Genomic DNA, 57,715 nt, shown 5'->3' with positions numbered 1-57,715 from the left:
CTTATAATCAATGTCCCAATCATACATAAGCGGAGATGTCAACTCAAGCTTTTGAATATAATCATGTCCTAATAACTTAAAACGTACACTTAAGCTTGCAAAGAATATATACTCAGAAACAACATTTTAGTTGTACAAAACCAAATAGCCATTGTTTAACATGGATCAATATGTGAATCAGGAAGCTTTAACCAAACATTCAAGTTCATCAGACATCTTTAATCAGAAAAAGTAGTTAAATGTCACTCTTAGCCTCCTAAGACTAGTTACTGATTTAGTGTTCCAGAAAGGACAAATAGAAATTAAAAACAATTATAATTCAGCTATACTTCACAACTCAAGAGTTGACAAATTTGGGCAGATTCATTACTTTGAGAATAACACAGGTTCTTAGTATAAGCTCGCTCATATATGATCTGACCCCCTCATTTGTCAGCACTATTAGCGTTCTTTGTTATGTTTTTGAACCCCCTTGATGAAAATCCTGCCGATCCGCCACTGTATGTAATAGTAATCAATAGAGTACAAATAGTTCTACAAATTATTAACAGACATAGAAGTTCAGTTTAAATATATAGAATCTTGAAATACAACACTCACGATACACAGGTTCGGGGTCGTGTGCATGCCCCTATAAATTGAACAACATTTTTGTGCTAAAAGAAAGAAACATGAAATAGGAAGCTGGAATACTCCACTTACATATTGTAGCTTTTGTTTCCTGACAACTTCGAATGTGAGACTTTTTTTCGTGCAACCAACACTATTTCCATTAGCCATACCGGAAGCAGATTATCTAGAAAAGAACATTAATGCTTATATAGCTGTCTATGTAACTTTTCGAAATTTTTTCCATTTGGATAAATGTTAGGATGAAGAAAGAAAATATTTACAACTTGATACTGACAAAATAAAGAGGGTAGGAATATGAAAAACCTATTCTCAAGTGTTTGTAAAGTAAACCAAAAACAATAACATTTGTCCCATATATACCTACAAGGAGGTGATCTACTTCTATGTATTGTTGATTTCAAAGTTTTTTATTTTTATTTTTTATTTTCAAGAGGTCCATTCTTATGATATAGGAGTTAGGCATGACTCCAACCCGTTTATTTACCAAAAAAGCATAATTACATGGAGGAGAATATAAACATTAGCCTCATTACATTGTGAAGATTGGATATATCCAACCTATTTCCCATTAGTTGATTTCAAGCTTACAAATTACTTTATCAAATAAGCAACAAAAAAAAAAAAAAATGTCTCTCAAGCTAAACCAACCTTCATCTTCAATTCTTCAACAAACTTGTCAAAATTAACATTGGATGATCCATTTGGAGCCAATGCGTTATGAAATGTCTCTTTCACATGAACAACGAGTCTTCCTTAAGTTACTCGGAGGTCTCATTGCTCATCAAATATTTAATCTTGTCACATACTTTCTCTCTCGTGATCGATTCCCCATCACGAAGATCGCTTCCAACTTTCCGGTCGAGAAACCACTAATTTTACGGTGTGATTGATACGTTACTAGTGGAAAACAAATTAGTGGTACTCCACACAAATACTTTCCACTACGGAATTCCACCCGCAATGACTCAAGAAACCTCAGATTCTTTGAATGTGAAATCACCTCGTTTGGTTGCACCATGGCACGATCAACCCTCGACCCTTCACCTTTTCTTCATATCCAAGGGCAAAATACTTTTTTCATTTTGACCTAAATAATTAAACCTAAGTACCCAAATGAAACTAACCGCTAAGCATAAGGCCATGAGCTAGTTCAAGAATATCTTCTTTGTTAACACGAGCCACACTCCCAAATGAGACGTACAAGACCGAACCATGAGGCTTGGTGTCGAGCCATTGGGTGCAATCGAACTCGGACCATAGGCTACTCGGGATAGTCAGGTCAGTGAAATTCGCGGACACAATTGGACCAATGGCGTAGAAATTATGCTTTTCTTGAATTGATGTGATAGTTTCGAGTTCGAGTTCTTGAATTGTGTTGGCTATTATTATATCGGCTTTTCGAACATCTTGAAATGCCTTGTAGATTAATTGGTGCACTACTGAATTCTGGAACACGAATGGCAAGCCACTTGCTTCGATAGATTTAACTCCAGGAATATAATCAACAGGGTCTTTGCGATTTTCTATAAAAAAAAATGATGAAAAAGTCAGTTTAGTAGTGCTATATAGATACAATATGGTTAAAAAAAATTGATCTTTTACCTCTCTTTCTATGTTAGTATAACCAATTATTTTGAGATTTAATTAGTTTCAAAATTGTCGATCAATTGCTACAACTTTAAAGAGTTACAAGTTTTGGTGGACAGAACTGAAGTGTAATTCATATTTAGAGGGTCTCACCAGTCACCACCAATATTTCTAGTTTATATTATCAATATAATTAACTTGTGATAGCAGGTTAATAATGTTATTAATAGTTATAGTAGATACTTATTTACAATTATTTTATAAGCAACTAATTTGTGTAAATTTAATTTGTCAACATTAAATTTAAACTTAAAAAAACAATATAGAATTGCTACTTTCACATGACTACATGAGGGTCTGAGGGTGCACTTGAAAACTAAATAGACTTGTGAGAGGACGTCAGCTATGACGCAACGAAGTGAGACATGTACATACGACAAGCATGTTCACAAGTTAACATGCAATTATATATTAAGTGATCGCAAATAATTCATAATTAATTTAATAATAAACAGTTAGTGTTTAAATAAAAATATTGAAGCTAATAATAAACAATTGATGTAATAGTTGATGTGTTCAGTGAAAAAGTATTGATAAACTGTTCTTTGTTAAAATAAATACCCTCAAAATGTTTACAGAAATTATAAATTCAAATATAAGAGTTTAAATTCAAATGTAAGAGTTTTATTTTAGGAAAAGTTAAAGATAAAATAGCAGTAAAAGGACTTGGTTAAACCAGATATACTTATAAGCTGAAAAGTTATAAATTCAGAATAACTACCTTATGACTTTTGACCGACTTCGACTTATAAACACTTCATTTATAAGCACTTTGAGAGTTTGAGTATCTAACTAACACATGAACAAATCAAAAAAATACTTATAAACCAATTTAATCAATTTATAAGAACACTTTCTAAATACTAAAATGTAGAGAAAATATTTATCATGTGTGAGACACATCATACTTGCGTGAGGAACTAATAAGTGGACCGTCGGCTCCAAAATGGAGATAAAAAAATTCAGTCTTTTTTCCAATTTTTCTTAGTCACATTGAGAAAAAAAAATATACTATTTCTTTTCTTTTTGTTTGCAAATTTTGTCGTTTTTAACACTATGATAATATATTGTGATATATATAGATTTAAACATCTTTTGTTTTATACTTTCTGCACTAAATAATTGGCTTGGCATCAAATGAAATTCAACTAATTTATGATACTAAATATGTCATGAAATTTCAATGATAATACAAGACAATCATTTAAGATGAAAATTTAAAATTAAAGAACTTTCAAATATAACAAGCTATCACTCTTTTAACAAAACCAAATGTCCTAGATAAAGAGTTAAAATGGTCGAAAACACGTATGAACTATCACTTTTTGCCGATTTTCACATCCCAACTATCAGTTGTTCTCTTTTTTTACCTAAAATATCACTATCTATGTATTAAAACACACCTAGTTCAGTAGATGGTGATAGTTTAGATAGGAAAATGGAACAACATCTAGAATCAGTTGTTTTTTCGCGAGTTTCACATCTCAACTATCAATTGTTCCTTTTTCCTACCTGAACTATCATCATCTATGTATTAAAACACACATCGAATCCAACTATCAATTGTTCTCTTTTCCTACATGAACTATCACCATCTTTGTACTAAAATACACGTAGTTGAGTAGACGGTGATAGTTCATGTAGAAAAAGGAAACAACTGATATTTGATATGTGAAACTCATTAAAAAAAAAATAGTTCAGATGTGTTTCTAACCATTATTTCTAATACAAAACAAGCAGTAATAAAGAGATGGGAGAAACGCACCTTCAGAGCCAAAGTGGCCATTTTCCGCGAGCAGATCCAAGTGATAATACAAAGCAAAAACCAAAGCTGGTTCAGTGAAGAATGAAACATGCACAATCTCATATTTCTTTGCAATAATTGATGGCCAAACAAAAAACGTATCAGCAACCAAACAATTAATTGGATCGACACAATCCTTCACTAATTTCCCAATAAGTTCATCAACATGACTTGAAAAATCATTTATAAGACCTTCCAAAAATGGCAAAAAATTCATATTTCTATCAAATTCTAATGGAAAACCATCAGAAATAGTTAAATAACGTATGTCAAGCCCAGATTCACGTGCTTTAGAGAAAATATCATCATTGTTAGGCCCTGATGATGTTACTTGGGCTTTTGTTATTTGAGAATGAATGAATTGAGTGTTGACAAAAGTAATGATGAAGCCTTTTGAAGCAAGTTTTAAGGCTGGGTTTATATGGCCTTGATATGGAGATGGAATTACTAAGGCATGAGGCAGGTTTTGGTCTGTAGTTTCTGCCATTTTTTGTGGAGCTTTTGGTGAACTTTTGACTCTATTTTATCTTGAAGAGTTGACAGCTCAGTCCTTTTCATAAATAACTACAATTTAGAGCGTCATTATGAAACGTAGCTACAGTTTACGTATTTATAAAATGTAGCTACAGTTGCGCATACATACAATGGCTACAGTTTAGAGTAGCATCGGTGCATACAGTAGCTATAGTTTAGAGCTGTATCAGCGCATACAATTGTGTTGGATTAACTGAAATCGCGGGTATCAGCTGTAACAGCGCAACTGTATAGCGCATACAATTGCACTGGATTAGCTCAAATCGCGGGTATCAGCTAAAATCGCGCAAAAGAGCTGAATTATCGCATTCCATATCAACGCGTACAGTTAAGCGCGTGTATTGTTTATTTGCTACACAAAATGTAGGCACATTTCGTAATTTCTTGAAATTATACCATTTCATAAATACAATCTAATTGATTGCCACGTCGCGTAATTTTTCCTTTTTAATTTATGAATTTTTTACGTTAATTTTTGGCTTACTGGCTTTTAGACAAATCATAACGATTTTTTAAAATATAAACCATGAATTTACGTTAAACCTATCAAATTTTTCTGAACTTGCAACTATGCCAATTCAGTGACACGTATAAAATATTGAGCAAGCTATTGAATTTACCAACCCAATAACAAAATTGAATACCAGCTGGGTGTTTGTAAGTGTCGGCTACAGGTTGTCCACATACCTTCTGTGAACCTATTTTATTCAAATGGATACAATTTATGTCAGTATCTTTTTTATGGATATAAATCGATATGTGTGTGCGCGCGTGTGATAAATGGCTGAAAATAGTACTGTTCCCACGGTATCAATTTATGTGATACATCCTTCTTTTTAATTTGTCCCAAAAAAAACGATACGTTTTTATACTTAGGAATAATTTAATTTAAGATTTTTCCTTTACTCTTAATGAAATGATTTAAAGCCACACAAATATCTATGGATTATTTTAGATCATAAGTTTCAAAAATCTTCCTTCATTTCTTAAACTTCGCGTGTCAAGTCAAACTACATCTCATAAATTGGAATGGAGAGAGTATATATAAGAAAGATGACTCACTCAGTCACTAGCGGAATAATGGCCATACCTCAACTAATAACTTTTTATAAAAAAGATTAACGTCTTTAATCCCTGCCACATTATTTATCTAATTAACCTGTATTAAATATTAAACTACTCACTACTATCATAAGATTGGTAATGTCTATTACTGTGGTAGGTTGTTTTGCATCTCATGCTTCCACTATAAACAAAAGTGTGTCGAGCTAAACAGTAATGTCTAGTGTTTTGGGTCTTAGTTCTCTAATTTTAGTTTTTTTTTTTTTCTCTTCCTTTTGAAATGACATTGTCCTTTTCATGATTAATGAATGGCCTAAGTATAAAACTGTTAAGGCCAGAGTAACAACCTTCAAATAATTATCTTCAAAGTTTAATACCTAATTTAATTACTCCGTAGTTTTTTCATTTTCTTGTGTTGCTAAGGTAATATATTACTTGATAAATTAAAAAAATGCAGACTAACGAAACTTTTTTTTTTTTGGGTATACTAAGAACGCTAAATAGAACAATTCAAATCTTTCAAAAGCTATGTTGCTTAAATCTGTCAGCAGCAAGAACTTGATGTCCTTCAACTCGTCTTTCCAAACTAACAGCTCTTGTTCATGTTTGTAACCTTCATTTGTCAAAAAGTCCGCATATCGAAGAGGTGGTTTCCAACAAGTATATGCACTCTTCAATAATAGCTCTACGAGAGGTGATGTTGTATGTCATTTTCTTTTATAAACTTGATGTCGCAGAAACTTATGCTTAACCTCGTTAGGTAAAACATCTCGGAACTTATGCCTCACTCCATATTATGTAAAACATCTCGCCTAATGCCTCCGCCACACACTGAGTTACTTTCTAATGATTTTGAAACGGTAGATGGAATATGGTATTTGAAGTTGATTTTGTTATGTTTATTTGAAAAATTACATTCTAATGAGTTTGAAAGAAAGAGAAAATAAAAAGTGGATATGTATTAATGGTAGTAACTCTTAAAATTAAGTACTATTGATATTTTAGGAATGTAAAAAGTTGTATTTTTGTAATTAAGAAGTTAAAATTTTGAATAAGTTGTATTTATGTAATTTTTGGAAAGTTGTTGTAATATTTTTAATTACCATTTCAAAAAATTGTATTTGTGTGACTTTCCCTATGAAAAACCTATTCCCAAGTGTTTGTAAAGTAAACCAAAAACAGATAACATTTGTCTCATATATACCTACAAGGAGGTGATCTACTTCTATGTATTGTTGATTTCAAAGTTTTTTATTTTTATTTTTTATTTTTTATTTTCAAGAAGTCCATCCTTATGGTAGAGAAGTTAGGCATCACTCCAACCTGTTTATTTACCAAAAAGCATAATCACATGGAGGAGAATATAAACATTAGCTAGCCTCATTACATTGAGAAGATTGGATATATCCAACCTATTTCCCATTTGTTGATTTCAAGATTACAAATTACTTTATCAAATAAGAAAAAAAATTGTCTCTCAAGCTAAACTAACCTTCATCTTCAATTCTTCAACAAACTTGTCAAAATTAACATTGGATGATCCATTTGGAGCCAATGCGTTATGAAATGTCTCTTTCACATGAACAACAGTCTTCCTTAAGTTACTCGAGGTCTCTTTGCTCATCAAATATTTAATCTTGTCACATACTTTCTCTCTCGTGATCGATTCCCCATCACGAAGATCGCTTCCAACTTTCCAGTCAGAAACCACTAATTTTCTGTTAGCCAGGTGATCTGTTACTAGTGGAAAACAAATTAGTGGTACTCCACACCAAATACTTTCCACTACGGAATTCCACCCGCAATGACTCAAGAAACCTCCGATTGCTGAATGTGAAATCACCCTCGTTTGGTTGCACCATGGCACGATCAACCCTCGACCGTTCACCTTTTCTTCATATCCAAGGGGCAAAATACTTTTTTCATTTTGACCTAAATAATTAAGCCTAAGTACCCAAATGAAACTAACTTCACTAAGCATAAGGCCATGAGCTAGTTCAAGAATATCTTCTTTGTTAACACGAGCCACACTCCCAAATGAGACGTACAAGACCGAACCACGGGGCTTGGTGTCGAGCCATTGGGTGCAATTGAACTCGGACCACAGGCTACTCGGGATAGTCAGGTCAATGAAATTCGCGGACACAATTGGACCAATGGCGTAGAAATTATGCTTTTCTTGAATTGATGTGATAGTTTCGAGTTCGAGTTCTTGAATTGTGTTGGCTATTATTATATCGGCTTTTCGAACATCTTGAAATGCCTTGTAGATTAATTGGTGCACCACTGAATTCTGGAACACGAATGGCAAGTCACTTGCTTCAATAGATTTAACTCCAGGAATATAATCAACAGGGTCTTTGCGATTTTCTGTAAAAAAAAAAAATGATGAAAAAGTCAGTTTAGTAGTGCTATATAGATACAATATGGTTAAAAAAAATTGATCTTTTACCTCTCTTTCTATGTTAGTATAACCAATTATTTTGAGATTTAATTAGTTTCAAAATTGTCGATCAATTGCTACAACTTTAAAGAGTTACAAGTTTTGGTGGACAGAACTGAAGTGTAATTCATATTTAGAGGGTCTCACCAGTCACCACCAATATTTCTAGTTTATATTATCAACATAATTAACTTGTGATAGCAGGTTAATAATGTTACTAATAGTTATAGTAGCTACTTATTTACAATTATTTTATAAGCAACTAATTTGTGTAAATTTAATTTGTCAACATTAAATTTAAACTTAAATAAACAATATAGAATTGCTACTTTCACATGACTACATGAGGGTCTGAGGGTGCACTTGAAAACTAAATAGACTTGTGAGAGGACGTCAGCTATGACGCAACGAAGTGAGACGTATACATACGACAAGCATGTTTACAAGTTAACATATACAACTCGTACAATTATATTAAGTGATCGTAAATCATTCATAATTAATTTTATAAATAAACAGTTCATGTTTAAATAAAAATATTGAAGCTAATAATAAATAGTTGATGTGTTCAGTGAAAAAGTATTGATAAACTGTTCTTTGTTAAAATTAATACCCTTAAAATGTTTATAGAAATTATAAATTCAAATGTTTTATTTTTAGGAAAAGTTAAAGATAAAATAGCAGTAAAAGGACTTGGTCAAACCAGATATACTTATAAGCTGAAAAGTTATAAATTCGGAATAACTACCTTATGACTTTTGACCGGCTTCGACTTATAAACACTTCATTTATAAGCACTTTGAGAGTTTGAGTATCTAACTAACGCATGACAAATCAAAAAAAAAAAAATACTTATAAGCTAATTTAATCTATAGGAACACCTTCTAAATACTAATAAAATGTAGAGAAAATATTTATCATGTGTGAGGCACATAATACTTGTGTGAGGAACTAATAAGTGGACCGTCGGCTCCAAAATGGTGATAAAAAAATTCAGTCTTTTTTGCCTATTCTTGTCTCCTTAGTCCCTTTCCTCTGCAACTAAACTATTCCTCCAAACCGACCTCTATCTCACAATCTTTTTTTTTTTCCAATTTTTCTTAATCACATAGAGAAAAAAAATATACTATTTCTTTGCTTTTTGTTTGCAAATTTTGTCGTTGTTAACACTATGATAATATATTGATTTAAACATCTTTTGTTTATACTTTCTACACTAAATAATTGGCTTGGCATCAAATGAAATTCAACTAATTTATGATATTAAATATGTCATGAAATTTCTATGACTATACAAGACAACCATTTAAGATGAAAAATTTAAAATTAAAGAACTTCAAAATATAACAAGATATCACTCTTTTAACAAAACAAGTTGTCATAGAAAAAGAGTTAAAATGGTCGAAAACACGTCTGAAGTATCACTTTTGGTTTCACATCCCAACAATCAGTTGTTCTCTTTTCTTACTTAAAGTATCACTATCTATGTATTAAAACACACCTAGTTCAAAAGAGATGGTGATAGTTTAGATAGGAAAATAATAGTTGACACTAATCTCAACTACAATGATTTATTTTAATACATCGATGGTGATAGGGGAAAAACTGATAATTTTGGTGTGAAACTCTAAAAAAAAAAAGTGATAATTCAAGTGTATTTTTTACCATTATCTCCAAGACAAAGCAAACAGTATTCATGTTTGAATACAGAGATAGGAGACGCACCATCAGAGCCAAAGTGGCCATTTTCTTCAAGCAGATCCAAGTGATAATACAAAGTAAAAACCAAAGCCGGTTCAGTGAAGAATGAAACATGAACAATCTCATATTTCTTTGCAATAATTGATGGCGAAACAAGAAACGTATCAGCAACCAAACAATTAATTGGATCAACACAATTATCCTTCACTAATTTCCCAACAAGTTCATCAACATGACCTGAAAAATCATTTATAAGACCTTCCAAAAATGGTAAAGAATTCATGTTTCTATCAAATTCTAATGGAAAACCATCAGAAATAGTTAAATAACGAATGTCAAGCCCAGATTCACGTACCTTAGAGAAAATATCATCATTGTTAGGCCCTGATGATGTTAATTGGGCTTTTGTTATTTGAGAATGAATGAATTGAGTGTTGACAAAAGTAATGATGAAGCCTTTTGAAGCAAGTTTTAAGGATAGATGAATTGCTGGGTTTATATGGCCATGGAATTACTAGGGCATGAGGCACGTTTTGGTTTCTAGTTTCTGCCATTTTTTGTGGAGCTTTTGGTGAAGTTTGACTCTAATTGATCTTGAAGAGTTGACAGCTCAGTCCCGTTCATATATAGCTATAGCTATAGTTTAGAGCGTAATTACGAAAAGTAGCTATAATTAGTAGATACAATAACTATAGTTTAGAGTTGTATGAGCGCATACAGTAGCTATAGTTAAGAGTTGTATCAGCGTATACAGTTGCGTTGGATTAACTGAAATCGCAGATATCAGCTCTATCAAGATACTGTATAGCGCATGTTGTTGCGCTAGATTAGGTCAAATTGGAGGTATCAGTTGTATCAAGATACTATATTAGCTGAAATCGCGCAAAAGAGTTGAACTAGCGCATACTGTATCACCGCATACAGTTACGCGTGCCGATTGTGTATTTGGCATACAAAACTCAAACTGTAGCTATGTTTGTCACGTCGCATAATTTTTCCTTTTTAGTTTGTGAATTTTGGACGTTAATTTTCTTGCTTACTAGCTTTAGACAAATTATTTACAAATATAAACGATTTTTTAAATACAAACACAGAATTTAAGTTAAAGCTATTGAATTTTGCAATTCGTAATTATGCCAATTCAGAGATATATGTAAAATATTGAGCAAGCTATTGGATTTTACCGAAAGCTATTAACAAAATTGAATCCCAACAGGTTGTTTGTAATTGTCGGCTACAAGTTGTCCGCATACCTTCTGTGAACTTATTTTATTCTGAATAGTTCATTCAGTGGATTCAATTTAAGTCAGTAATGTTAAGCTGTCAGTATCTTTTTTATTGGATATAAATAGAAATATGTGTGCGCGCGTGTGTGAGTGTGATAAATGGCTGAAAATAAGTACTCACTCTGTTCCAATTTAAGGGCTCGTTTGGTGCGAGGGATAAGGGATAAATAATCCCGAGATTAAATTTGAGATGAGTTTATCCCACGTTTGGTTGAGGTAAAATCGCGGCATAATTAATTTCGGGATTGTAGTGTTATTTTATCCTTATGGGAGAGTGAAGTAACTAATCTTGAGACAACTTGTTTCCCAACCAAACGACCCCTAAGTGTTTTAGTTTGACTAGGCTAGAGTTTAAGAAATAAAAAGAGACTTTTGAATCTTGTAATCCTAGCTCGTTTGGTTGGGAAACAACTAATCCCGGGATTACTAATCCCGGGATTAGTTATTCCACCCTCAAGGTGGGATAAAATAAGGCTACATCCCCGAGATAACTAATCCCGGGATTAGATATCCCGGATTTTTATTCCAACCAAACATGGGATAAGAAAGCACTAAAATTTTATCCCGGTACTATTTTTGCTTATCCTTCACACCAAACGACCCCTTAAAGATGTGTGTAATGTACTAAAAGGTTTTTTGAATCTTGTGGTAATAATCTTGTCGCGTAGGATATTTGAATTATCAACTTACTAAATATAGAAAGAGATACTTTTTTTGGGACAGAAACAAAAAAAAAAATTGACACGGGAGGAGTAAGTACTGTGGGGAAGATGACTGACTCAGTCACTAGCGGAATAATGACCATACCTCAACCAATAAATTATTTATAGTAAAGATTAAAGTCTTTAATTCCTGCTACATTATTTATCTAATTAACCTGTATTAAATATTAAACTCCTGTCATAGGATTGGTAATGTCTATTATTGTGTTAGGTTTGTTTTGTATCTCATCCTTCCACTATAAACAAGTGTGGCGAGCTAAACAGTAATGTCTAGTGTTTTGGGTCTGTCTTCTCTAATTTTTAGAAGTTGTTTTTGTCTTTCATTTGAAAATGACATTGTCCTTTTCATGATTAATGAATGGCCTAGTTTTTTTTTTTTTTGGTAACCAATGTAAATTATTAGTATTAACAAACAAAATTATTACACCTAAAGAGCACCTAATTCCCCGACCACCTTCCAGGAAGGGTGTTAAGAGAGTTAAGCCTCCGATAAACCTTTAATTACACAAGAATCTCTGTATCAAAGTGCTGCTCCTTTGAGCCTTCCTGGACTGTCTTACTACCTCTAGCCTATCCACAATTTTTTTTTTAATTTTTTTTTTTTTTTTTTTAATCTGTATCATCACTATATCTATATTTAAACTTACTCCTTTAAACAATCTCCAATTCCTAGCCTTCCAAACATGGTATATAATTGTTCCCCAAAGTGCTGCAACTGCTTCCTTCTGAAATTGTTTCCAATGCTTCCCTTTAATTCTCTCCATGGCCTAAGTATTTAAATGTTAAGGGTTTAGGAATTAGGAGTAACAACCTTCAAAAAATATCTTCAAAGTTTAATACCTAATTTTTTTTTTTTTTATGACATGGGAACCTGCAGCCGCTATCCTTCGGGTGTACACAGGGTAAACCCACCTCCTGTACAATAGCTCGCCAACCACACGGGAGAGATAACCCGCACTAGACAAGCCTCGTGCGACGAGCTCGACCGAGAAAGCAAATCCCCTACTGTCGTAAGCAGGGGGTTTCGAACCTGAGACCTCCATTATGAAAGCCCCATGCTCAACTAACTGAGCCACCCTTGCGGGTCTTAATACCTAATTTAATTACTGTAGTTTTTCATTTTCTAATGGTTTTAAGGTAATATATTACTTGATTAAAAAAAAAAATGCAGACGTACGAAACTTTTTTTGCACTTAACAGTTAAACTTTTTATATTGGGCTACACTAAAAAACTTCATGTTCTTCAACCCGTCTTTCCAAACTAACAGCTCTTGTTCATGTTTGTAACCTTCATTTGTCAAAAAGTCTGCACATCAAAGAGGTGATTTCCAACAAGTATATGCAACCTTCAATAGTAGCTCTAAGAGGGGTGATGTTGTATGCCATTTTCTTTTATAAACTTGATGTCGCTGAAACTTATGCCTTTCTCCGTATATTATGTAAAACATCTCGCCTAACGCCTCCGTCACACACTGAGGGTGACACATATGCTTAGCAAGATATGCACACTTGTAGTCGATCAACCTACACACTTGGTAAATGGGTAAAAAGTTGTTAATGCTTAGCAAGATATGCACACTTGTTAAAGTCGATCAACCTACACACTTGTTAAATGTGTAAAAAGTTCTTACACTGAAATGTGTGTACACCACAAATTTACATGTCACTCGATAGAAAATGCATTGAAGAAATTATATACTATTTTTCTTCTGAATCTTTAAGAACATCCTCAGTGTTTGCCATAGGCATTTGTTTCTCATTTTATCTTCATGTCAATTAAAGTCTATCCAATATCATTTTGCTCTATATTATTGTCTATTACACATTATACTATGGGAGCGGAGATACTTCACAATGTATAACACGGTGCTTCACAATGTATCTCTAACGTATACAGCCAACCTAGTAACTTTTCATCCGTATACCTTGTATTTGTTTGAGAATAAATTGAATATGTAAAAAAGGATTTATTTAAAACCCAATAGACATTGGAGAGATTTTAGGGGAAGAAATAAGAATCCCGTGGAGAGAATGAGAAAGGAGATATTTACTCCAGAATTTTGTGAACGTTAAAAAATCTTTGACCCAAAACGTGATTATGTTATGCTCAAAACTTAAATATATGACTTACCTAGGTATGATATACTATAGGTCATGCCCGTACAGTTTTCAAAAAAAAAAGCCACATACTATTTAAGAATATAGCTCCACTTACATGTAACTTCTGTTTCTAGTCAACTTCTAATATCGGACTTTTGTTCGTGCACCCAACACCAACACCATTTCCATTCGCTGGGTCAGAAGCAAATAATCTAGAAGAGAACATTATAGCTTATATATGTAACTTTTCGAAAATTTTCCATTTGGATAAATGTCAGGATGATGAAAGAAAAGATTTACAACTTGATACTTACAAAATAAAAAGGGACAACATGTTCACAAGTGTTTGTAAAGCAAACTAAAAACAGCTAAACATTTGCCCCATACTTACAAGGATGTGAACAACTTGTATGTACTGCCGATTTTTAAGCCTCCACCTCGAATCTCGCTATGTAAATTGAAGAGACTCTGATCTAAAAGAGCAAATCGGAATAGGCATCGAGACCGTGGCTGCTAAGATTCTGCTTTAGCTTGTATAGTGCCCGGCTCTCTAGCTGTCGAACTCGTTCCTTTGACAGTCCAAAAACAGCGCCTATTTCGGAGAGTGAATTCCGTTTACCATCTCCAATGCCAAATCTAAGTCGGATTATTTTCCTCTCCTTTGGACTCAGGACATTTAAGAGGCCACGTATGTGTCGCCTCATAAGTTGCTTTGAAACACTCAGTTCTGGTGCTTCCACTGCATTGTCAGCAGTAATTTCCTGGGTTGGAAAAAATGAAATCCTATCTTCAGAAAATGTCAAAACAACATAGGAAATTTTCCAGTTAGACACTCATAGAAGTGCAAGTTCTACCCTCCCTAGACCCCACTTGTGGGGTTACACTGGGTTTGTGTTACTGTTGTTGTTGTACGCTCATAGAAGTCCATTATTTGAGACGGTATACCTAATTCTTGCATACACATCCAAATTATTCTCTGGAGAGATTTAACACATAAGCAGACATCCCAACGGAACATAGTCAAAAGCCCCAAGAAATTTTAGAGAAAAGTGTCCAAAAAATGGGTTGCTAAAAGCAAAGAAAGTCATAAACATGGAAAACACTTGCTAATTCTTATACAGAAAGGGGTTGTTTGGTTGCTAGTTAGGAAGTGAATTATTCATGTATTAAGACAATCATAACTTGTACCATGTTTGGTAGCAGTTTAGTTGCTATGTATAATATTTAGCACACAACTACGGTGTTTGATTACCAGTTTACAGCCCCGTATAACTAAATCATGTACTATAAGTTATGAGTCAATTTATGTATTATTTTATGCATAGAAGATGGAATAACTAATACAAGAATTAGTAATACATGAATAACTAAACCCTGCATAATTAAACTTTGCATAACTAATCTCTGCATTACTAATACCTGCAACTCTAACTAGCAACCAAACGACCCCAATGTATCTTGCTTTTTGTGATTTTCATATGAATTAGAGAAAAATATTGGTATTTTCTTGTATTGTACATAGTGATTTACTTAACAAGTTCGTCAAAAGCATGAAATAGCACAACGAAAGATTACCTGGAAAGTAGTATCTTGATCCGACCACACTGACTGTTGCATTGAAAGCGGTGTTCTAACACTTGAAAGCAAACTCTGCAACCTTTCCACAGTAATTCCAGCACATGAAGCAATGTCTTCTTTGGTCGGATGATGATTACCTTGCTGAATGCATAACTTTTTGGCGTCTTTTACCTTAGAGAGAAGCGCATACACATTTTCCTGCAAATTCCAGTTTGTGCAGGTCAGCTACTTAGGTATCCAGATATGGAAAAAGAACTTAGAAACCGTCAAAGGAAAGTTACAATTTGCTTCAATAAGAGGGCATTACGGGCAAACGGATTGTCCTAGAATGTTGAAATATGGCCTTCCTAACACTTTGCCTTATCCACCAGTACGCATAGGTGGGAAATCGGCAACCAGCTTGAGGCTTGAACTTCTCGACACTTTTCATAAGTCCCATGCTTCCCTCCTGCAACAACTCAGTCCATCAGAAGGTAAAGTAAATACTAAATGATAAACCTAAATATAATAAAATTCCATGTTCTTACTGTTAGAAGTGGTTAAGCAAGCTGCACAGAAACCCCTTCCCCCACCCCCCACCCAACCCCTGCCCCACCACCACCAGACCCCAAAAAAAAGATCTTAGACATTTTATTGTAGAATCAAATATGTAACCAGACACTTGGGGTTTTTAACACTCATGATAACAACAATAACTACACCTCAGTCCAAAGTAAGTTGGGATCAACTTTTTGAATCCTCAGTGACCATATTAACACATTTAAAATATTACATAGAATAAAAATAAAAAGTACTAGAAGTTTTTTATTTTCAACTGACGTATAAAACCAGGAAAGGCTAAACAGGTCCTAGAAAAGCATAGGACATAAAGTAAAAGCGCTAACATGATTACACTCAACTAATAGGTATCTTCTATATAGATTTTTTTTCTTTCATTTTGCCCTATTTTTCACTAAGTAAGCATGGATCCCAAGAAATTGTAGGTCGTTCAAGACAACTTCCTTCCAAGTGATTCTAGGCCTACCTCCCTATTTTAACACCTCCACTCGCTACGGTTTCACATCTAAGGACCAGTGCATCTAACCATCAATGCAGTTAATGACCATATCATCTCAAGAACTATGAATAGTGAACAAACAACGTGTTTCTTATGTGCATGAATCACCATCTACCTGCAATAGATCCTGAAGACTGAGACCACGTCCTTGATATTGCTTAGCAATATGAACCACCATTCGCAAATTGGCATTAATTAATTTCTCACGGCTACTCTTGCCAAAACGAAGTTGTGATTGCAATTCTCGAGAAGTGAGCCCTGCAGCTTCAGCCCACTCAATCAATTTTGGTTCACGAGCAAACTGAATCTGAAGCTGATTCTTCACTTCATGTAATTTCATGGAAATCTGAAACATGAGCGGATATTGAATTGACTCCTCTTTTCTTTGGGAAAAAACAATTTCGATGGGAATAGAAACAAGAAGGTCATAATACCTGTATCTTGACAATCAATTCAGCCTCCTCTTTGACAGTTAAAAGTTGTTTAGTTTCGGGACCCCATAGGAACATTCGAAGAGGATCATTTAGATCAATAGATTCGTTGACTTTTCTCCGTACATCCGGCCTGCCTGGACGATTTATCTCCGGAACTTGATGTGTTGGCTTTGGAGCTCCCCTTTTCCTAGACTGCCTCTCTATAAGACGCGTTGATCTCACTGTTCTTTGCTCTTTCAGTTTATCATCACTCAAATTTGTGGACAGGAAACTGAAAATCAATCAGACAGGAGATAAGTTATGAAGGTAACTGTGAAAATGAAAACTAAGAGATTGTTTGGCTAAGCTTATAAACAGGTCAAATTAGCTTATATGCACTTTTTGTCTTATTTATGCGTTTGGTAACATCAAAAGTGCTTATAAGACAAAATCAGTCATAAGTTGCTCACCCTTAACTTATGGTTTTACAGCTTATAACCACTTTTGGTTTGACCAACCCTTTTACGATTTTACCCCTAATATCTTTTGTAATCTCCGAAATACTCTTCTGAAAACATAATTTAACTTTTAATTATCTCTCTAATCTATTTTCACCATTCGTCCTCTTTTTTATGAAAATATTTTTAAATTTATACTTTTTGTAAATAGCTATAAGGACATTGTTGTCATTTTAACAGAAAAAGTGCTTATCAGCACCACCAAACAACTAATGATCAGTTTCAACACTTCTATCCAAACACATAACTACTTATTTTTAAAATGAGCTTCAACACCTGAATGTGTTTTTCAGCTACTTTTTAATCAGCTAATCCAAACGGGCTCTAACAAGGATATTTTTGAGAAGGCAAAAGGAACTTACTTTGGAAAATTAGAGTCATCAAAGTTAGTCTCAAGTAATTTGGAGTCTTCTGCTAATAAAGCTGCTTCTCGTGATGCCAACAAAGCCTCTCTGGCAAGAGCAACCACGTTGTGTGGTTCAAAGTTCTTTAATTTATCTTCCTTACTTTGAAGAGATTTCGTATCCAGAGATAGCGGTCCTTTCTCCTTCAGATGAAACAAGGGAAATCTACCAGCAAAACCACAAAGCAAACTAATGAAATGACTGCAAAAGAAAGAATGCTATGCACATAATACTAAATCAACAGAGTTATTCATTTCGTACGTGTATGATAGACCAGGCCAACGAAGTAGATGCAATTGCAAATCATTTATATTTTGCTCCGAATCAACAGTGTCATTCTCTTCTATTGCTGAAGATGCAGCTTCCACAAGCCTCCTATCTATTGTTGCCTTCAGCAAGAAAATCAGAGCCACCTTAAATTAATGATCAGGAAGAATAGTGCTTAGACTTGTTAAGTTTGATCTCTGTTTCACCAGGAAGACAGAAAGTTACATGCATACTATATCGCTACCACCTATCTAAGAACCACAATACAATGAAGGAACTCCGAGAATCTCACCAGGGATGTTTTCTCTTCTTTTATTGGGTGCAATTGGAGCCGATTCTCGAACTGATGCTCCGGATTGATAACTGATGCAGGAACATGTCGAGCCAAATACGCATGTGGCACTGAAGTAAGCGCAGGAGCAGCATGCTCATGAAGCATTAGAACTGCAAGTTAGTGACAATGAAGCAATTACTTTTATTCCAACACTTGGACTGATTTATGTATGGGGAAAAAAAAAAAAACATATCCTTAAGAAATAGGATTATTTGCAAGTCATGAAACGATTGAAATCGACAGCCGCAAAAGCAGAATTAGATATGTCAACAGCTCTAGTTTATAAAGATTAAAAAACACCTCTAAGGAAGCGATGTCGTAGTACTACTTTTTTAAATGAATTTTCTTTTTTGAAATGGCAATACCATAATACTCCCTCCGGATCAAAAAAAGAGTCCACTTAGCCATTTGCACACCCCTTAAGAAAATACTAACTCCTAGACAAAAATAGATAATTTGACTAAACTACCCCTAATTAAATAGGCATTGGGATTTGATCATATAACACTTAATAGGGAAAAATCTGGAAAAACAAGGTTAATTCTTTCTTGATTTGATAAGTGGACACTTCTTTTGACCCAAGAAAAAAAGGCTAAGTGGACGCTTTTTTTTATCCGGAGGGAGTACTAAAGTGCACCTAAATTTTTTGGGATTATCCTTCTAAAATCATTCGTCCTAGCCAACTTTGGGATATTTTTGGCATACCTCAGATAGTTAGCCCTCTTAGCAGACAGTTTAATACTACACTTGGAATTCAGGATTCTAGTGCTGACCGTCACCATATTGTGTAAAAGACTAGAAAAGTCCGACCATTATGGCATAGTGCAAAAGAATGTTCGACTTTTGACCAAATAGGAGCTGCAACCAACACGACAGTTCCTTGTCGTTCTGAAAAGAAAAAAACTAGGGAGACCTCAACTCCAATTTTACTTCCAATGATAGGTAAGCAAAGATCGTTAAACGAAATGGACATTGGCCTACTCGTCCTCAACTCTATTTTTACTTCCAATAATAGGTAAAAAAAGAAAGTAAAAAGAAATGGGCATTGGCCTGACTCAACTCTGAAAGCTAGCTCATGAGGCGAGGATTGCCCAAGACCATATAACGAGACAACATTCCACTCCCTCAACCAACGTGGGTCCTTAAGATAAGATTAATGATCTTTTCTGTCAACTGGAACAATCTAGCATCATCATCATGTCAATGAAGTAACTAGGAAGCACATTAAATAGCTAATTCAACAACTTCGGCGCCACATTGCATTAAAGGAATTAACTTTCTAAAACTAGAGTTACAAATATTGATAAATGGGAATGCTAGAAGAATCAAGAAGGCAAAAACAGAATTAAACTCATTTACAACAATTACCCTTCAATCTAAACTAGCTGAATTTGGCTACATGAATCCTCATTATCCGTTTGGCATTTCTGCTCCATTTGGACAAGTTCCATTCCAATAATTGAACACACACTAACCTTTATTGCTGGACAATGTTGTCCCCAGTAACTAGTACTGATCAGTTTTTGGATTTTATTAGCACCCTAGTTTTAGAGGGAGCCAATGTATAGGGGCTTATAATTCTCTTTTGCTTTTGTCTATTTGTAATTAGCCCCTGTAATTATGCATCTGCTTGATGCCTTTTTCTCAATGAAACAACTTACTTCATCAAAAAAAAATTGAACACACACTAAAAGCATTAACTTTATAAAACTAAAGCCACAAATATCGATAAATGGGAACGCTAAAATAATCCAGAAGGCAAAACCAGTTGGAATTCAATGCATTCACAACAACAGTTATGCTTCAACTAAACCAGTCAAATTCATCTATATGAATCCTCACTATTCTATTATGTTCCAATAAATCAACACATTTCAATAAATGCGTGAACTTTATAAAACTAAAACTACAAATATTGATAAACAGGAATGCTAGAATAATCAAGAACACAAAAACAGCAGGAATTCAACTCTTTTTCAACAACAATTATGCTTCAATTTAAACTAGCTCAAATTCAGCTATATGAATCCTCACTATTCTATTATATTCCATTTGGACAAGTTTCATTCCAATAATTCAACACATTTCACTAAAGGCATTAACTTTCCAAAACTAAAGTTACAAACATGGATAAATGGGAATGCTACAAGAATCAAGAACACAAAAAAAGTGGAAACTCAACGCACTTACAACAACAATTATACTTCAATCTAAACTAGTTGAATTCCGCTATATGAATTTTCACTATTCTATTTATGCTCCATTTGGACAAGTTCCGTTCGAAATAATATAACACATTTCACTAAAAGCATTAACATAAATGGGAATGCTAGAAGAAACCAAGAAGGAACAAACAGTGGGAATTCAACACATTTACAACAACAATTATGCTTGAATCTAAACTAGCTCAATTCAACTATATGAATCCTCACTATTCTATTTATGCTCCATTTGGACAAGTTTCATTTCAAGAATTCAACACATTTACAACAACAGTTATGCTTCAATTTAAACTAGCTCAATCACACATATGAATCCTCAATATTCTATTATATTCCATTGGACAAAGTTTCATTTCAAGAATTCAACATATTTACAACAACAATTATGCTTCAATCTAAACTAGCTGAATTCAACTATATGAATCCTCACTATTCCATTATATTGCATTTGGACAAAGTTTCATTTCAAGAATTCAACACATTTACCTGAAGAAGAGCAATTTCTAAGTTGGGTTTTCTGAGAAAAAGTTGGTGGTGAAGAAAGCAAGTTTCTTCCAGCAACCTCCATAGCTAAGCTATATTTAGAATTCTCTTCACTATATATAGTAACTATTTTTTGGGCATGTGGGGTGCAAAAAAGATAGTTTTTTTAAGAATTAAGAGGGGTTTTAGTGCTACCATGAGTGTTTTCTTTAATTAAAAATGATTCATTTTGAAGATTGAAGATGAATGGAAGTGATGGTTTTTTGTAAAAGTTTGAACTGTGTGTTGTTTGCCTCAGAATTTGATAAAACTCAATGGATGAGGTTTTATATCTTGTGTTTACTATAATACCCTTGTATCTTTTACTATTTTCTTGAAAAATGCCATTGTCATAATATCTAAATTATGTCGGGTTGACCCGAAATTTGGAAACCGGTTCAGCCTAGTAATTGCATTTTTAGTACCCAATTTGTAAAGTAGATGAACTTCTAATCTTAAAGATTTGTCTATTGTGTTTATGGTCCTAAACTAGTCAGAGGTAAATACTTACACGTACCTATTATTTATATCACCCAATGAAATTATACGTATTTATCACTTAATTATTGTCAAATGACGTATTTTTACTTTAATTTTTAATTGTCGTTTAAAATTAAATTATGTTGACCTGGTGTAAACATATCTCTGATACCATTAAGTATTAAGTATGTGATATTGGATATTATTTTTATATACTTCTACTACTAATATATAAGAGGCAATAAGCACACCTCATGGTCAATATGCTTGTCTGGGATGGCTGATATCTACATGGCTAAATTAGTCATTTAATGGGTTGGTCTTTCTACTTTATTTCAGGGTAAAATAAATAAGTTGTATCACTTTTGTGTGAGCTGATAATTCAACGCGTGAGAGTTTCTTTTGACATTTAGAAAAATTGCCTTTCTGACTGTTGTTATTTCTTCTATTACGTCTCAATCTTTTGGCGTTCCCTGTTCTTCCTGTGCTCTATAAATAAAAGTAAATGTCAAACTTTTTTGTTTCTCTGTTCTTTCCTTTTACTGTACTTTTATCCAATTTTCTATTGTTCTTTCCTTCTCATCTTGTGCTTCTTTTACCATCTGTGTGATCTTTCATAACATGGTAGCTTTTTGTGTTTGCTACTTTGGCAAAGAAAAAAATTGACTTATGAAGAGTTTTTGCTCTCTGCTGGTTAAGAAGATGCTTAAATGAGGCACGCACTTTGTGGCTTCTCTTATGTCGCTTACTATGTTTCCTGTTATTTGGTTTCTTTCATAGTTATTTTTCAAACATCACACTGATATGACTATAAACAGTTGCATACATCTCATAAATGACTAACTATTTTATTTACGAAAAAAGGTAAAAAAAAATGCTCTTAAACTATGCGAAATGAACAAAAACGTGTTCATTCATAGTTTGATCCAAAAATGTCTTTAAACTATGTGAAATTAATAAAAATGGCTCTATTGTTACTTAATTGTGTCAAAATGCCCTTTTCCTAATAAACATATTGTTTCTTTTCTTTTTAAACACATTTTTTAAATAAAATTTTCATTTTAAAAGAAACTTTTTCTTGTTTCTTTTCTTTTAAAACCCCTTAAACTAGTAAAAAAGTGGGAAGTAATTTTTTTTTCTTAATTTCGTTTTATCAATTGAAATAAAATTACCCCATGTACTTTTTTAACTGATAATATAGGTCATACATATGAGTCACAGTAACCCATTATTAGTTTTCCTTTATATAATGATAAAATTCTTTTTCCTAATAAAATAGGAAATTTTTATTTCTTAATATTTTTACCGAGTTGAAGTAGCATAAGCATTTGTTGATATAATCCTTGGTTCTAAAGTTAAAATGAAAAAGGATCAAAAATAACTCTATCAACGATATTTTGTGATTTAAAGCAATTTAATAATTTTCTTATTTTATGGCATTATGATTGTTGTATCTTAACTTTAAAACAAAGGATTATATCAGCAAATGCTTATCCTACTTCAATTCGGCAAAATATTTCCAATTTTATTAGGAAAAAGAATTTTATCATTATATAAAGGAAACTAGTGGTGGGTTACTATGACTTATATATATGACCTATATTATTAATTAAAAAAAAAATACATGGGGTAATTTAAATTGATAAAACGAAATTAAGAAAAAAAATTACTTCTCACTTTTTTATTAGTTAAAGGGGTTTTGAAAGAAAAGAAACAAGAAAAGGTTTCTTTTAAAATAATATTTTTATTCAAAAAATGTGTTTAAAAAGAAAAGAAACAAATATGTTTATTAAGAAAAGTGCATTTTTGACCCAATCAAGTGACAATAGGAGCATTTTTATTCAATTTCGCATAGTTTAAGGCCATTTTTGGACCAAACTATGAATGGAGGACATTTTTGTTCATTTCGGATATTTTAAGGACATTTTTGACCCTTTTCCGTTTTGTTTATATGGAGTGGAGAACAAAAGCTAAGCGTGATGACACTCACCCAGATGATGTGGCATGTACAACTGCATTTTGCTGAGCCACACTTATCATTATAACCGCAATGCTTGACAAAAGCTTCTAATGTTGTTCGACTCAACAAAATGATCCGAGTTTTTTTGTGTAGATTACTGTAAATAGTGTGTACCTATGTTTGTAAACACAAGTGCTGCGCATTTTGAATATATGGAAAACAGTTATTTTGCTTAAGCAACTTTTGTATAATGTCTACCTACGAGCCTTTACTTTTTTTTTTAAGTTTACACGGACAACATATATTGTCCATCATAATATCATATTAATTGTGGCTTCCCTAGCATAGTAAGGCAGATGTGGAAAATTTCCAAGTGTCATACTGTGCTTCCGATTGCATGTCAGCTCCTACAATGGAGTACTTCAAGATGGTCTTATTTACGAAATTATACGGGGGGAATTGGAGTAATATGATGGAAAAGTAAAACAATGCGTAGATATTTGTTGATAAATCATCCTTGATTTAAATATAGCACAATTTTTCATAATCAATAATTTTAGAATTTACTAATTTTCACTAATTTCATAGAATTTTCCTTGCATTAGCAGCGCACCTTTGACATTCACTGAAAATTAAAATACCAAAAGGATCTCAATTGAAGCACAAAATAAAAATGAGACGTTGGTATCCTGCATGCTAACACGATCGATTTACTAGTAATTTATAAAAGGATATGTACTCCACATACTTATAAAGCTATTTGTTGGATGAGATTAATTTTGTTTGTGATATATCAGTCTTATCACTTCTTATGTTTTGTTTATAAACATACACTAACAATTTAAATAACACATGAAAATTCTGCATCTCTACCATTTTTTTAAAAGTTAGAATGATTTTGTGATGATGTCAAATCTATTATGGGTTTGGATGGAGGATGAAATTTAAATGCCGCCTATTATGAACAATTGAATAAATGAGATAATTTAGTCATTTAATTTATACTAAGCTATGGTTCTTTATATATTTCTTACTTGCAAGCAAGCAAAGAACAATTCTTTTATAAGAAATAATCATGGACATACTTTATTTTTGGTAACTGTTAGTAATATAATTTTTACTTTTTTTTTTTTTTTTTTTTTTTTTTTGTTAAAAGACTAGTTGATATATGTTTAATAAAATATGCATACATCTCAAGGGGCTAGCAGGAATGCAAGTTAGGGCATTAATGTAGTTGTTCGAACTAAAAAATATCCGATAATATCCTAACAAGAGAGAAATTCCTAATTTATGTGCTTCAAGATATGGTAAAGCAAACAAAGGAATTACAAACAGGATCAAAAAGGGTAAAACCTTATCGCGTCGGATGTTCGCTTTGAAAATCAATGTATGCATGACATGTATTTGAATATATTCAGCTATCACTTAATCAAGTTTAATTAATGTATATATTCACTTCATAATCATGTAACTATGGTAAATTGCATTAGTTTGGTGTAAATACCCGACGTAGACAAGTATTATTCATCAAAATGTTCTTGCTTTGTTCCAGCTTTAGCTAATATATCTGCTACAGTATTTGATTTTGTTCTCGAAAATTATGTTAATTCTTCGAACTCACACAGCTTAAGCAATAAATACCTACAATCAGAAATAATAAAATGATAATGACCAACATGTGAAGGGTGTTATTGAACATGAAGTGTGATATTGTACGTCAGTCTAGGTTGATTTTTAACTAGTAAAAAATACTCGATGGCCCTAAAGAATGCAATAGCTATCGAGACTAAACAATGGGTAGATATTTGGAACTATGAATATTGTGGTTATGAATAAGTCATGTATGCCACAAACAACAAAGTAACAGATCATGTCAATACTTATAAAGTTCTCTAGACTCCAGCCAACAATGCATTTTTTTCTTGATCAATTTTATTCATCTTCAAAAGAAATTACACTTGATCTGAGAGAGTTTGCAAAAAACTACCTAACTCCCTAATTATGATTTAAAAGATGGCTAAAGTCATAGATAGACACTCAAACTTGTCCATATTTTAAACATAAGCCAATTTAAATAACACATGAAAATTCGGCATCTCTACCATTTTTTTAAAACTACCTTTGATTTTTGTCACTGATACACGTCTATTATTATGGATTTGGATTGAAATAAAAGTTTGTGCGTGTTATGACGGTTGAATAAAATGAGATATTTGCTACCCAATTAAAATTTGCCATGTATTTTTACAATGCCACATATACAATTAACAAGGCTTCATCCAAAACAACCCAAATATACATTTACGTGACCCCATTTGAACCCAATTAATTCCTTAGATTTCTCAATTAAAAAAAAAAAAAAAATCTCTCAACCATTACCACCAATGTGCTGACCGGATCCACTATTTCACAACCACTGTCTTCGTCACCTCCTTCCCCAAATACTTTGTATAAGACTGCTTCTTCCTCTTAAATGCTTTGTTTTGTTCTAAAAAAGATAGTCGGTTTGGGTCCTTAAAATAATTCGGCCATCTTCATGATGAAATTCGGGCCATCTCCATTTTTTTCCGACAACGAACGTAAAAATCGAGCATTTCACCTCACTTAGACCTCTAAGATACCTCTATTATATATTACCTCAATTTCATAATAAACGTACAAAAATGTCTTATTAATTAAGAGACTCTAATATGCGGTACCATATGATCTAAAAATAATAATTAAAAAAAATGGTCTTGCTTTGTTCCTAATTTTAAATTGTTGATGGAAAGTATTTTTAATTGATTTGTTGAGTTGAACTCGAGCTAGAGATGGAGTTGAGAAGCTTGGAGGTGAATAAAACTTGAGACCGCCATTGTTGGTTCTTTGGATTTGACTGTCATGGCGACTAAGTTAAGGTTGAAGAAGAAGAAAGGGTGGCGTAGGTGGGTGGGGTGAGGTGTAGAAATTAGCTTTTTCCTTTCCTTTTAATACATTCACGCGCTCAATGTCAGTGAATTCCACGCAATGTGCCAAGCTGGCCGCGGTGTCCAAGTGGCACAATAAAGGTTGTCTTAAAGATTCATATGGTACGCAAAAGAAATTACAGGGAATTGAAAAATAGAGAGTTTGAAAACTACCTAACTCCCTATGATTTAAAAGATAGATACAACTATCTTCAATACAAAAGATGAGGTGAATGCCATTGGGACTAGGATACTTGGACCAAGTTTTAAAAAATAGTAGCATTAGCGCTGTTTATAAATATACTAGTTATGGAAGGCCCGTGCTAAGCCCGGACCCAAACTCAAAATATAAAAATAAAAATTTATAAAAATAGAAATTCTTATTAAATACGTATAACGTGACACATTTTCTACCGCATAATTAATTTAATGTATTTGCAAGTTAATGATATCTTATTGATAAGTTTTATAATTATTAAAGTTTCTTTGACACACAATTAGATGATTTTTAATGAAAAATTTATTTATGAGAAAGAAAGTCAAATCTCAAAGGGACACAATGACTCGATATCCTATACTAAGATTGATTATGATAAAGTATGATAATTACAACTTGCAGAGCTCATAAATCAAAAAATATTTTCGTCTTTTTGTGAATTTGTGAGCGTGTGATTTTATTCATAGATAAAAATCGATTTGTTTTGACATTTATTAAATAGTCATTCATTATCTTGCGTCAAGGGTTTATGCTAGTTAAACGTGATATTTCACCTTAGTTGCGGACGAAATTCAAGAAATAACCTATATTTATTAAATTGAATCTCAAGATTCAATAAAATTTAATTCTTCATGTATTCTCTATACTCAAAAAAAATTAAATTTAGTTAACCAAACAAGAGATTTTAAAGATGACCCGATCTCAATGGATGACATTGTCTTCATTTTCAATACTATATGGCATCATTTAAAAAAATTTACTTTTTGTATTTATAATAAATCATAGATATTTCAAAGGCGACGTATAAAATTGTCCATAACTTTTTTATTACGCTAAAATTACATTCTTGAAAAAAATTATCTTATAAAATAAAAAAGGACCTAAAAGTAATTAATTGAAAAGTTTGACATTAATTTGAAAACTTTTGTAAGGCTACAAAAGTCTTTTGATTGTCCCTTATATATATATAGTAGTAATGTTCAAGAGTTTGTTATTTTTTCTTTAAACTTGATTTTCCAAAATCAAGTCAAGATATTTTAAACTGAATAAATTTCCTACTAGATTTTCTCGGAAGACTGCCACAAATATACTTCAGATTCATTTTTCTCACAAACTAATCCAAATGCATATTCTCTCTTAAATTACCTGCCAAAAACTTCTTAAAATCTAATTTTCATAATCGAATCAAAATAAAATCCAAATAGCTATATTGTCGTTGATGCCAACAATGAAATAAGTATTAATTTGAATGACTAATTTGGAAGTAGCTTTTAACAAGTCAAGTTCATAAAATATGGAGTAGTAACAAAAGCATACGTTGTTACCAAAATAAATTGTTCAATCTCTTGTAATCCAACCAGGGATTTAGTTAATCAACTCTCACTAGATAATACTGCTAATCTCTTTTGCTCTATCCTTAGCCCATATAAGAATGAATTACATTATTCTTATTTATTCTTTAATCTCAATTTACTACTACTTCTTACTTTCATCACATTAATCTCTCTCCACATTTATTAGAGTAAGCATATAAACTTGAAAAAATAATCAAATTTCTCTTATTTTTGCCATGTGACCAGGAGGTCACGGGTTCAAGCTGTGGAAACAGCCTCTTGCAGAAATGCAAGGTACAATAGACTTGTGGTCCGGCCTTTCCCCGGATCCGGTGCATAACGGGAGCTTAGTGCACCGGACTGCCCTTTTTTTCTTATTTCCAAAAAACAATAAGTATCTCAAAACAACTATTTTTAGTAAATGTGACGAGTAAAATATAATAAATGGACTACCTTAATTAATCGTCTTTCCTTTCCTTATAAGTTATAACCAATACTTCCATAATACCTTCAAATTTTGTGGTGGAGTCATAAGTACACTTACATCCTTAACTTGAAGTATCGGGTTCAAGCCCTGAAACTAAAATCACTTTGGTAGGGAATGCTTCTCGATTACCCTCACAATGAAACTTTCCACCAAGCACTAGATTAATCGAGTACTTTCAACTGTGCACTAGATTAATCGAATCTCAAAGCGAGTACTTCAACCGTGTACTAGATCAATTGAATCGCAAAGCAAGTACTTACAACCTTACACTATACTAATCAAATCCCAAAGCGAGTACTTTCAACCATACACTAGACTAATCGAATCCCAAAGCGAGTACTTTTAACCGTACACTAGACTAATCGAATCTCAAAGCTAGTACTTTTAACCATACACTAGATTAATGGAATCTCAAAGCGACTACCGAACACCAAATTAGATTAATGGAATCTCAAAGCGACTACCGAACACCAAATGAAAAATAAAACAAAAGTGTGGTAGTTTATGGTAATGTTGATCTTGGTGTTCGAAAAATCAGTTTTTCCCCAAACAAAAAAGAAGAATAATTGTCCGAAATGGGACCCACAACAAGATTTCAGATTTCATTTTTTTTGCGCGGATTGTTTTTCTTTTGGGGCGTTCTATTTCATTTTTTTTTGCGGGGATTGTTCTTCTTTTGGGGTGTTCTTTAATTTTTCTCAAATTCTTTATCTTTAATTTTTTTCTTGACTTAAAAATCTTAAAAATATCCCGAGGTTCGAGAACCCCATTTCGATCAAAAAAAAAAAAATTCGTAAGGCAAAGCTTTTGCAAAAGTTTGTCCTCTCCGGCATAAGTTATGTAACTTCGCCTGATTTTTTTTTTTTTTATGCCTTGTGTAAATATTATTATTTTTTTACTCTGCTGAATTTCGAACCAACAATCTCAAACTCAGAATATATTCGACCACCTTTTTGAAGAAAATGACAAAAATTAAAAACCACCGAATTGACCGACAAAAACTAAAGACCAGTCCGTATGAAAGATTGCCCTTCAGATTTTACACAGTGATGAGCCCAGTAAGATTAATGGGCCCAGCCTTTCGTCCACACACACTACCCAAGAAGATACACGTGTCAGAAACCCACATACCTATCCTAAAAAAATCTCTCACATCACATAAAATACTTTCCCTATATAAACTCTTCCCCTTCTTGTGGGGTCAACAAAAAAAAAAATTCATCCCTACAGCCCAAAGTATTCAAAAAAATAAAAAAAAACCCTACTAAAAATCTCTCTAATTTCCCCCCCTTTTTAAATGGGTTCAGAAATAGTTGATTTTTCCGGTGACAAAGCAGCAAATGACAGAAATGCCCTTAAGCTAGTACCAACAAAGAAACTTACCTCTAACAAAGACAGGCACACAAAGGTAAATGGACGAGGTAGGCGCGTGAGGCTACCTACATTATGTGCGGCGCGTGTGTTTCAACTCACAAAAGAATTAGGTCACAAAACTGACGGCGAAACTATCGAGTGGTTACTACGCAACGCTGAACCGGCGATAATTGCTTCAACCGGAACCGGTACTGTTCCGGCTTGCCACGTCACCACTACGCCGGCGATGACGAGCATTCAATCGCAACCGTCGGTTTTGGCTCCGTTAAGTTGTGCTATGCAATCGCAACCGTCGGTTTCTGGTTATCCGGTTTATGCGCAGCCGAGTTGTAGGCTTGATTTGGAATATTCGGTTCATAGTTATAGGAATATGCCGTTTACGGCGTTGTTGTTGCAGCCGGTGACGGAGGATGATTGTGGTGAGGAGAAAGTTGATGGAGAAGATGGGAAACAGTAATGTTTGGAGGTTTTTTTTGGGACTGAATGTGTTGGTTTCTAGAATTTTGTGGGTCTTTTTGGCTGTATCTAAAAAGATTGGGAAGGTTTAAAGGAAGGTCTAACTTGTTGGGGTTTTGGAGTAGATATGGTAAAGTTTTGGATTAAATGTGTCAGTTTCTAGAATTTTGTGGGTCCTTTTTGGCTGTATCTGAAAAGATTGGGAAGGTTTAAAGGAAGGTTCAACTTTTTGGGGGTTCTGGAGTAGATAAGATAGAGTTTTGGATTAAATGTGTCAGTTTCTAGACTTTGTCGGTCTTTTTTTGCTATTTCGAAAAGATTGGGAGGAATTAGAAGGTCCAACTTTTTGGGTTTAGGGGGATTTTGGTAAATTAGGTTAATGCAGGGGTAAAATAGGTGAATTTAGGGGTAAAATGTTAATTTTTGATATATATATTTCATTAGTAAGTCTTTTTGTAAATTAGTTGTGTCCATGGAAAAGGAAGATGTTGCATTGCTTTTTATCTTTGTTCTATATCCCTCCAGTTTCATTTTATATTATGTTAGTTTGAAGAAAATTTGTGAATTTTGTAGTTTAAACTAAGGTTAAATATATCGTTAATTTTAAATTTGTTAGTAAATTTTATTTAACGAAAATTGGCAGTGACAGCTAGGAGAAAGTTGCTGGAGCAGTTGGGAAACAGCAGTAGATGTGGATAATTTTTGGAGCTTTAACCCTTTTCCCATTGTGCTATAGACCAATGGCAGCTTTTTTGGACTAAATGTGTCAGTTTTCTAGACGTTTGTAGGTAATACATGAATACAACAATAATAATAACATACCCAATGTAATCTTACAAAGTGAAATCTGAATAGGATAGAATGTGACAGCTAAAACCAATATAAGATGTCATGAATATTTTATCATAATACTCATATTAATTGGCGTGTAGTCTCAATCGATCAGGAAAGAAGCAATTTATATTGCGACAACTGAGGAGTTGGAATTGAATGAAGGGCTTCGCAACTTTAATTGTTTGCTAAATTTTTGTTTAAAGCAGCATTTGGACTGACAGACTAATTTCATTTGGTTTTTAAAGGATGTGTATTTGCATTCGGATTTGGAAAATTTTGGAGAACACCTGGAATGATTTGAAGAAAAAAAAAATGAAAATAATAGATCAAGATCAACCAGAGAAATACATTAGCTAAAAGTTTAATTTCTAAATAGCCAAATTTGTAGCATTTCTGAATGGACCAAAAGATTTTTAAAAAAAATGGATTTCGGTCAATATTCATACATGACAACTGAACAAACTATAAATCCAGTAAAACAATAATGACAAGAAAATCATCAAGGCCTTACTGTATGCATGTAATTTGTATAAACCATTGAAATAACTGGAGAAATGTGCATGCTGGACCACAATGTTTGAACAGAAACAAGATATCTGTATAAACAATATGATCTTATTCGTATGCAACTGATAACAAACTATCGACCATTGCTATACTTTAATAATCATGTGAACAATTATGTAAAAATGTAGAAGTAAGTATTATTTATCATAAAGAAAAAGAATGCAAAGTTACCCAATCCTAACTTGCTCAGAATTGAGGCATAGTTGTTATTGTAATGTATAGTAAGTACTGCACTAGAAGCTGTGTACCGCAGCCGGGATGACGCCGATGCAGGTAGTGTTTGCCTTGAATATATAGGTCAAGAACTCTTAATGCATGTTCCAGAAACTCCACTTCTTCTTCTTCTTCTTAAAATCATCACATGGCAGGAAGTCTGTAATGTAGCATTAAAATAAACTACCCTATTAGGATAATATAGCTTGAATAAATGAAGCAGGATTAGAATAACTCTAACAGTCAACTTTCAATGTTCACTGCATTCCCCCTTAAGGCATGTGATAAAGAATATTCCCTCTGTCCCAATTTTATGTGACATAGTTTGAATCGACACAAAATCTAAGAAAGAAATGAAAACTTTTGAAACTTATCGTCTTAATCATGTCATAGCATTTGTGTGGCTATAAACGATTCTCATTAAGGGTAAAATTGAAGTATACAATTAATCATTTCCAAATTTAAGAATGTGTCAATCTTTTTAGAACAGACTAATAAAGGAAATACTGTCACGTAAGCTGGAACCAAGGGAGTATATTTAATCAGGAAATGCGCATGTACCCCTCCCCCTTTTCAAGATCGTCATTTTCTTCCTTCGTATAGGCTATCAATTCTAAGACATATCATACAGAAAGAGGACATGAATGTACAAAAGTAATTACCTCCTTGAGGGTAGATTGAGTTGTAGTGCACCTCCGCCCAGAAACTCAAGTATATGGCTGCACAAAGAGAAACACAAGAGAAACAATTAAATTGCTGCGAAGGAATCGATATCAAGACTTCAAAAACTGCTCTTTCATCTAGTTTGCAGCCACCAAGACCCCCGCAAAGTGCGCGTGTACAAAAATATTGTAACAAACTTTAATTCCTCTTCCGAGCAACATCCAGATTTACAGTATCCATTGCTTTGAAATGTCTACACTCGTTTTCATAGTAGAGGTATGATTATACAATAGCATAGAATAAATGACGTGCATGCATAACCAATATAAAGATTGCCCCTATTGATTAAACTTTCAACCTTTTCATTCTCATTTAATATGTACAAGTACACGAATTTAGGTCTACAAGAAGAGAAGGAAAGCCCATGTGTCAATCTTAAGAGATACAATTTAGATTTTGAAACAGCTAACACGAGCAACCCTTGGGAATCTCCTTTTCATGAAACCTGACGTCAAATTTCCTTAAGATAGTCCTTAAGGAAATTTCCTTAACTGCAAACTGGAAGTACGTGCAGCATCATGAATTTGTAAAGATACATGAAAATTGAGAACTACGAGCCATGTCAATCCCACTTCCAAATTCTTTCTTCTTCTTTTTAAATCAAAACTTACTCAATCACATTCTTCAAAATAGAGGATATGACAGAAAGGTAAAAGCAATTCAAAATCTGAGAACTAGTTACCTCTGTTTGACTTTTGATCCTTCGGAAGAATCTCAGTGTAATATGTGTCTTTGAATGATGTTAGAACAAGAACTTTCACACCATACTGCCCACAAAGCAAAAGACAAAATCAATATGCAACACAAATAGGTTCATTCACAAACCAATGCATTCTCAGCTAATATCATGACCATCACAAGCAAAATCATGGAAAAAAAAAGCTGAGCATATACAATAAAAAAGGGCATCAAGACCAGACAAAATGGAGAGTGGGAGAAAGAGAAATAGCAAAACGGAGGTACATGAACATGCATAAGAGAAATAGCAAGACGGAGGTACACGAACATGCACTTGCTTCTACACTACAAAATATAAATGGTTAATACAAGCCACAAACAACTACAGGACCACAAGAAAACATTATATAGAAGCATGTTATTTCAGTAGCAGGAGCGGATTTAGAGCATGCCGAGGGTGTTCAGTGAACACCCTCGGCAAAAAATTACAGTGTATATATAGGGTAGATTTTCTATGTTTATGTACATATATTAACTTTTGAACACCCTGAATAAATGCAAAAGGTTAGCTCAAGCAGTCCAGGGTGTTCAAAATTGTCATTGCGTCCTAGGTTCAATTCCCATTGACAACATTATTTTTTATATTTAGCTTTTGTTGTTTTTTCGAACCCCCTGAGTGAAAATCCTGGATCCGCCACTGTTCGGCAGTACCTATCAACTTGCAATTAACAAGCTACTAAAATATCCAATACCTCTATACCAAGACATCCAAATTATGGTCAGACTAACAATAGCTTAAAGTTCTTATTTCCAAAGTTAAGAAACAAACCAAAAGACAGTAATCAAATGGAGAGCAAAAACCAAGGAAGCAAAGTAAGGGAAATAATCAATACCGAGTCAGCGGCAGCCTGCAGTGTAACATGATCGCCCCATTCGCCATTCCTGATTCAACCAATATAAAAGCAAATGTAGATTAAAGGCGAAAAGGAGAATAAGGAATTTCAAAATGGAGAAACAAAGGTGTTGTTAATTACTCGGACATCCTCTTCAAGTATTCATCATATGCCATTGGGACATATCCCTCATACATCTCTGGATGAGCTTTAAGCTGATCAGACCAAATGATTTTACAAAACCTACTTAGCTAAGATGCATTTGAAATAATTCAACTATGAAACCAGAGTATCATAAAAAAGATAATCTTATTTATTTGACAAGCACCTGAGCGACTACTTGCTGTCTGACAAATTTGTGATGCTCTGGGGTACGATAGAATTGATCTGATAAAGCACGGAACTGGAAAAAAGAAGGGACAGGTAAGTAGATGTGCAGTAGAAACAGATAGGGTGGAACCTTATCTCAACAAACTTAAAGATTCCCAGGAGAAGCCTTATGCCACAGAAGAAAAACTGTGCCCAAGTTCCCATACCCCATAAAACTAAAGAGATAAGAAAATTTGAATTGTCCTCTTTCGCCTAACAACTGAAATTATAATAATTTGGCAGGGAAGGTAGTCTTCCATCATCCACCCGAAAAAAAAAGGAGAAAAAACTCTCAACTTCTCATATTTGCTTGTTCACTCTACATACGTAATCCAAGTTAATCCCTTCATTTATATTCTTACCAACATTACTATTTACCAGCTTTTCTCCATGAACATCTCCCATTAAATTTTCACATTCAATCTCAAATTTCTTAGTCTATTCTTTCAAGTATTCATATTTCATTCCATACGAGGAGAAAAACATTTATATTGGTCTAGCAGGATTGGGAAACTTTGGGAAAGGGTAAAGGGTGTTCAGAGGAAAAGAAGAATTCAGGGGAGACATGGGATAAAAAGATGCGAGGTATTTCGAACTGTCATTTAGACCAACAGAGTTTGACTATTCAATTTAGATGAAATTGTGTCTTGGCAAATAAGTGCAATTATTACCTGATATTTAAACAAAATGCTTTCCTAAAAATGTTTATCTACTAGACATAAGTAAATAGCCAAACATAAGTAAATAGCCATACGAGATGTGGTACCAGTAAATTGGTATGATATGGTCTCATTATCAGACTTTTCTGAGTATAATCACTAGATAATTCAATTCAAATGAAATTGCAGATCCCCCGAATGTATATCATAATTTACTAATATTGTATATGGTCTTCGCACACTCTCTAATAACTTATGGGAAATATGACTGACAGTGTTGCCACTGTTTAAGGCCAACGGCAAGAACTGACTAGTAAAACGCCAAATCTGAAAATGACAAAATTGAAGTTTTCAAGCTTAGCTAAAAAGTAAAAAAGAAAAATAAGACAAGACTTGATAACAAATTTCTACAACAAGGCCTCTGTACTGCTTAGCACCTTTTATCAACTGATATTTTTCAACGAGACAAACTTAAACAATTGTGGTGCCATCTTTTGTGTATGATTAATAACTATGTTAGAAGTATTTTGAGAAAAGGAAATACAATTATTTATCTTCCACTAGACAGAAAATCGTGAAAGCCCATCTAGACAGTTCGATATCATTATTACAAACACAAGTCAACCAAGAAGTAGGGTAACCTGACAGTTGCCATCTCCTTGCACTTTGTGCTCCACCAAGTCAAATAGTTGCAATCTGAAGCAAGAAAACCCATGCATGGGATGCTTAGCCGAAAAAATAACTCACAGCAATAATATTACCATTCAATTGAATTAGCAAAATATCAACTTGATACACTTATGTGGAGTAAAATCTAAGCCAAAAAATAAATAAATACAAAAAAAACGAAAAAGTGAAACCATAGCATTCTGTGACTTTAAGCAAACTAAATGTTCACAATATCTACTGGAATTTGCTTCAAAAGTGTGTATTCACAAAGCAACAGAATAATAGTTCGCTCATTACACACCAATTATTTTCTGTGCTCGTCTCAAGTCCCATATCTCCTATTTGATTCTCTTTTTCCAAAATACTTGAGGGGTTAGGTGTTACCTTTTCAAATACCAGGCCGTAAGAACCACTAGGGGAAAAAGCACGAATACAGACAGAGATAACCTAAGAAAAGAAAATACAGAAATGCTTCTGGAGACGCAGGACATCTAACCACAAGAGAGGTTTACATTTCTCACAGTGAAGCTATATTTTATTGCCTTAAAAAGTGCTCAGGACTTTGGAGGAAAGAATTAAGCTAAGTACTACTATTAGACAATATGTCATTAAAAGTCGTTCAAACACAAAATTTTGTCTACTTAAAAACCTTAGTCGGTGGGATCAAGAGATACCTATCTAGCAGCCTTTGGTGATCAGAGGTTGCTTCATCAACTGAAGGTATGTCTCCATTTATTCTAGGAACATGCTGCAATACAAATTATTTTAAGAAACTAAAGCAACAGTCAAGAAGGTATATCCACACAAAAAAACCTACATGCTCAAGCTAAAGGCTTCCTATTGCAGTTCATTCACAACAAACCAAGTGTGTGTGTGTGTATATATATACATACATATATATATACATACATACATACATACATATATATATATACATACATACATACATACATACATACATACATATATATATATATATATATATATATATATATATATATATATATATATATATATATATATGATATATCTCTGTATATGCCTGTAAAGGCACAACAGTTTCTCAGTATTCATAAAACAGAAGAATATGCCTTTAATATTGAACATGCAGATTCCAGATGAATAAATAATTTGGCAGCTGCTGAATTAAGAGGTTATTGTTCTGATAATATTAATCCAGACAAAGCTATGTACCAAGTATTCGCTCAGTTGCAATTTGCTTGTCTTCTTTTCTTTTTAGGCTGTTCCAAAAAGAATGTCCCTTTCTATATATATTATATAGTACTCCCTCCGTTTCAATTTGTTTGTCTAGTTTTGACTTGGCACGGAGTTTAAGAAAGTAAAAAGGACTTTTGAATCTTAAACTAAAGTTATGCAGAATGTACAAAAATGCCCTTTAATCATGTGGTCTTAAACATGCCATGTGGAAAATTGGAACTGAAGAGTTGCCAAAAAAGGAATGAGACATTATTTTTGAAACAGATTAAAAAGGAAAGTAAGACAAAATATTGAAACAGAGGGAATAACTCTTTACAAAAGACCACAAGATTCAAAGGGTGTTTGATCTACTACACATATCTTTTATTTAAGATATAAAAGACCAAAAGATTCAAAAGGCATTTGATATATTACACACATCTTTTGTACAAGACCACAAGATTCAAAAGTCTTCTTTATTTTCTTAAACCCCGTGCCGAATCAAACTAAGACAAACAAATTGAAATGGAAGGAGTAAATGGTTAAAGTTGCAGAGCACCATGCATGTCCTCATACACAACGTGAATGAGTGGTCTTGACACTCGCTCAAACAACCCCTCCAAAAGTTACCATAAAAGTACCAAAGAAGAGGGGAATTCCAAGCTCACCAAAGCCTCTAGAAAACAGACAACACTTACAGGAACAGCACTCAGCTGGTTTATTCTCTTCCCTACTTCTCCATCAATCTCAAATTCATCTTGTATGTCCAATGTGTAGGTATACTCTTCTCCATCATATGATCTGTTGCCAGGACTAGAGCAAGAACTTGAAGGCCCTAAATCATCAGCTTCTAGGCGAGTATCATACCCTGTGAATGATAGATATATGCATATATATTTTAGCAAATGTTTAAATTCAAGAAACAATCACAAAACTCAAATAAGGATACGTACCAGCATAGTACTCCCTAGGAGGAACCTGCCAGTGTTGTACACCAGTGGAGGCTTGCAAGTACTGCTGATCTGCATGTGAAGATTCAGCATCTTCTGCAATGGACAACTCTGACAGTTCTTCTTGTAGAGCCTGAGCAATACGCTCGTCATTTTCAACGTTGCAATATGATGGGTGACAGCGGTTTTCTCTGGCATATTGTTCATGAGAGATTTCAATGTCATGCTGTCTACTGTCACCGTAATAGTTGGAACTAAAAAGTTGGTCCACATCAAGAAAACTAAAAACCCCACGAGCAGCATCAGATTCCGGTTCACACATGATTATATCTTTCAGAAAAATTGCCAAAGTCAAAAACCTCTTCTCACCTCTAAATTGGATCTATCGCTTGTACCTGAATACAGCTCGTTAATGAAGGGCTCAGATAAGAAGGATGAGATAATTCTGACCTATTGGTTGGATCATATAAAATCACTATATATTATAATGATGTTCTGTTAGTAATATGGAGTATCTGTCCTCATCCGCTACGATTTTCTGATAGTGTTGTTGGCAATCAATGAATGGTCAGAGTTGAAAATGCACAGTGATGCATATGTACCATAGCTTCCACTTTAACGAATTAAACACGAAAATAGGAGTGAGAGAGGCAATGGTAATTCTAATAGATCTAGAAAGATAGGGCAGCCAAACAAAAAGGAAAATAGATAAATAACTATATATTATGCAGCTTAATGTGTTGAACTACAGAGCAGTCAATTGCTTCAACTGGGACACCTTAACACTGATTATTGTTTCCTTATCTTATATGTGCCAAACATTTAAGAAACCCACAAGTGGTACGATTCATACATGATAGTGTGGATAGGATCAAAGGAATACATTTTTCATGAAAATATTTGCTTTTCTTGGAATATATTAATTCAAATTTCAAGACAAAGAGAGTAAGATCGCAGCAAGCGTACGCATTGTTTAAAGATTTAGGTTTTTGACTTTCCACACTATACTAAATGCTAGTTTCATATTGAGTGATTGTTTCACTGAACATGCAGATTAAATATTTACTTTGACTTGCTTCTTTATTGATTAACACAGCATCACCACTGATAATACTAACAGCGAATTTTCAGACTTATTTTTACAAGGAATGCTAAGTGAAACATCAACAAAATCTTGTCAATGTTCATGAAACAGAGATTCTATTTAAGACTTCCTCCCAATATTTCAGACATATTCTGAATTCTTTTTGGAATCAACAAACGATGATTTTTATTTTTTAACAGTTGGGAGTCGAAGTTCACGCAAATTGTGCTTCGTAATCCCCAAAGCCTGATGATAGTACCATAGAATCTAACAATATAGCCGCTAGCGCGATTCCTGAAAATCATTCTATCCTTTTCTATACTCCTACCAATATAACAAACATTATTTTCATCTCTAATTACTTGTTCATCACGAAGCACCACTGCAACCTTGCTATACTATTATAATACAACATCAACTGTTATAGCCAACTAAAGAGTTGATCTAGGAAGCATTTTACTTTCGTAAAACATTTCGTTGCAATACCAACGACAACTTACCTTGATAAAGAACTAAAGGCTCACCAGCCTAATTACCAAAATGTTATTGTTCGGTATCGCAAAAAAACATCTTCCTGATAAATGTTTTCCTTGATGATACCATTTTGCAATATTTCCTTACCTGGAATTATAGAAAATCCTCTTGAAAAAACTCCTATCACCCATAGGCAGAAGTCTTTCTTCACAAATATCCTAGCTCTTACTCCAAATTACCTGTTTCATCAATATTTTGACATTGTTTCAACCTTTATTACTCAAAAATATCACCAAAATACTATCTGCATACCCTATCCACCACCTTGCACAAATACAAATATCACCTACATTTATATCCAACAAAACACCCAAAAAAACTTTTTTTTTTTTATACAAAAAATATTCCATTAAAAACATTCTTTAAGTTTTTACCAAACATACCAACAACAACAAAGATACCCAGTGTAATCTCATAAGTGGAGTCTGGATTACCAAACATACACACTTTCCTCTTTAGTCCGTCCCAAAAAGAATGATACATTTCCTCATTTGGGAACAATTTAACTTTAAACTTTACCTTTTACGCTTAACGAGATGATCCATAACCACAAAAATATCTTTGGCTTGTTTTAGACCACAAGATTCAAAGTCTTCCTTTTTTTCTAAAACTCCGCACCCAATCAAACTATATCACATAAATTGGGACGGAAGGAGTATAAAAGTCATAAAGTGAGATCAAATTTCACTGAGAAACTAAAAGTCTTCACTTTTTTCCACAAACTTTATTACCCCTAAACCACCCATTATTTTCTTGGTCCAAAAAGCCATCAGTATTGTTGACTTTCAAAATTTTAAATTTCAGTCTAATTCTTCATTTATCACCCAACCAATACAAACAACAATTTAGAATCTATTAATTCCTAAATCTTAAATAAAAAAATAATAATAAAAAAAAAACTCATCATCCCCAAAAAAAAATATATATATTAACATAAAAATATGGTATAACATATTAACTACTCCCTCTTGTTTCAATTTATGTGAATCTATTTCTATTTTAATCCGTATCAAAATTAATGATTTCTTTCCTAATTTAAAAATAAATTCACTTTATAAAATAATTTACAGCCACACAAATATTCAAGACTTATTTTGAACCACAAGTTTTCACTCTTTCTTAAATATCGTGTCCAATCAAATGGGTTCACATAAATTAAAACGGAGAAAATATTAATTATTTCCCTATTAACACGTTTTCTTATGGACTAAGTAATTCGAAACTTTAGAAACAAAAAATAATGATGAATATGAATTAATATCAGAGAAAAGAAAATAAACAAACTGACCTTTAATCCAATTCCACTTCAACTTTATTCATGTGTTATAAGAACATACTAAAAAAAAAAAAAAATACTATCTGTGTGTTGTATTTTATAGGAATAAGAAGTTGCAAAAGAAGACAATGGGCACTGAAAAAGATGATAATTATTATGGTGGAGAAAAGGCAAAGTGTATAGTTTATATAGAGTAAGAATAAAGGCAAATTAAAAAATTCAACAAACTTTTAATTTCAATCGTTAAAAAAAAAAGATTTTAATTTTATAGAAATGTTGATTGAGTGTGTGTACGAAAAGCTATTTATAGAGGGGATTGGGTTTGGCTTTTGAGTAGAATCAAAGATACCGTTACTTTATAGCGACCCTTTATTTCAACTCTCTCTTTTTTTTTTTTTTTTTAACGGAAAAGGGTCAGTAAAAAATACATGTAAATTTTTAAATATTGTTTACTCGTAGATGTTAAAATTAGGGATGAGTTATTTTATTCGGAGAGACTTCCACGCTTCAATCAGTTTAAATTAGGGGCAAATCAGAGTCATAGTATAGTGATAGTGGCATAATTGGTCGAAAAGTATAATGGAGGGTACAAGTAAATAATATTTGGAAGTTTAGAGGTATTTTTGACCTTTTCTTGTTTTTTCTTTTAGTAACGATTATGTTGGAGTCAGCTTAGACAGACAATTGAATAACTCTATTTAGCAAGATTTGAACATATAAAGAGAAATCACTCATAAGATAACGATAAAAATAGAGAAACATTTTATAGAAATTCATCTTAACGAGACAAGTGCTTGATTAGTTGAGCAAGAAAATTTAGTTACCGGCTATTTGCATCAAATTGTATTAACTTAGTAAGATTACGCAATTTCAGAGATAAAAATGTATATTGTTAATCATGATTAAGTGATAAAAGTTTATGTACAAATACATATCATGCATCAATTTAATGATTTGATATAAACATCACGTGCTATTAAATAGGGGTTGGGATACCGAATGCCTAAAGCAAAGTCACATAATTATTCTATTCCATCTTATGTGTCATTATTTCTCTATTAGTATGTGTTAAATAGAATGACATTTTTATATTTTTGATATTAATATAATTTTAAACTTATAATTTTATCTTTAGTTGACATGTTTGTAGAAATCTCATATCATCACGTTTAAAATTACCAGCTTTAAATTAATAATTCTTTTTTCTTTTTTAAAATTTCATGATTAATCAAAAAGATAAACACCGTTTAGAATTTAAGGTAATTACAAAATCTTCTATGATAAGTATTAATTGCTAAAATGATAAATAACTTACCATGATGTTAAATTTGTAAAAATAATAACACTGCCATATAACAAAAATTTATTTAAATAATAATATTATTATTACGCTTGTAATATGTACAAGTAATCTAATGCTCAATTCATTCGTCGTTGATGAATTTTAATGGAAATATCGGGTAACAGTATATGCTCAAAAAACAAAAAGAAATGGAAATAAATGTTAGAATATCTTTATTTATAGTCCTGTGCCCTCAATGAGGATCACTTTTCAACATATTCTGGTGAACTAATTAAAGCAAAGATTATATTTATAATTCATTTATTAAATATGAACATTCAAATCCACCAGCATCATTCAATTTTCCCTTGGCTTATCATTGCACCTAATTATGAACGTCCAATTCTTATCTACTAGATTAATGGAGGGTACAAGTAAATAATATTTGGAAGTTTAGAGGTATTTTTGACCTTTTCTATTTTTTCTTTTAGTAACGATTATGTTGGAGTCAGCTTAGACAGGCAATTGAATAACTCTATTTAACAAGATTTGAACATATAAAGAGAAATCACTCATAAGATAACGATAAAAATAGAGAAACATTTTATAGAAATTCATCTTAACAACACAAGTGCTGATTAGTTGAGCAGTAAAAATTTAGTTGCACCGGCTATTTGCATCAAATTGTATTAACTTAGTAAGATTACGCAATTTCAGAGATAAAAATGTATATTATTAATCATCATTAAGTGATAAAAGTTTATGTACAAATACATATCATGCATCAATTTAATGATTTGATATAAACATCACGTGCTATTAAATAGGGGTTGGGGTACCGAATGCCTAAAGCAAAGTCACATAATTATTCTATTCCGTCTTATGTGTCATTATTTCTCTATTAGTATGTGTTAAATAGAATGACAGTTTTATATTTTTGATATTAATATAATTTTAAACTTATAATTTTATCTTTAGTTGACATGTTTGTAGAAATCTCATATCATCACGTTTAAAATTACCAGCTTTAAATTAATAATTCTTTTTCTTTTTAAAATTTCATGATTAATCAAAAAGATAAACACCGTTTAGAATTTAAGGTAATTACAAAATCTTCTATGATAAGTATTAATTGCTAAAATGATAAATAACTTACCATGATGTTAAATTTGTAAAAATAATAACACTGCCATATAACTAAAATTTATTTAAATAATAATATTATTATTACGCTTGTAATATGTACAAGTAATCTAATGCTTAATTCATTCGTCGTTGATGAATTTTAATGGAAATATCGGGTTACAGTATATGCTCAAAAAACAAAAAGAAATGGAAATAAATGTTAGCTCTTTATTTATAGTCCTGTGCCCTCAATGAGGATCACTTTTCAACATATTCTGGTGAACTAATTAAAGCAAAGATTATATTTATAATTCATTTATTAAATATGAACATTCAAATCCACCAGCATCATTCAATTTTCCCTTGGCTTATCATTGCACCTAATTATGAACGTCCAATTCTTATCTACTAGATTAATTTTCATTTCACACGTTTCTATTTAATGATTGTTTTTTCTTATGTTTGCTCTATGCTGATAAGAAACGACTACGAGTGTATTTGCTTAAACTTATAAGTTAAGAGAAACTATCTTATAAATATTTGTTAATTTATTTATGGTTTTGATAAACACAAAAAATAATGCTCATAAACTAAGTGTCTATAAGCTAAGATCAATCAAAAATAATAAGTTGGTCCCCATAACTTTTGAATTTATAGGTTATAAGTTATAAGCACTTTTGTTTTAACTAAACCACAAATAAAAGATCATTATTTTCTCACTAAAAAAATGCTCAGTGGCTATCCATAGATATTTTGATTGATTCAGTGAGAAAAGAAACAATAATAGTGTTTTCACACGGAAAATTAGGAAGTTTTCTATCATTTCAATGATAACTATGCGTTTTCCCAGTGAGCTAGTTTGGTAGGAACGAGGTGGAAAAATCATGTTTTATAATACAAATTCTCACTGAATATCGGTGGAAAAATCTCTGTTTCTATTAGTGAACCTTTTATGATTTTATTCCTTTTTTTTTTTTTTAATATTTGTCCAAAGAAAATTGCGTATCTGAAACTATTTACCCTTTGTTCTATTATTATGGGAAAAGAAAATGAAAAAGGGGTTGGATTAACCTAAACTTTTTACCTACTACTTTTCTTGGGGCAAACTATAGGCCTAACCTTATCAAAATGAAGTCAATCACTGTTGATTTTCTATTTTTAGTAATTATTGTTTTGTTTTTCTTTATGTTGCTTGTAAGTTTTCATTTTTTGCCCAAAATAGAAAGAAAGAAGTCAAGGCTCTCTCTTTTTCTCAAGAGAGCAAATATTGTTGCTTTGGGACATGGTCATTCTGAAGCGCTAGGTAGTAGCCACTTTTAATAGGGTTATTTAAAATATAATTACTACAATTTAAAATATATTTAAATTTTAGTCATTTCTCTCCTCTTCCTCTTTTTCTTTCTTTGCTTCTTCCTACTCCTCGTCTTCTTTTTCTTCCTCCTCTTTTTTAATATACACAAATAACTAAACTTTAACGAAGAGTAAAATAGTGCAAAATTTTCATAAATCTTAAATATTCATATATCTTAAACTACCTGTCTTATAAAGTCAAAACACTATAAAAACTTAAATAATCATGGCAAAAATAATTATTATATTATTTTTCATGGTTTCACAGAATATTATAGGCTTCAGAACAATAGCTTGCCAGATTTGAACTTATCATATGTTGATGAAGAAGTGAATTTTTACCGCTCATTTTAAGCTGTGATTATATGTCACAGCAAACGATGGAATATATCAAGGATGAAGGATTTGTAGTATCTTTCTGTATGTAACAAAAGTGAAAGAATTATTGCAAATGCTCGTTAATTTTTAAACAATAGCCCTAAAAATTGCGATGGGTGCACGTAACACCATTGGCACTAGACCCCTAATGGAGTAAATTAGAATTTTACGTGTGGTGCTTGCTTATATATAAAAGGAAAGAGGTGGGATTTATATTTTTAAGCCTTGCCCACATTTCTATATTTGTCCTTTATTTATTTTATTACTTTATAAAATATAGAACCTGTCATTCCACTTGATTAAAGCTGATGCATGGTTAATGGGAATGAGAAAAAGAAAAAAAAAACAAGCATTCAACAATTTAATGGACGATTTAGGAGTATACCCAATTCTTTTTTAGATTCTACAATATGAATTTCGTCATCCTAAGTATGGCCCAAAGGCACATAACATGTTGAACAATTTTCAAATTAGTACAAGTTATAAATAAAAAAGACATCCACAAGTATTTTAAATAAATTGATTGACAAATGCAGCTCGATGATGTAAACTACTTAATAATTGCCTTTAATTTAATTTTATGTGTTACTATCTAATTGAATATAGAATTTAAAATGTGACGTTGACTTATACACCAGATATATTAGTGATGAGGAAAGAGAATAAAATGGTGGTTGAAAAGAGAGAAAAACATCATGTTGAAAGTATTATAGTAATCAGGATAATTTCTAATATATTTAGTTCCGCAGTGAAAAGAATGTCATATAAATTGAGACCGATAGAGTGTTATTCTTTATTTTAATTTGATGGCATGCATGGCTTTTGCTGGCTTAAAGATTTAATGATGTTATCATCACGATAATGATTGCTTTACATGCATGCTGATGCCGTCAGCTTTATTGTACGTGAGTATAATGAAGTTATATAACAATACTTGTTTCCCTTTCATCACTGAAATTAAAAGCTTATAATACATTACATTATTAGGAAAAAGAAAATAAAACAGGTAATAACCAAGAAAGGATTGATACAAGTTACACCACTTTCATGAGCCAAATTAAAAGGCGACAACTCCTCATGTGTTGTTAGCATTAAAAATGGTAGTTATATATATATATATAAAGGAGCCAAAACAGATAAAGTATTGATTGTTTGTGTGATATTATTGAGATTTGTTGCTCACACATTAGTTAACATAACCGTAAAAAAGATGTATAGTACTATCTGATTAGACAGCCATAAAGGTCAAAAGGTCACTCAAGGTCGAATTATAAATCAATTAATCACACCTCACACAGCCGATCGTGGAAGATCGAGTCCGGAACCAAAATGAGCAAAAAAAAAAAAAAAAAAACCTTTTGAATCAAAATACCCCAATAACAAAAAAAAAGGTGACATAAATATCTTTAGCACAGTATTTTACTGCGCTAAAGCACTTAACCATGACGGAGCCGTTAACTGCTTTACCGCAGTAAAATACTGCGCTAAATTAAAATGTCTCTCCCCTATAGCGCAGTATTTTACTGCGCTATAGGAGTCCACCATTTTCCCAAAACAGCCACTTATTACATTTTCACACTTTTTTACGTAGTTTGCCGTATATTAATCATGCTTTGAGACTCCGGAACTTTAATATTTTATATAGAAACCTACTTATATTTGTACGATTAATAAGGTAGGCTCAATACTTCAAGGATATGCAAAAGTTTGGATTGTCGTTTTAGTGGTTGAAAAGTATTCGAAGTCCTTTTTTGTTTGAAGACTTGTAGTCATTAGCTTTACGTTATTTATCTTTTAGAGTTTCGTGTTATTTTTAAATTAATGCTTAACTTTATTTCGAATGTGTCACGTTTTTTTTATTATCAATTCAGGATGTGAAACTATAAACAATAATAAAGACTAAGATAATATTTATAAATATGCAAAAAATATATAATATTTACGATAAACTGTACAACACTAATGTATATACACTATCGTGGATGGGTCTCACATGTGATATGCCTGAGACTATCCTTAGGCCTAAGGCTCATACCATCCCCACCGCCCTCGCTATCGTCTCCATCGCCCTTTTTCCTCTTAATAACCGGGCGCTCCAAGTCATGATCATGTCCTCTTTCCCTGGCCCGTGCGCCCTTGACTAGAATGTGCTTCTTCTTGGGATCTGGTCCCGTTAGCACGGGCAGAACCTCATGCTGACCTGGGTCTGGAAACTCGACCTCTTCCTCGTCGGGAGTCGCCACCGCTTGGCGCCGGGCGGATGAACCTCGAAAAGTATATAATAATTAGTACCATTTCTTATTTATATTAAATACATTAACGTTTGTTGAATAATCAAACCTGTGTATCAACGGGCACCTGAGTAGGCTCCTGAGATGGGTCTAGTGCAGAATATGAGGTCGTCTCCTGGACGAGATGTTGTTCGAAGTCCTAATAAAGGTTATAAAAATTAAATAAATATTTACCTTATATTGAATAAAATTCATTTTAAGTAAAAATCTTACCTGCGCCTCGGTAGTCTCGCGAGAAGACACCTGCTCCGCCTCGAGCGGGGGGGGAGCGAGAAGGCTCCTGAATGCGCCTATCCTATGGACCGACTGGCGTCGAATACTAAAATATGAAAAAAAAAAAATAAGTAACATATATATTTAAAATAAGTACTTTAAATAATCAAATATGTATTTTAAATATTGACCTTATATTGAATAAAACTAATTTTAATAAAAAGCTTACCTGTGGCTTGGATCGCGTGGGAAGACACCGTTACTCGAGCGAGCCCACGAGAAAACGCACGAGTGGGTGGTTCTCTGCGGACCGCCGGCGCCGAATCCTAAAATATAAAATATTACTAAATAATGAGTAACATATATATTTAAAATAAGTATTTTAAATACTAACCGGGATCAAAAACTCATCGAAGTCAAGAATCCTGGCTCCCTCTAAATTCCTCACAGGCCGCTCATCAGCTAATGAAGCGCATAAAGCCGCCCAATCGACGTTATCACGCTTCTCCATGTATGTATTCTAGCTCGGCTGTGATGAAGACCCAGGTATCTCAGCAAGTAGGAGCACCGGCGTAAATGTAGGTGAATCCCCAGATGAGCTGTCACCGGCCTGGAACGGCTGCGGATGGACCAGAAGAGGAACGTCCTCTGGAATAGGATCGGCCTCATCTGCCTCATCTATTAGATGGTGTCCTCCACCACCAGGTCCTCTAGCGACGACACGCGTCCTCTACACGCGCGCGGCGTCCTTTGGCGGCACGGCCTCCTCTGGGAGCACCGGTTCTCCTCCTCTTGCTCCGGGACGTACTCGGCCTGCGGAAGAGTCCGGAACAAAAATGCCTTCAAAAAAAATTGTTTGAACCAAAATACCCCAACAAAAAAAAAGTTACAAAAGTACCTTTAGCGCAGTATTTTTGCGCGCTTAAAGCACTTAACCGTAATAACGATTTGCTTTAGCGCTTTTATATAGTAGTTGTCTTCTCTCACCTATAACGCGCATTTTACACGCGCTTTAGATAGTTGGTTTTATCTATAGCGCATTATTTTACTGCGCTATAGTAGTCCGCCATTTTCCAACTTACATTTTCACTCCTTTTTACGTAGTTTAGCCGTATATTAATCATGCTTTGAGACTCCTAACTTCAATATTTTATATAGAACCCTACTTATATTTGTACAATTAATAAGATAGGCTCAATACATAAAGAGTACGCAATACTTTGGATTGTCGTTTTAGTGGTTGAAAAGCGCTCGAAGTCCCTTTTTGTTTGAAGACTTGTAGTCATTAGCTTTACGTTATTTATCTTTTAGGGTTTCGTCTTATTTTTAAATTAATGCTTAACTTTATTTCGAACGTGTCACCTTTTTTTTTTTTTTTTATCAATTTAGGATGTGTAATATGTATAAATATGCAAAAAATATATAATATTTACGATAAATTGTATAACACTAATGTATATACACTATCGAGGATGGGTCCCACATGTAGTATGCCGGAGACTATCCCTAGGCCTAAGGCTCATGCCATCCCCACCGCCCTCGCCATCGCCATCGTCTCCATCGTCCTTCTTCCTCTTAATAACCAGGCGCTCCAAGTCATGATCATCTCCTCTTCCCTTGGCCCGTGTGCCCTTGACTAGAACGTGCTTCTTCTTGGGATACGTTCCGCCGGAACGCTCGAACCTCGGAGGCCGAGCTAGGTCTGGAAACTCGACCTCTTCCTCGTCGGAGTCGCCACCTCGGCGCCCGAAGAATGAACACGAAAAGTATATAATAATTAGTACCATTTCTTATTTATATTGAATACATTAACGTTATTTATTTAATCAAACCCGTGTGTCAACGGGCGCTCAGTAGGCTCCCCGAGATGGGTCCGCCAGGCTCCTCGGATGGGTGTGGTGGTGAATATGAGGTAGTCTCTGGACGAGATGCTTCATTCGAAGTCCAAGTAAAGGTTATAAAAATTAAATAAATATATACCTTATATTGAATAAAAGTAGTTTTAAGTAAAAAACTTACATGCGCCTCGGTAGTCTCATGAGAAGACACCTCTGTCTCGGCAGGCTGACGAGAATGCTCCTGAATGGGTCGCTCTTGTGGACCCACTGGCGCCGAATCCTAAAATATCAAAATAATGAAATAATATGTAACATACATATTTAAAATAAGTACTTTAAATAATCAAATATATATATTAAATATTGACCTTATGTTGAATAAAAGAAATTTTAATATAAAGCTTACACAATGGCTCGGTGGTCATATGGGAAGACACGGCCGGCTCGACGACCCATGAGAAAACGCCGAGTGGGTGGCTCGGTGGACCCCGGGCGCCGAATCCTAAAATATAAAATATTACTAAATAATGAGTAACATATATATATATTTAAATAAATAATTTAAATGAACAAATAAGCATTTTAAATACTAACGGGATCAAAAACTCATCGAAGTCAAGAATCTGGGTCCCTCTAAATTCCTCACGGGCCGCTCGTGCTAATGAAGCGCGTAACGCCGCCCATCAACGTTATCACGCTCCTCATGTACGCGTTCGCTCGGCTCGCCCGACCGAGGTATCTCGGCAAGCAAGAGCGCGGCGTAAACGTAGGTGAGTCCCCGAGGAGTCGCCACCGGCGCCCGGATGGACTAGGCCGGGAACGGATGGACTCGTCCGCCTCATCTGGATGGTGTCCTCCGCGGAATGGGCCGCGGCCTAGCGCACGGCGTCCCCGGCGGCACGGCGTCTACCGGATGGTGTCCTCCTGCACACCCCAATCTTGATTGGGGTGTGATGGGCACCCGACCCTTACCTAGCGGCCCCTCTGACTCTTATTCGTACGCGCGGCAAAGCTTACTAAAATATTCCCGGCCGGCAATTCGGCGTCCTCTGCCCGAAGCGACGGCTTTGGCCTCCTGCAACCTGGTAGCACTGCGGGTCTCTAAGCATGTGCCACCGATAGTCGACCTCCCGGGCAAATGGAGCTTGCCAACATTGCGCATCTTCTATCTCGGCTTTTATCCCAATGCAGGTGTACTGGTGGCATGAGAACGCGACCCCGAAGAAGAAGAGGGTCGGTACCCATCCGATCCGTAGGCATCCATATAAAGAGAGTATTCGGTACCATCATATCATGGGAAGCGCGCAAGCCCACGTATGAAAGCGCAACTTTTGTGCGAAGGTAAAACATAGGCATATAAAGGAGTAGCTTCTAACCCGCTCGGGGCGGATGCATGCGTAATATACTTTTGTTCAAAACGTTTCGTGTCATATACATGCAAGTCATGTCGCCAGGCTCGCCCATTGTGTGTTCAACGGAAAAAAAAGTTATTTTTTAAACATAACATTACAATGCGATTAAATAAATCTAAATACGAGGAAACTTGTCGGTCGGGGTGACGTAAGATTCGGAAACCTCCGATTGTATTGTGAAATAATCATGGGCGCTTTATCTCGCAAAGAACTAGTAATAGGGCGAGACTATCGATGGAGAGTGACATCATGAGAAATCATAGGACGAGGGCATAAGGCATCGTAGACGTCCCGATTCCCTACATAGTGTCGCCTTCGTATTCGCATTGAATCCTTTACTTAGAAATCTTGGTCATGGAATCATTTCGGTCAATCGATGGCAAGCATATTCTCTTTTCTACGTCATTGTTATCATTATTGCCATAGAAGTATTCTCGTTGGGATAAGTATAGTACTTGTCGATTGATAACGAATAGGGATCAAAGGTTTCTTTTTTGGATTCGGCTTGAGAGTAAGTCAGCGGAACAATAAGGAAAATCCGGGAAACAATGGGCCCACCTCGGGTCAAATGAGGCGGCGTACCAAATTTACATATGTTACATGTCATGGCATTGCTTGTGAGGGTTTTACAGTCGGGTCCTATTTATGCGAGTTCTAGGGGTTTAGGAAGCTTTTCGACATTTCACACAATTTCTAGTTCAATCGGAATGAATAGTAGCTGATTTCAATCTCGGTTTTCTAGGAAAGGAATTATCCCCAAGGCCCGTGTTCAAGCCTACTACGTCTACGACGCCAAAGAAGGAAAGTGAAGTCTTACATACCTCTTTCACTCCTTAAGACACGCTCGTTGCAAATCTACCAAAATCTCTGTTTGGTCTCCAAACCTTGATTAGAAGCCTTTAGTGTTGGATTCTTAAATGAACACCACGACCTCCCCTGTAAATACCATGCCACCAAGTTTAACTTGGCGACCAATCAACAACAATCCGGAAACGAACGTATCAACATAAAGTCAAAACCATCTAACAATTTCAATCAACGTACTACTTTCTTCAAAACTTTCCAACTATAATAAAACAATAGTAATCTTATAATACATATACATATAATATCATTGTCTTTCAAGTCATAAAAAACATAATTTAATTAAATTATTAATGTAAATTTAAATTGTTTTACCGCGTATAGAATCCACACAACAACAATCAAAATGCTACATAAAATAGGTCCTTCACACAACACATTTTCGATCAAAATGGCATGTGGTCGCATATCCATATCTACATTCTACGATCAAAATCCATGATGTCCCTTGTCCTTTCAAATTTCCTCTTTGTCAAGGTTATGAATTTGTCCAAGTGAAGAAGTTTTCTTGCTCCAACAATTCTTCCATGTTGAAGAGGACCTTTGATTAGTAGGAATATATGAAGAAAATAATTTTTGGGATCAAATTTGGAAACGCATGGCCTCTCTCCTTCTTTTTTTTTTTTTTTTTTTGGTTCTTGCTTTCTCTTGCATAAGATGATGACCTCTCCCTCATATATATATATATCCAAATACGATTTTTAAGTCTAGTTTCCTTTCTTTTTTCTTGAATTTTTTTTTCTAAAATAAAGATGACTTTATTATTTGTCTACCTTTCCCCATTTTTTTTTCACATGGCCATTATGGCCCTTCACTTGAACAATATGAAATTACCATTTTGCCCCTTGGAGGAATATTACCATTTTGTCCTAAAAAATCCACACACGTTAGCCTTTCTCAATATTTCAACAATATTCATAAATAATATTCCTAACAACTCCGACCTTAAATTATTTTAGAACATGGTCTTATCCTTAACTTCTCGCCATTAACTCGGGATATTCAAATGTGCCAAAATGCGAGGTGTAACCCCCCCCCTCCTCACAGCCCCCCGATAGTCGGCCCCGGAACGGCGGTCCTCCTGCGCCTAATCTCGCTGCTGCCGGATACCATCCTCAGAAAACCATCTCGCGCGTGGCCAAGAAATGTCTCCCCAACATGCGTAAACGTACGGCCACAGTACATTTGTGTTCAACGGAAAAAAAAGTTATTTTTAAAACGTAACATTCAATGCGATTAAATAAATCTAAATATGATAAACTTACCAATGCCTCGTGCGCATGGCGAGTGTTGGTACCTACGCCCCCGAACGCAAGGGCGGGTTGCGATCAATCGGCGTGTGATACGATGATACCGGCGCATGTAATGCTCGATAAGTCAAATGGCCGACCACGGCTAAAGTGCCCGACTGTTCTCCCGACGGTGGGCCCGAACATCCATGAAAGCCGAGAAAATCATCATCGACGGCGGCCGTCGTCCGTGGTAGTGTCGAAGCTCATGACGGACGTCGGGGGTATACTGCGTGTGCCGCAAGCGTAATAAGACACGCTCGGGCATGTGCTCTGCGATGTCCGGGTGTATCAATGGACACGCGACCTCCAAACCCCACGACACGCCTACGAGAAGGCCATCAAATAATCCGGGCGTCCATATAAATAGGCACACGCATAACATATACATACAAATCGGTGATCACCCAGTCGAAAAGACGTTTAATTAAATTATTAATGTAAATTTAAATTGTTTTACCGCGTCGTCGTCATGCAGAGGCTCCGTGGTAGAATGCCGAGGTGCGTATCCATCCAGCAAAACTCTGTCCACCTCCTCGCATAAGGCATGTCAATGTCGGGGTGATACCTAGTACGGGTGAAAAGGCCTCTTCCATGCCCGTGGAAGGAAAATACGATTTTAATCGTCATTTTCAAGTCATTAAAGGAAGGCACACTTAAAATATTACGGAGAACGACAAAAAAATCTACACACATACGCTAACACCACGATGCTCGGCACGGGCATGCATGAAGCGCCCAAACGACCCCCCCCCCGGTACTGTGTCTCCCGGACGGTCCCTCCCAAGAAAACCAAATAACGTAAGACACGCACCGGTGATGCGGGAACAAGATGCCCGAAATAATAGCTCAAACGGGCATGACGATCAACGAGGTCTGCGTGTCAACCGGATCAAGACCCTCTCAAATAAGTGCGAGTGCACTAATCAAACCCGAGTCCGAAATCTGCCACGCGGGCAACGGGCACGAAGTGGGTGAGGCCTAGTCAACTACGTCGGGAGGGGGCTCGTGCGTATCATGGCTCTCCGTCGCTACCCACATGATCAAAGAGGACCCAAGCTGGCCTCGCCGGTCACGAAGATGGAAGGTATGTGTCTCGGCCTCCCGCCGGCCATAGGTAGTGATGAGCGCCCCGTCATAAGGAGCCAACGGACACGCGACGGTAGATGCGCGCTCCCGAAGACGAGGGTGTGGGGGGTGTCGTGTAAAAAGAGTCAATGCGATACGGGGGCGGAGCCTATCGAGGGTCCCCGGTGAACCTATAATTGTCTTGTAAAGACAATGATCTATCGAGAGGGTCCGGGTGAACAAGGGCCCAGGGGGAACTTTCGGATCCATGAAAGAGTCGATCCCCATATAAAACTAAATTAGTCATTATTCTTGAAATGAAAGATAAATTATATTAACTAATTAATAATTTGTAGGGAATATGTGAATTATGTAGTATTATATCTTGTGAATAATTAACATGGGATATGCGATAAATTTAATATGTGATAGTAAGGACACATATGTGATGGCAAAGACTTTTAAGTTAATTACTTTTGAATTATGTGATAGCAAAGACTTGTTAAGTTAATTAGTTTGAGAATCGAAATTCAGCAATAATATTTGTTTAGAACTCTATTTTGAATATGTGATATATTTTTAGTTGACCAAATAGCCAACACAGCTACGATAAAATTAGACTAAAAGAGTATATTCGTCGACCACATATTTTTCTACAAACTTTACATTTTTATCGTTAACTTATGTATTTATGAAAAGAAGAACTTTAACTATTCTTTTTTAGATAATCTTTTTTTATTTAACATATATATATTCACGCTTTTAAAATTATATAGATAACAATTCATAATCATTTACAACTTATACGGATGGTTGTTACCTATTGTATTATATTATGTTGTTAATTTAAATATAATGTTTGTTTTGATTGTTACTTTAATATTATTTTTATGTAACGACGAAAGGTCCTATTTTATGTAACCACTGATTTGGTCCTATACAATATGACACAATACGAAAAATGTCAAAACAATACATAACAATCATCCAATCAAAGTGTTAACACCATAATAATTCATTACCAATCAATTTCTTTTAATTCATAAACAATAATTAACAACTAATAAATTCATAATCAATATTTAACAAAATAATAATTCATTAACAATTCATAAATAATTAACAAATTAACAACTCATAAACATATAACAAATTAACAATTCATAAACATTTAACAAATTAACAATTCATAAACATTTAACAAATATTGAATTAAACCAAAAAAAAAAAAAAAAAAAAATCGGAACGGTGGCAAAAGCCACGCGCCCGGTCTCGAAAAAGAACAAAAAAAAAAAATTGATTTTTTTTTTTGAAACATAACGATTAAATGTTAAGCATGCTTAGAATATAATGTATATAACAAAATAATAACAAAAGTTCATAGTAGAAAACCTTAATCGAAGATTTTTTGTAGAGTTGTTTTAATCGAGTTCTACGCCGCTTTTCCCCAAAATTTGAACTTAGAATCTTGCTCCTCGACTTGAATATACCGACAATCTAAACTTTCCGGACGAAATTTAATAGAAAATGACGTTTTTGGATGTGGGACCACCTCGTTTTTTTTCGTCAATGGCGGTTTATTTTTTTTAAACCCGGCTTTGGAGGGACCGGTGGTGGAACCCGATGGGTTTATGTTGAAGGATATAGCGCGGTATTTCTCTTATGGGTGAGAGAATAATTGTTATAGCGCGATAAAATGCGTTATAGGTGAGAGAAGACAACTACTATAAGCGCGATAAAATCTTAGCGCTAAAGCACTTAACGGTCCCGTTACGGTTAAGTGCTTTAGCGCAGTAAAATACTGCGCTAAAGGTACTTTTGTAACTTTTTTTTTTGTTGGGGTATTTTGGTTCAAACAATTTTTTTTGAAGGCATTTTGTTCCCCCCCCCCCGAGGCTCCTGCACGCGCCTAATCTCTCACGTCGGATACCATCCTCGGATATCCGTACCATATCCGATGCAATCCCCGTGCCGGGGTAAGGCATATCTTTCGACCCGACATGCGTAATCGATGTACGGCCACCGAAATTTGCATTTGTGTTCAACGGTAAAAAAAAAAAAAAAAAGTTATTTTTTAAAAAACGTAACGATTAATGCAATTAAATAAATCTAAATACGATAAACTTACTAATGCCTCGTGCTTTTGCTACTGCGAGTGCGCCGAGTATCTACATCCCTAGCGGGATGCAAAGGCAGGTTCTTGATCAATCGGGGTGTGATACGTGATACCGTAGCATGTAATCCTCGATAGAATCGAATGGCCGACCCATAGCTAAAGTGCCCAACCTGTTCTCCTAAAGGTGGAGCTGGACAACCATAAAAGCCAGAAAATCATCATCAACGGCGTTTTGGTTGTCGGAGCTCATGACGGACGTCAGGGGGCATACTCTGTGTATGCCCAAACTGTCGTAAGACACGCTCGGGCGTGGTCCTCCTACGATATCCGGGTGTATCAATGGACACCGCGACCTCAAACCCCAACCTACACAAAAGGTAGCAAACCATCTAATGTAGCAGTGTACGATGTCCATATAAATAGCTACATAACATATAAATACAAATCAGTGATCACTAAGTAGAAAAGACGTTTAATTAAATTCATAATGTAAAGTTAAATAGTTTTACCGCATCGTACGTCATGTGATCAAGGTATTTGGTCCGGAATGGAAGAATGCGCGGTGCGTATCCACATCCCGGTCAAAACTCGTTGTCCGCCTCCTCGCATAAGGCATGTGAATCTCGAGGTGATGCCTAGGTACGGGCCGAAAAGGCGACGTCTCTCCTCATGCCAGCTTCCTTAGCGATATTAGAAAATACGATTTTTTTTAGTCGTCGTTTCAAGAGGTTTGTTTACATTAAGGAACGCGCTTAAAATATTACCAGGAGAAGAGCAAAAAATTCAACATCGTCGACGCACCGATAGACGCTCGGCATAGGCATCGTAAAGATACGCCAAAAAGCGGCACCCCAGTTGTAGTCTCCCAAGCGGTCCCCGGATGCTCCCGAAAATCAAATATTGTAAATACGACAAAGGCACACAGTGAGTTCGGGGAACAAGATGCCCCCGAATATAATAAGCGATTACAAACGGGCATGACGATCGATAACGTCTGTTTGGGTGCGGGTCCTCGACGGGAGCGGAGCCTCCAAATAAGTGCGAGTGCACTAATCGAACCCCGCTGCGTCGGACATCGGCCCTCGGCACCGGGCACGAAGTGGGTGAGCCTAGTCGGCTCGAGTCACCCATGTACTACCGAGGAGGCTCGTACCGAGTGTATAATGGCTCTCCATCTACCCGCAATCCAAAGAGGACCTCCGCGTCACGAAGTGTATCGTGGCCTCGCCGGTGCGAAGATGGAAGGTATGTGTCTCGAAGCCTCCACCGCTCAACCATGGCCGTAATGAGCACCCAATCATGCTGTACCCGACCAACGGACACGCAGCGATAGATGCCGCCCC

At 34.4% G+C, this 57,715-nt stretch overlaps 5 protein-coding genes across 11 annotated transcripts; 1 reads left to right on the top strand and 4 right to left on the bottom strand.

Annotated features, from left to right (window-relative positions):
* Positions 1 to 1,071: 1,071 nt before the first annotated feature.
* Positions 1,072 to 4,631, bottom strand: LOC132057317 (UDP-glycosyltransferase 86A1-like). Its single transcript, XM_059449873.1, has 2 exons — positions 4,046 to 4,631; positions 1,072 to 2,156 (listed from the first exon to the last, which is right to left on the bottom strand). The coding sequence occupies exons 1-2, from the start codon at positions 4,569 to 4,571 to the stop codon at positions 1,753 to 1,755; spliced, it is 930 nt and encodes a 309-aa protein (XP_059305856.1). The 5' UTR covers positions 4,572 to 4,631; the 3' UTR covers positions 1,072 to 1,752.
* Positions 4,632 to 7,063: 2,432 nt separating this feature from the next.
* On the bottom strand, positions 7,064 to 10,335 carry LOC132058001 (UDP-glycosyltransferase 86A1-like; the record flags this gene model as incomplete). Its single annotated transcript, XM_059450572.1, has 2 exons — positions 7,064 to 8,050; positions 9,849 to 10,335. Coding segments are annotated over 2 exons (1,380 nt in total), but the record flags the coding sequence as incomplete, so codon positions are not given.
* Positions 10,336 to 14,145: 3,810 nt separating this feature from the next.
* On the bottom strand, positions 14,146 to 21,506 carry LOC132057315 (RNA polymerase sigma factor sigF, chloroplastic). 4 transcript variants are annotated; one of them, XM_059449869.1, is made up of 9 exons: positions 21,212 to 21,506; positions 18,462 to 18,613; positions 18,164 to 18,315; positions 17,861 to 18,067; positions 17,002 to 17,272; positions 16,683 to 16,913; positions 15,818 to 15,958; positions 15,508 to 15,708; positions 14,146 to 14,693 (listed from the first exon to the last, which is right to left on the bottom strand). In XM_059449869.1, exons 1-9 carry the CDS (start codon positions 21,291 to 21,293, stop codon positions 14,406 to 14,408), a joined length of 1,725 nt encoding a protein of 574 aa, XP_059305852.1. In that variant the 5' UTR covers positions 21,294 to 21,506; the 3' UTR covers positions 14,146 to 14,405. The 4 variants fall into 4 exon arrangements, with proteins under 4 accessions (XP_059305852.1, XP_059305853.1, XP_059305854.1 ...); XM_059449870.1 differs by having other exon boundaries at positions 18,164 to 18,291; XM_059449871.1 differs by having other exon boundaries at positions 18,462 to 18,532.
* Positions 21,507 to 29,899: 8,393 nt separating this feature from the next.
* On the top strand, positions 29,900 to 30,995 carry LOC132057314 (transcription factor TCP11). Its single transcript, XM_059449868.1, has one exon. The coding sequence runs from the start codon at positions 29,968 to 29,970 to the stop codon at positions 30,499 to 30,501; it is 534 nt and encodes a 177-aa protein (XP_059305851.1). The 5' UTR covers positions 29,900 to 29,967; the 3' UTR covers positions 30,502 to 30,995.
* An 854-nt stretch (positions 30,996 to 31,849) lies between these two features.
* LOC132057313 (OVARIAN TUMOR DOMAIN-containing deubiquitinating enzyme 12-like) lies at positions 31,850 to 41,402 on the bottom strand. Of its 4 annotated transcripts, none has more exons than XM_059449865.1 (11): positions 41,151 to 41,402; positions 38,256 to 38,640; positions 38,001 to 38,170; positions 36,780 to 36,853; positions 36,078 to 36,132; positions 34,737 to 34,811; positions 34,550 to 34,623; positions 34,409 to 34,457; positions 33,520 to 33,604; positions 32,777 to 32,833; positions 31,850 to 32,274 (listed from the first exon to the last, which is right to left on the bottom strand). In XM_059449865.1, exons 2-11 carry the CDS (start codon positions 38,572 to 38,574, stop codon positions 32,210 to 32,212), a joined length of 1,023 nt encoding a protein of 340 aa, XP_059305848.1. In that variant the 5' UTR covers positions 38,575 to 38,640; positions 41,151 to 41,402; the 3' UTR covers positions 31,850 to 32,209. The 4 variants fall into 4 exon arrangements, with proteins under 4 accessions (XP_059305848.1, XP_059305846.1, XP_059305850.1 ...); XM_059449863.1 differs by having other exon boundaries at positions 38,256 to 38,647; positions 41,159 to 41,402; XM_059449867.1 differs by lacking the exon at positions 41,151 to 41,402 and adding an exon at positions 39,958 to 39,974 and having other exon boundaries at positions 38,256 to 38,647.
* Positions 41,403 to 57,715: the final 16,313 nt, after the last annotated feature.

Source organism: Lycium ferocissimum, chromosome 5, assembly GCF_029784015.1.
Source record: "Lycium ferocissimum isolate CSIRO_LF1 chromosome 5, AGI_CSIRO_Lferr_CH_V1, whole genome shotgun sequence".
Lineage (NCBI taxonomy): Eukaryota > Viridiplantae > Streptophyta > Magnoliopsida > Solanales > Solanaceae > Lycium > Lycium ferocissimum.
This window is presented reverse-complemented; position numbering and strand designations above follow the sequence as displayed.

What these genes read in the sequence shown, in the direction of transcription:
- LOC132057317 (XM_059449873.1), bottom strand. Translation starts at nt 4,571, where the DNA reads ATGGCAGAAACTACAGACCAAAACCTGCCTCATGCCTTAGTAATTCCA. An exon ending in TGGCCACTTTGGCTCTGAAG is followed by an intron (nt 2,157 to 4,045) that starts GTGCGTTTCTCC and finishes TTTTTTTTATAG; the next exon opens with AAAATCGCAAAGACCCTGTT.
- LOC132057314 (XM_059449868.1), top strand. Translation starts at nt 29,968, where the DNA reads ATGGGTTCAGAAATAGTTGATTTTTCCGGTGACAAAGCAGCAAATGAC.
- LOC132057315 (XM_059449869.1), bottom strand. Translation starts at nt 21,293, where the DNA reads ATGGAGGTTGCTGGAAGAAACTTGCTTTCTTCACCACCAACTTTTTCT. An exon ending in AAGAAGAGAAAACATCCCTG is followed by an intron (nt 18,316 to 18,461) that starts GTGAGATTCTCG and finishes CATTAATTTAAG; the next exon opens with GTGGCTCTGATTTTCTTGCT. An exon ending in ATCAAGATACTACTTTCCAG is followed by an intron (nt 14,694 to 15,507) that starts GTAATCTTTCGT and finishes TTTCCAACCCAG; the next exon opens with GAAATTACTGCTGACAATGC.
- LOC132057313 (XM_059449865.1), bottom strand. Translation starts at nt 38,574, where the DNA reads ATGTGTGAACCGGAATCTGATGCTGCTCGTGGGGTTTTTAGTTTTCTT. An exon ending in CACCAAAGGCTGCTAGATAG is followed by an intron (nt 36,133 to 36,779) that starts GTATCTCTTGAT and finishes TTCTTGCTTCAG; the next exon opens with ATTGCAACTATTTGACTTGG. An exon ending in GACAGCAAGTAGTCGCTCAG is followed by an intron (nt 34,624 to 34,736) that starts GTGCTTGTCAAA and finishes TGGTCTGATCAG; the next exon opens with CTTAAAGCTCATCCAGAGAT.